The sequence below is a fragment of the Lutra lutra genome, chromosome 15, assembly GCF_902655055.1.
Source record: "Lutra lutra chromosome 15, mLutLut1.2, whole genome shotgun sequence".
Lineage (NCBI taxonomy): Eukaryota > Metazoa > Chordata > Mammalia > Carnivora > Mustelidae > Lutra > Lutra lutra.
In genome coordinates this window covers 53,629,157-53,701,245 of record NC_062292.1, presented here as the reverse complement: position 1 = coordinate 53,701,245, position 72,089 = coordinate 53,629,157, and positions in this window count along the sequence as shown.

Below are 72,089 nucleotides of genomic sequence, written 5' to 3'. Positions count from 1 at the left end.
TTCTTTCATTTAAAACATTTCTTATGCTGTTCTCTTCCAGATTATTTCATATATTTGAGTGGGGCCAGCTATTTGCTGAAAATGTGTGTGTGGGGGGTGGGGGGGTCTGGGTGGCTCAGTGGGTTAAAGCCTCTGCTTTCGACTCTGGTCATGATCCCAGGGTCCTGGGATTGAGTCCCACATCGGGCTCTCTGCTCAGTGGGGAGCCTGCTTCCTCCTCTCCCTCTGCCTGCCTCTCTACCTACTTGTGATCTCTGTCTGTCAAATAAATAAATAAAATCTTAAAAAAAAAAAAGTGTGTGTGTGTGTGTCTATGTGTGTATGTACAGAGGAGAGGAGCATAGGCCAGCAGTTCTTTTCAAAGCTTATATTTGGCAGCAAATCTGAATGGAGCCAGAAGATCTTTGATAAACATTTTCCCCCTTTGGGCAGATCTTATCTTGGTTTAGATGTTCATGAGATCTCCATGGCTAATAATAGGACCTGAAAACTGTGTTTTTTTGTAAACTCACAATTGTCCTCAATTCTTTAATGCTCAGCCTGGTGAGCTTTAGCCTCTGCTTTAGCCAGAAATTTCATGTCAGCAAAATTTTTTTCTTTCAGCTTTTCTCTCTTTTTCTGTTGCACCAAATTTAGTTTCTTTCAAGAACATTTTCTCTTTCTCCCATTGATCACCTTCCTCTTCCTAGTTTTATTTTATTTTATTTTATTTTTCTGCCTAGTCAAAGGATTAGTTGTTAGGACTTTTAAGACTCTAATGAGTTTACGTACATTTTTGTCATATTTTGGTAGTTAGAATGTATAATAAGCTCTTGGAACACAGGCTTCCAAGATGTATTTATTGAAGTTCTTATTTGAGGCTCTGCTCCTTCTTTTGCTTCGCTGAAGATGGAATTTTGTTTGGTTTTTTAAATGTTTATGCTCATTTAAGTGTGTTTTAAGAAACAAAGGCAAAATTAAAGTAGATGGCATCTTTGATTGAAAGCTTTGATTTGCGTGTTTAAAAAATGTTCACCTCAGTTCTCATATACCACCTATACCACCTCTTCTGATAAATAAAGCAAGAGAGGCATCGTTTACAAATTGGGAGAGCCACAGTTCAATTGCTAAAGCTGACACCATTAAAATATAACACGGACTTAAAATCTTGGATTCTGTATTTTTGTGTTTTCTATGCTTTATACAAGTTTTCTTTCAACATGTTAGTAAAACTCCTTTATTAGGTGTATCAGATATAAGAAAATGCTCAAAAATGCTGTGGGATATTTCTACTGCAGTTGGAGTCTTCTTTTGCTTATTAGGTATTATTTGTGTCTCTAGGACCTCTGATGAGAAAATTCCTTCATCAGAAAGTTAAAAGACATTCCTCAGAGCCTTGATAGAGCTGATAAACTAGAATCTTTCCAGACAGCAGGGGTTCCTTAGAACCGAAAGATGTAGGTTTCTTTCTGACCATCTGTTCCATCCAAATGCAGCCTGTGGGTATCATTTAGGCTTTTCATAGTTTACCCCAAATCTATCGGAAACTTTTGTAAAATAAAATCTCGAACTTTTAAATTTGTCAACAGACAAAGTGACTTCATTTGGCTGGATTTTGCTGCACTCTTAGCTACTGTGCTTCTCCTCCATTTCTGGGATCTCTCATTGGTTTACTTGGTTACTCATTGATTAGTCTAGCTCTGTTTTAGAATATTTACATATCGTTTTATTAAGGCTTGGGAATAATGAAAAAAAAAATAGCACAGAGAACAATAGAAAGGTAAATAATCTGGTTTAAGATTAATTTACCCATTTTCAGCTCTCTCCCTGGGTCCCTGATTCCCTCCACGTGACAGAGGATGTGTTTAGCCATTGTTCCTTAGAAGCAGACTAGGGAGACTTCAAAGACCAGATCCAAAAGGGGGAGATCCAGAAACAGGTAGAGATATTTTTCCCCCACTTAACGAAGAACCACCTTGTCCATTCTGTACTCCTCTCTAAACTCCCTTGTTTTCTTCTTCTTATTGATGTAGGGACATGCCTCTTTTATGAGCAACAAAGGAACGTTACCTATCCCATTGACTCAAAAAGTTAACCATATCAGAGTGCAGTGCGATAAATGAAGCATGTATATAAGGGATATGTAATATAGTGAAAGACAATATTATTTCACCATTCTAAGACTCGTTGGGGGAAAATAACATTAACATCAAACCCTGACATTTATTGAGTGCTTCCTCTGTCTAAGATGCATTATCTCATTTGGTCCTCAGAACAATGACATATGAGGTGGCTATTACTATTTCCTCTGTCTGGCAGGCAAAGAAACTAAAACTTAAAGAGGATATATAGCTTGCCTAAAGTCACATAGCTTGTTAATGGTGGAGTCAAAATTGTACCAGTCAGTTTGTTGGATTAAGCTATCCAAATTCTTGTAGTCCATCCCCAATTTCTCCCTTAAGGCTGGATGTGTCTCTAACTTCCTGTATTTTTTTCAGTGTTTCTGCTGGAACAGGGCAGAACATGGATGAGCAGAAATAAAGCAGTATCATGGATCACCAGGAAAATACTCTAGTCATGATGCAATTGCATCATGTGGGAGACTCCAGTCAATTTAGTGCTTAGTTAGTAGGCGAGTGTCACCAGACTTTCACTGGTGTGGAGCCCTGAGAAGAATTAGAATGGTCTTCTTCAGAAACGAGGGGACAGAAAACCTGAATTGTTTAGCAGTGTCTTTTAATAAATTAATGTATCATTCTGAATGACCAATTTTTATTTCTTCTAGTAACATAACCCACATTCCTGAAAACACATTTTAAAGCTATATAATTATATATATAATATATAATAATACTTGTCACATGGCAAATAGATAGGCGGACCAGATACAAAATATAGGTCAGTAATGGGGGTTTACACTGAGCTGTGCTTCATTATTTAATTAGATCATTATTATTATTTCTATATGTAGATTAAGATTTTATTAATTTATCTGAGAGAGAAAGTGGGTGAGAGAGGGAGAGTATGAGGGGGGTGAGGGTCAGGGAGAGAGGGAAATGCAGACTCCCTGCTGAGCAGGGAGCCTAACATAAGGCTCAATCCCAGGACCTTGGGATCAGACGTTTGACTGACTGAGCCATCCAGGCAGCACTAATTAGTTTATTACCATTATTAAACGAGATCTATGCCCAACATGGCTCTTGAACTCTATACCCTGAGGCCAAGAGTTGCATGCTCTACCGACTGATTCAGCCAGGCCCCTTTATTTAATTAGTATTTAATGTTGAATTCTTTATGCTTGCCTCTTTTGATGTCTTAACAGTTATTCTAAGAGGGGCAAAAGAGCTAAGTGAGATTGATCAGATAATGAAATTAAGATGTGGACAAAAAGGAAAAGAATGTGCAGCCTGTGTTCACAAGCAATATTTGTATTTTTGACTGATTAGATAAGTAAACCCAGGAAACACTCAATTTGGTTTTTGTATTGTTAATTTTCATCACTAGGGAAGCTGAAGTGTTCTAAAGAAGAGATGCCAGTTTTTAACAAAGCCTTTCTGGAAAACATCTTTGAAATCATCACCAGTCCTTGCAGGTCTGGGTTCAGATAGAGTCGGCTGTGATGAAAATAAATTGATGTACTGTAAAAAGGACTAGCAGGATAATTTATATTCAGCAGAAGCTCAAATACTAATTCAGAGAGAAGATTTCAAGATGAAATGTATCCCGGAGTTAAAAAAAAATCTAATTACCCTGACTACTGCATTTCTTAGCAAACCACATTTTACTTTTGTATCAGAGCTATGAAGGTGGTGTCTAGTAGGGTTTTATGGAGTTCTTCTTCTTTTTTTTTCATTAAAATCTACAGATTTTGCATATTCTTGAGAATAAAAATGATAAAATTATCAGAAAGATTGATTCAGGGTGGTTATTTTTAATAAGTATATCTGTTTCTCAAACCAGATTCTTAATTCATCTTTTATTCAGTAATTACATGTGTTGAGTCTTATTAGACAAAATGTTGAAATAATACAATCTGAATACCAAAAAAAATATATTATTTGGTCTTCTAAATGCATTTATTTATTTATTTTTCCTATATGCTAGTGGTATGCATTTTTACTCTCATCTTCATGGGGGTTCACAATCTCGTTTGCACGTTTTGCTAATCCTTCAATTTATAATGTATTTTAGATGCCCTTGCTTGATAAAAGCACCTGAGCAAATTACAGCCAAGAGAAAAAGAACACATGTCACCATTGCAGGCTTAAACTATCATAATCTCTAACTTTCCTGTCAAAGGAATTCTTGTCTTCCTTTTGTGCAAATATTTAAATGCTCAGGATAATCCGATTTATGTTGTCAGGAAGAAGGAAAATACAGCACATTCCAAACATGACCTTCTTTATTAAATATTCTGTTAGCATCACTCATGGTTGCTGAATTGTACAAGCTATTGAAATAGATCTGGAAGCCAACAAGGACCTGATTACGAATAACAAACTATGCTTTTATTAGTCTTCCCAATAGCTACACAAATGTTCTTTTTCTCCCAACTTCTTGGAAGGAGATTCGCATAATGGGTAGGGATCAATGGAGTTAACAAAGAAAAGGACATCACCATTCGATTTTTAAAGTTTGAGTCCATTCTTATTATGTTAATCTTGTTGGCCACAAAGCAGTTTAATACCCTTTCTGCTTCCCTATAAAATTGTACTTCTTGAAATTAAAAGGTGGATACTAAAAGACTTACACCTGTGGGATGAATGACCTTTTAAATATATTTGTAAGGCATTTTCATTAATTTTATTACATTTTAAGAGAAATTTCAGACGAATAAGAGAACAAAGTAGTGATTGCGTAGCTAGAGATAAAAGTATATGTGTTAAAATCCAAATTCAGGCAGATGTTTAAAATACAAACAGGAAATCATTATATCGAGATCACAGAAGAGACAATATCTAGAGGAAACTCAAAGAGCAAATTTAACATCTAATTTAAGAGTCAGCAAAGTTTTCAGCCTCGAGCTTAATAAGAAGAATGGCTTAATGATGGAGAAAGAGCCCTCCACCAAGCCAGAAACAGAGGAGAGCAAGAAATACAAATAATAGGCAAGAAATACACTTAGAATAATCAAATTTTTTAATTAATAAGGGAAGGATGAAGGAAGAAAGAAGTAGGGAGAAGATACATAGTTATACATCTTTCAGGTAGGTAAAATATATACATTGACTTTGCATTTTGGACACCTGTGTCTTTAGGGCAACCAAAAGAGATATGGTTAGCATCTGGTTTACATATTTTTATAAAATATTTAATTAATTATTAACATCATGTTTCATTAATTGTATACCCCGTGTTGGATACGGTTGTTCTATATTATCCTTTTAATTGTTATTGTGTATGTACAGCCAATAAGCTATCCCTTTTATTGGGTATGTATATCTAATTAATATACATGTATATGTGAACTAGTTTTGTATTCGTTTTAGTGGTTATGTATATGATGACAGAGTAGCATAGATTTTGTGAGAGATCAGGAGACTTAGATTTCAGTTCTGCCCATTGTTTACTATATTTGAAACACTGGGGGTATGGAAATAGTAACACAGCAATTCCTACTCAGGAAAGTTAAGTAGTTATGACCCTTAGTGGACATCTCAGTCTTCCTTTACAAACTGCCTACCCTATGAAACTGGCATCTGCCCTTACCCCTGCCTGCCAGTGTCTGCACATTCTTTACCAGCCTACGACAATATTCGGTACACTATTCATAGATTCCGAGATTCATTTTTTTTAAAGGTTTTATTTATTTATTTGACAGACAGAGATCACAAGTAGGCAGAGAGGCAGGCAGAGAGGAAGCAGGCTCCCTGCTGAGCAGAGAGCCCGAGGCGGGGCTCCATCCCAGTACACTGGGATCACGACCTGAGCTGAAGGCAGAGCCCTTAACACACTGAGCCATCCAGGCGCCCCGCTGAGATTCATTTTTTAAAAAACAGTTTAATTTCTGTGAAATTAGGATGTGTTGTATCACGTGTGGGAGCTTATAATTACTGTTAGCCAGTCAACAGCCCTGGGTTAGTGGTTATCATATGTGTGAATTTGGCTCCTGATTGGTCTTGGAGTCTCAGTCCACAAACTTTTTAGAACCACTTCAAGAAGAATTTATGTGTTTCACATTGACACCTTCTGGTACGATTAAAAAAGTGACAGCATCAAAACTTGGAAAGCTTGGAAGAAAATTCCATTGCCAATTCATTTAACGATATTGTGTGAAAAACACAGACATAAATGGCTCTGAGCTACAAAGTTATTCAAAAGAGATGAACTCAGAAAGTCATGTTAGAAACATTCTAGCCAGTTCATTTTGCTTTCCATTTTCCTTCTTATACATGCACAAGAGTGATGTACAATAAAATTGATGTGTAAGAAGGCCCACTATATTTTTAAGATGAGAAAAAAATACAAATCTCAAGTTACAGGTAACGTGTTTAATCAGCAGCATTTTAAATTCTGTGGTGGGATATTAAGTTATAGTGCATCTAACCATCGATACTATCTAGGACTTTATGTGATGCTTGGCTTTCCTAAATCAAGTCTCATGCATCAGAAATTTCTTTCCGGGCACCTGGGTGGCTCAGTGGGTTAAGCCGCTGCCTTCGGCTCAGGTCATGATCTCAGGGTCCTGGGATCGAGTCCCGCATCGGGCTCTCTGCTCAGCAGGGAGCCTGCTTCTCTTCCCCTCTCTCTGCCTGCCTCTCTGTCTACTTGTGATCTCTCTCTCTGTCAAATAAATAAATAAAATCTTTAAAAAAAAAAAAGAAATTTCTTTCCTCTAATCTCTATTAGAGAACACTCTTTCCTAGCCTCTATTTCTCCTGGGTCTTCCTGTATATAGTCAAATTAGACACTGATAGAAGCCCTAATAGCTTCACAGGAAGTAATGGCTTCTTGTGCTAATGGACCCACATAATATATCTGCATTCTCTCAATGTTTTTTGGAGCCCAGAAGCTTAAGAGTATGGTTCCAGTGATAGTTACTGCAGAAACCATGATGGTCATATGCTTAGGCCAACAACTGCTTGTCAATAATAGCAATTCTCAGTTTTCTCCATGTGCTCTCATCTGGGCTCAGTGAGGGACGCTCTTTTTAGTGCCATTGTTATGTATTATTCTGTTTATATAATAACCTATATATAATAATATAATAATCCATTATATAAATTATATAATAATTTATATAATAATATTTTGGAAAACATGGAGAATTCATAAATGTAGGAGAAATGGCAGGATGTTCCTAATCTTACAAAGAAGACTTCTATAGTTTACATTTGCTTATATTTCTTTTTTGTTACTTTGTTGTTTTTAAAATATTTGTGGTCATGTATGTGTATAATAGTGTTTCCTCCTTTTTTCATGTAACATGAACCATTTATTGTGCTAGTCAATTCATAATACACAATATTTGTGTGTCTGTACATTGACTTTCTTTCCCTATGGTAAAAAATTATGTTTAATTTTTAATTTGTACTCCCCTTTTTTTGTACCGCTTTTTTTCTTGCGTAATTTCTGATCATTTCTTTAAGATAAACACAGGGATTCAGAATTCATTGTTGAAAAGGATGACTTTCTTAAAGGTTTTATATTCTTATCACCAAATTCCTTTCTGAGAGCTTTCAGATCCGTTTGTAGTCCTAAGAGCAATGAATAAGTGGACATGAGCATATTTTCCATCAAAGATGAAAAAAATAATTCGCCTAACCTATTTCCTTGACAATTCTTAGGTTTTCCATCAATATTAATAAGACCCTGATGCAATAGCTTGACCCAGACAAGCCTGTGACAAAACAAAGCAAAGCGAATAAGCAAACAAAGCCAAGGAAGACACACACAACGTGATGGATAATAGAATTTGGACAACATAAGATTTAAAGAATCCAGAGGAAATCAGGCAGGGATTATAATGACCATTTTTGGATAAAAATTCCACAATCATTTAGTGTGAAGGGAATTGGAAATTGAGAGCTTTATTTATATAATATCTGTGGTGTGTATTTATATTTCTGCATACATTGCATGATGTGGTGCTGATGTAAATATCCATGTCTGGGCTGACATATCCCTCTTTTCTATCCTAGCTTTCTACTCATGGAAGAGTCTGTCCACAGACATGCAATTTCTCCAAGTTCACTTTGAAAATTGAGTCTTCTGGGGACACTCACAATTTCAATGTGTTTGCCAAAGGTTTTCCCACTAATCAGTTATAACCCTGGGGAATCTTTCACTGTGTTTACATGGCTGTTACTTGTGGCCCTTTTCTTTTCTGAGCACTCTGCGTTCCACAGGCAGCAATGAAGGGACAATTAAATGTTACTGCTTTAGAGGGGAACAAGACCTGCGTGACTGAGGCACAACGTGTACATTGCAACATTTTGCCTACACCATTAAACGGTCTCCCTAACTCACAGAGATCAGCCTTTTCATGGTTTATCACTTAGATTATCCTCTCACATTGATTCCATTTACCAAAATCCTAACCTAGCTTGTGATCCATGAGAAGAACGTATCAATTACTCTCCTTAAAAGAGGTTATTAGTGGGGCGCCTGGGTGGCTCAGTGGGTTAAAGCCTCTGCCTTTGGCTCAGGTCATGATCCCGGGGGCCTGGGATCGAGCCCCACGTCGGACTCTCTGCTCAGCGGGGAGCCTGCTTCCCTCGCTCTCTGCCTATCTCTCTGCCTAGTTGTGATCTCTCTGTCTCTCTCTCTCTGTCAAATAAATAAGTGAATAATAAAATCTTAAAAAAAAGAGGTTCTTCGTGTTTTAGGTGCATAGTCTATAAATCTGATTGCTTCCCCAAATCTGTTCATTGTCTCAACCACACTTTGGTCATCTTAACACACCTATAATTATATATATGTATCTCTCTTTCTCCATATACATATATGTGTGTGTGTGTATGTGTGTGTGTGTGTGTGTAAAATCTTCCTAATCCATATCAAAATTTTGGTTACATAATTGCAAAATTCAAATTTTGTCATAGTAGTGTTTTTGCATCTATTCTTTTCTACCTACTGTTTCCCTTCTGCCTATAAAACATGGAAACATCTTCTCTTGATTCTGGTACATTTCTTTTCTACTGTATTCTGTACCAAGAATTTATTGCAGGTGTTTATAAGAAACAAGAGTCTGATTTTTCACATATCACTGGTATCACACATTATATGCAATCTAACTTGTATCCTCACTGTTCTCAAATTATTCATTCCAGCCTCACTGTTGATTTTCTAATTGGAGAAAAGATTTTTCTCAGTCTTCATTAAATTGATCTAACTAATAAACATCTATGCTTTCCTGAAATTTTTTTTACCTTGATCTTGGAGGTATTGTACTTCATAATTATAATTCTACCACTCTGTAATCTCCTTTAAGATTATGCATCCTTTAAGATTATATATTCGACTTAAAATTCAGTGCAAAACCACCTTGATCTTCATATCTGGAGTTCTCTTAACTATTGCAATAGTCTGAATAAAATCAGTTTCTTTATTTGTGTGTTTTCTGTCTTTGACAGTGTCTTAGAATAATCTTTCGCAATTCGTTTCCTTCTACTTTGTGTTGATTTTGTGTGATCGGGCATTCTCCGGACACTTCATCTATCTGACCCTTAAAGTTGTTCTGTATGGCTTGGCTGAAACTGTATTCCTTTTTAAATTACAATGCTACCTCACTCATCAAACCCTTTCAAAATTCTCAACTTCCACCAAATGGTATCTCTCTTTGAAACTCCAGTTATATACTTCCAAGAACTTACTGAGTTTCTCCTGGTGAATTTATTCTTCAAATTCAACAGGTACCAACCAAACTCATTATTTCTCCTCTCCCTATTTTATCTCGATCTTCCACCTCTGTTTTCATTATTGATAACTGGCATTACCACCTACCTAAGTTCCCAAAGCAGGAAACTGAATATATCTCTGACTCTTCCCTTATATCAATATCCAGTTAATCACTCCCTCCTCTTTATTTCCTCTCTTTGCTGATCTCATTCAGATCTTCATCATCTCTCACTTAAAAAGCTGCATAAATTCATACTTGCTTCCCCTGCCTTAGATCATAATCTCCCTACAAATCATTCTCAGCAGTGTTACTAAAATTGTCTTCAAGAATGCAAATTTGATCATGTTCTCCAGTTATAAAAAGATAATATCAAATTCCTTAACTTGGCACTGAGGGTTCTTTGGAATGTGGACCCAGCCAATATCTCCAAACTCTGATCCTCCGTGTTCCAAAAAATAACTGTTGAAATGCCAAGCTACCTGCCATGGCTCCCAGACACTCCCTATGCTCACGCTCATGTTCTAACACGGGCTGGAGTATTCATTCCCTTTTCATCAGCCTGATTTCTTTTAAATTCCATCCAAACATTTCTTCCCAGAAGGATTTCACATAGATATTTCCTTTTTAGTCTCGAGCCACGCATTCCTCCTATGTTCTCTTACACCATTCATATCACACTACATTACAATCATTCAATTGTTTCACCCATGCGAGCTCCCTATACAACTACAGAAATGAAGAAGTCCACTCTAATTAATTCTATATTCCTAGAAACCAATACAGTGCCTTGCAATTCCCATTTATGGCTCCTGGAGGAAATTGTTTTCAGACCTCTTCCCTGCCACGTGCAATACTGCAAGAACTTTGGAGCTGAAGTTCTTTTGCTCCCCTCCAGGCCCTACTGGTGCATGATTGTCTTCGTGGGGGGATGCTGGAAACAAACTGCATCCCAAACATGTGTTACCTTCATGAGAGAAGGCATCAGCTACGGTCGGAACATTTGTGGATTCCTCCCCACCCTGATTCATATGTTGAAACCCTAACCCTCATAGTGTTTGTGTTAGAAAGTGGAGACTTGGGCAGGTGATGAGGTCATGTGTGGGATTAATGCTCTTAAGAAAGGGGCTGAAGAAAACTCCCTTGTCCCTTCAGCCATGTGAAGTTTCAATGGAAAAATGACAATGTATATGGAAATGGGCTGTCACCAGACACCAAGTCTCCAGTGCCTTGGTGCCTTGGTCTTGAACTTTGTAGCTTCCAGAACTGTGAGAAATACATTTTTGTTGCTTATAAGCTATTCACGCTATAAGATATTGCTATGGCAGCCCAAATGGACTAAGATAGCATTCCTTCTAACACAACAAATTTGAAAAGTTATGCTAGGATAAAGAACCTCTATATGAATGAAGGGATGATTTCAGCTTTTGTACTCGGGGCAGAGCCACACAACCCAAGTTTGGAGAATAAACAATCATCCAAGAGTGGTTTTATAGAAACATTGCCTTTTGTTATGCATTGCCATATGTTTCTGTAGGCCAAGAACAAAGACCATTTAAAAAACTGTATAAAAGGTGTTCTGAGAAACAAACTGAGGGTTTGGGAGGGGAGGAGGGGGTTGGGTGAGCCTGGTGGTGGGCATTAAAGAGGGCACATATTACCTGGAGCACCGGGTGAGGTGCATAAACAATATATCTTGGAACACTGAAAAAAATAAAATTAGATCCTTAAAAAAAAAAGAAGAGAAAAGAAAAGAAGGAGGGGCATGTAACAGGAGTTGGGACGGTCCTCTGAAGAAGCCCCCACGTGTTGCCTAACCTTGATGGCAGGTGCTCTTGTGAAATGTTCTTTCTGATTTAAAAGCGTGTGTAATGAATTAAACAATCAAATAAACAATGAATGAAAAAAAAAGGTGATCTTACTCAGGAAAGAGCAGGAGAGTAATTTCAAACCATTTTCTAGAGGTTTTCTCTTCTTGCCTAGAATCTGGGTAGTAAATTTTTAGATAACACATCTCTGGTTGTTTTAAAATCACCTGTAGTTTCTGAGATTCTAATTCAATCAGTTTTATTACTCTGTCTCTTCCATGAAGAAAATAGCAAATGTCAGAACTTTTCTACCTTCTTCCAAATTTCAGGTACAAAGTCCCATTCTTCAAAGGCAACATGCAGGATTGGAATATAATTTATTTAGTCATATACTCTATTGTTCTCTTTAAAAGCATTCTGGGGCGCCTGGGTGGCTCAGTCGGTTAAGTGTCTACCTCTTGGTTTTGGCTCAGGTCATGATCTCAGGGTCCTGGGATTGAGCCCCGAGTTGGGCTCTGTGTTCAGCTCAGAGTCTGCTTGTCTCTCTCCCTCTGCTCCGATCCCAACTCATGCTTTCTCTCTCTCTAAAATAAATAAATAAAATCTTAAAAAAAAATCAAAGTATCCTTCTCAGTGGCAATGAAGCTAGTTGAGGTTTTCCAGTCTGACAAAACTAGTTTGTATTTTGACTCTTCCTACTGAGACTCTGAGACTTTTGCCAATTTAATCAACCCAACCAAACCTAGCTTTCTCATTTATAAAGTACAAATAAACTTATTGACTCAGGAGCATGCCCTGATGTTTTCTTAGTTAAGATCGCTCCCCAATTCCATTTTTCTAAAATTCGGACGTTATTCAGATATCTACCCTCATTCACATAGCCACATATCTCAAGGAAAGCTGACCTGAATCAGAGATATGTTTATTGCAATCTTATTCCCTCTACCATTGACTGTTTTTGGAGTAGACATATATATATTATGTCTCAGTTCCTAACACTCTCTGGACCCTGATAAAATTTTATTCAACACTTTGTTAAAAAGTGATAATTGTCCCAAAGCTGCTTGTCCATTGGGCAGGAAAGTGGATGAAAATCATTTGCTTGGGGTGCCTGGGGGGCTCAGTGGGTTAAGCCTCTGCCTTCGGCTCAGATCATGATCTCAAGGTCCTGGGATCAAGCCCTGCATCAGGCTCTCTGCTCAGCAGGGAGCCTGCTTCCTCTCTCTCTGCCTGCCTCTCTGCCTACTTGTGATCTCTGTCTGTCAAATAAATACATAAAATCTTTACAAAAAAAAGAAAAAGAAAATAATTTGCTTAACCATCACAACCCACCACCACTCATTCTTCCTTCTCCCAGTTCATTCTGGGATTTTACAAATGCTGAAACCTGAGGATCCTTTAAATGCCAATGGTTTCCTCAACTGCTTGGTTTAGAGTGATTCCATAGGGAGGCATATCTGATCTCCGTTTCTCTTGCTTCTGCCTACACAGAGTTGGTGAGGGAGGCTATGAGTGGAATGGGTGTTGATAAGAAGGGAGGGTATTGGGTTTGCATTTTCATAGATTTGATTAAAAATTTAAAAACAACCTCAGAAGCATATTTTTTCTAGTAACTCCATCAAATTATATTGGTGCACACACACACATATACACACACACCTTCCTTTCACCTATATCACTTTCACCCTATATCCTGCAAAATAATAACTCTATAAGCATTTTTCATGAAAGGCACATCTGTCTCCACTGTACCCTCATTAGGACTACATCATGTGAACACACAATGATTGAAACAATGGACAAATCAGCTCTCTCTAACCCCAAGAACTTTCTTCTGACCAAGGGCTATGGTAATTTGGTATGGTAATTTTTTTTTTTTTTCAGGGTGAACAGAAAATCATCCTTTATCTAAATAGAATAATAGAAATGAACAAAAAACCTTTTAAAACAATCACAAAATTTACAAATAAATTGGTACAAAATAAAGAGGAGAGATTGTAAATCTACAACATCATTTGAATTATAAAATGCATTCATTATGACAGTCAGCTCATGAAACCTATACATGTCATTTGTGCTTCTTTAGGTTTATGCACACAGCTCTGAATACTGTGTTCGGAAAACTTCACTGCTGAAAAGCATGAAATGTACACCACTATGACACAGGTTCAATTTATTGTACCACATTTCAGAATCATCACTCTCTCATGTCTATCTTATTCTTTGAAATTCTCTCCACATATATCTCTATACAAATGTTCCAAGCACACTTATGTTATCATTATCTTCCAAATATATTATTTAGTCTTTCTTAATCTGGCCCCCTGACCCCTACTGCCCAGACCATCTCTTGCTATCCTTTTTATTTGCCCCACATTTCTGAGTACTCTTCTTCACAGAGCTGGTCACAGAAGGGATATCAGCAAAATCTTAGAGGTAAAAATCTTTCCCCAAGCCCTGCTTCCTGACATCTGAAGTTATGTAGAGCTGTCAAAGTGAACCAGGATGGGCCCACTGAGGGTTCACTGGCAGAGTCAAGCAAGGAATTCACTGAAATAGAAAATTACCTTTTACCTAGGAAAAGGGTTGTATGGGCTAAAATCAGAGCTCAGAACACGAACATAAGAGTTCACAGGGGTAGGGCTTTTTCTGGAAGACAGAACAGCTAAGTTTGAAAAGGAAAAGAGAGAGAGAAATACGCACATTATAATATAAATTATACATAGTATATAAGAAAAAGATACATATATCTTTTATCATATATATTTATGTAATATATAATAAATAATATAAAAGCAAAAAAATATATTATATATATGTTCTACCTCTCTCTCTCTCTCTCTCTCTCTATCATCTACATAACTACCAAGAGAAATCCACCTTTAAGAAAGAGGGAACTTGTCTCAGTGCTGTGCTTTGGGAGACAATGCCTGAGCACTAGTGTTGTGACTTTGAAACTCAGTTTTCATGATTCTCGGCAGCTCTGCAGACATTTGAAACAATAAGAACATCCTCCCCAAGAAATAGAATGTGAAGGTCAAGCTACATTTTCAAAACGTCAGGATGACACGAAGCAGTGGAAGTAGACTATTCAAACTTTAACTTTATATCAAGTTAGCATTTAGAGACAAACATATCTCATTTGTGTCTGACAAGAAGTGGGGATAGTTTAAGGTAGATTCAGGTCTTCCAGTCATGAAATGTGGGTGTTTAGATGATAACATTTAAAAACTAAACCAAAACAAAGATAGAATAACTCGATAGTGGTGCAAAAATTAAACTGGGGAATGTCAAAACGACCTGTAGCTAAAATATATTATTAGAATAATTTCATCTTTCACTCAAAGCACAAAGGAAAAGCAATTAATAAAACCATTTCAACAACTTCTCCAGTTAATGAAAAAACTTTCTTACCAAGTGAGAGATCCAACTTCAGTCAGAAATTGAAAGGTGGTTGACCTGGTATGAAGATATGTATAAGATATATGTCACACTGAAAGGAAGTATGATTTTGAGAGAAAGATGCCTGCATAAATATTTCCGTGAAGTAGGAAGCTGTGAAGACAGCATTATGCCAACAGAACTGACCTTCACCATTACAATGCTCGGTTCAAGAATTTTTAAAAAGGACTACTTCTTCCTCTTCTTCTTCCTCTTCCTCCTCCTCCTTCTCTTCTTCTTCTTCTTCTTCTTCTTCTTCTTCTTCTTCTTCTTCTTCTTCTTCTTCTTCTTCTTCTTCTTTTACATAATGTGAACTTAATAGAAGAGTCTGCATTTGATAACCATGTTATTGAAGAAGGAGTTTCTCTTGAGAATTTAAAACAAAAATTTTGGAAGTGAAATATTACAGGTTAGAGCAAATGTTCAACGCAGAGGAATCTGGTATATAATAGAAGAAAATGCCTTGGAAAAGATGTATATTCAAGGAGAAGCAGAAAGCAGGGTTGAAAACAACCAAGATTTGTCTTTGTGGAAATAGAGCAGGCATTTTGATTACTTTGGCTCTTCTAATCCCATTATATTAAAAATTAAGGAGAAAACCCTCTTTCGCATGTAGATATAGTCTAATGGAAATAAATTTTAATTGTGGTACAAATCTTTTCTTTATTTCATAACATTTTCATGGCAGAATGGGAAAAAGCATCTTGCTTCACAAATCGTCAGGTTAAGATTATGCACATGATAGATCTTTCTACATCGGTGGTGAGAAAGATATATGTTTTAGTGGTTCTCATAAATTTTGGGATTACCAAATTCCTCAAGATATATTTTTCATGACAATCAATGATCTGTTTTTCTGAAAAGGAAAAAATGATTACTGAATAAGCAAATCTGTCTAAAGTCAAAATTAATAGGACCACTCAACAATAATACCAAAGCTTTGGTAAGGGCTGCATTTCTGAAAGTTGGTAAGAGGATCAGTAGCCACAGGTGAAGGTTTTAGATTTTGTTGTTCTCGAATATGGGTATTTTCTGAGCAAAGCAACAATTGTACGATCTTCTGTGTTATAGAGGAGGTTGGAGAAGCATCAATATACAAGGAAAGTTCTTCCCTAGTTAAGCCTCTGCAAGGTCATCTGTAAATGTCAGTTAAGGGGCACCTGGGTGGCTCAGTTAGTTAAGCATCTGCCTTTGGCTCAGGTCATGATCCCAGGGTCCTGGGATGGAGCTCTGCATCTGGTGAAGAGTCTGCTTCTCTCTCTCTCTCTGCTCTTCTTCCTCGCTCTTCCTCTCTCTGTCTCTCAAATAAATAGATAAGATCTTTAAAAACAAGTCAGTTACAGTGTTTTATGTGAAGCAATCCCAGGCACCACCAACTGCTTGAAGAAGTGGCTTTAGAACTCAGAACAAGTTGCAGTCAGTGTGGAATCAAGCTGAAATATTAAGCATGTTATTAGACTCATTACATAAAAGAGCTTATTTCAATGTTAAATAAAATTACTAATGAATGTGAACTACAGATATCCATTGGAAGCCAAATCGCCAGAGCCCACTTTATAGTTATTTAGGTTGTTCAGAAAAAAGAAAAACAAAGAAAAGAAAAGAGAGGAAGAAAAAAAGAATAGAGAAAGAAGAAAAAAAGAGATTGGATCCAATAATCCAAATAACCTAGAATTTCATCAGTGAAATTATATGATTAATTTCTTCAAGGTCATTTAAAATTTAGTGTATATACACTGAAGATTTTCCACGGCTGAAAAATTAAGTGTCATCTATATATCTATCTGTCTATCATCTATCTATCTATAGATACATATTTGCCACTAAACCATTTACTTACCATTTGCCTAAATACACAAAAGTCAGCAACAGTATCCTTGCAGTTCTCCGATTATATGTCCTGGCCTCCCCCAACCGAAGGACCAAGACTTTTAAAAAAATAAAATAAAAATGGATCTGCAGGAAAGAAATGACAGTCTTGGATGTCTTGGCAATGCCATATTGCAATTAAAGTTCCTAAACATGTATTTTCAAATAACGTATTGATCTCATCATGGACTGTGTTTGTAGTCTTCCACTGACCTGCAGACCAGACTTTCAGAAGCATTGCTTTAAAGAATATATTGGTAGGGGTAAGGTTTTTCCTGTGCTGCAGATTTGCTTATATAATTACAAAGTTAACGCTAGAGAAAAACTTCTAACATCTTATAGCACATAATTATCCAGATTTTACATTACTGTGTGTGTTTCTGATCACTTTGTTGGCATATCCAAATAGTACAGGGCTGACACTTTGGGGCATGTAATGTTATTTAGGTAACCATGTTATGTGACAAAAAACAATTAAATATGTCCTTTTATAGCTTAAATTTATGAACTAATTTATATGATAGCACATTGTGACTTACAGTTTGGAGAGACCAAATTTTAATTATAACCAGAAGGGAATCTGATTAAGAAAGGATGATCTTGATATACTCAGCAAGGATAATAAATAGCCTCTCATCCCATCAGCATTAATAGAGAGTGTCCATAACAACACAACACTTCATCTGACAGCTTGTAATGAGTCTGTAAGGTTCTCACCCTGCCTAAAAGCTTGTAGCGGTTTTATATTATCTCAAATTTGCTGCATTTCTACACAAATAATTCTCTAATTGCTGCATAAATTTACATTTTAAGCTTAACAGCAACTTAAACAGCTTCTAAACACCATTGATATTCAGGATGGTATCTAATGCACATCAAGACAACAAAATATTTCTTGAGGCTCAGAAAATTATCCATCCAATTATATCTATAAATTTATCATCTCAAACAATTATTGAGGCAGAGCTATTTAATCTTTGCTTTTTTCCCTTGAACATATTCATTCCTACAATAGATAAATGTTATTAAGAGTTCTGCTGTAAAAAATAGTAGATTCGGGGTAACAAATCATATATATGTATACTCATTGAAGATATCCAATATTTTAAAATTTTAGTTGTCTAAAGGAAACTGTACCACTACATGTAACTAGATGATAATTCATCTTATTTATGAAAAATATGCACACGGACTTACCTTTGGACAAATTCAAGTTGTAGGACAAAACCAGCTTTAAGAGAAATACGGAATGACCTTGAGCATCCATTTTCTTCATCATAAATTAAGATACTAATGCATTCTAAAAATGTAGGGAAATTTGATTCATGGAATGAAATATATTTTAGCAAATCATTGTTATTCTTCCCAATATCAAAATAGTTATAATATGTATGTAGATGCATGCGCACACATCTTATATTTAGGCAATTTAGTTCCACTCAAAAAGCAAGTCCTTTTTCCTAATACATTTGCTGTACTTGTGATGGAATTTATCTAAAGTTACAGCAGAATAGTTTATGTAAAATTCTTCTTTGTTCTAAAGTCTCTTATCCTGGTCTTCATTGTAATTATATTCATTTTTCTCCCACTGTTTAAGGCCCTGAATATATGATCTTACATACAATGTTTCTATCTATTGCTGTACTTACAGGGTGAAATAAAAGAAATTCCGATGATCAATTCAAACTATTTTTATTACTTTAATTACTGTTCCTTTTATGGAAAAATATAACATCGTACCCTTTACTGCAAAGCTTTTTAAAGGTACTTGTATCCTCTGGTTAGTCCTAAACTGTATTATTATATCTTCAGACAATCCCAATAAAAACTCTCCTTTAAGGTTGTCATTGATTCTAGCTCGTAACTCAAGGGTCACTTTTCAGTTCTTGATTTATCTGAATAGTTTGTGTTTAATTCCATTTTCTGTCTCTCCCTGGGAAATCTCCTCTTCTTTTGTTTTTATATGACACTGCTCATATAAAGAGTAATCCTTTATATATGTATTTTTTTACTGAAAAAAATATTTTTACTGAAAAGAGACAGGCTCCTACTCAGTGACATTTGAGGATATTTATTGATTGATCTGTTCTTCAAGGGACGCTGTTGTATAAAGCTCAGTTCTTAAAATACCTCTCTTCTTATATATTCTTCAGAAATTGTATCTGCTCTCTTGGTTTTAATTACCATCCCTAAGTGGAAAACTGATCATTTCTTAAGTAAATAGGAGATACTAGGCTTTTTGTAGTAATAAGCTAGGGCCCCATCTCTCCATGTCTTATCCCAATAAAAGATAAATAAACATAGGAGCTAGGGGCCAGTGCTCTTTATAGTCACTCAGAGGAAGTGGTGAGTTACATACTGTCTCTCAAAACACCTTCGCAGATGTAGCATACATCAGTGCTTATCACATTTTACTGTCACGGCCTTGCCTTACCACAGGAAGAGAGGTGGAATATTTGTGAATAGCTCTAATACTGTCATATCTTCTAACTTCTATTTCCTGTTTCGATCCTAAGACTTCTATTTTGCTGTCTTTTGGAAACCTACACTTATACTCTTATATGACTCTGAAACATGTATTACATCGAAAACTAACGAGGCACTACGTGATGGCTAACTGAATATAATAAAAAAGTAAAATAGAAAAATCTAAAAAAATGAAACATCTAAAATGGAACTCTTACCTTTTCACTCACATGAGAACATCTCCTTTTTATTTCGTGTCTCAATGAATGGCATTTATTGTCGATCTTGTTGCTTAGATTAGACACCTAGGAAACCATCCTCAATTTGCCATCAGAGCGATCTATATAAAATTAACTTTCCCATACAAAGTCCTTTATTTTGACATACCTTGTAAATAAAATACAATTTAAAAGTAATTATCCTAGCAAACAATGGCTTTCATTATCTTGTTTGAGTTATCTTAGAAAACTCAAGACCCATCCTTATACAATTTGCAACTTAACCTCTTCCCACATTGAACTATGGATTCTCTCTCATTCCTGAAAATTTCTCATGTAATTTCTTTACTTTTGGCATAAAGGTCTAAAAGATCTTTCTCAGGACTCTTTTGAACTAATTCTTCCTGGCCTTTCTTGACTCAACATATACTATCTTCTGTGGTTAACCTTCTCTGACTTCATCTCATCCAATCTGGGACACACATAACACACTCAATTCAACTCCTCTGTCAAATTTTATTCACTTATATAGTCATTTGTTTGTTAATCACAAATATTTTTTGAGTATCCGCTATAGAAATGATTCTTATCCTCATAGAAAAATAAGCAGAATTACTTAGGGGTGAGGGGGGAACAAACAATAAACCCTTAAATAGATAATTACGAGCCATGGTACCAGTTGTAAGGAAATAAAGAGTTCTGTGATAGAGAGTATTTGATGGTGTGTGTGTGGGGGGGGATACTTGATGATCAAGAAGCAGTTTCTTGGAGGAGACAATAGTTGAAATAACATTAGCAGGAGGAGCCAGCTTTATAAAGGAAAAAGAACAACAACAAGAACAACAAGAAAACAAGGCCAAAGGTTATGAAGCAGGAAAGGCCTCATTCAAGGAACAAAATGGAGATTAGTGTGTTAGTGAGCAAGAAAGAGAGAGGTTTGAGGTAACTCTAAAGTGATAAGCTGAGCAATATTATGTAGTGCCTTGCAGGGTAAAATGAGCTTTTTCTTAAGAGTAATGGAAAGCCATTTGGGGGCATGAAATTGGAAGAGAGGTTGGTGAAGGAAGAGCGTGGACAGAGAGTGAAATGATTTGATTTATAATTTCAAAAAATGTAGTCTCTTTTATAGTCGTTGAATTGTAGAATGGAAAGGGACTTGACTGTGGTAATCCTGTGAAAATATGCCATGTTTTAGCACATATCATCATAGGCACTCTTATTGTACTATAGTACATCATAGTGTCCCAAAATTTTTTGTTATATTTATGTGTGCAAAATTTATGTGGGCAGTGTGTTCGCATCCCAAAGGCATAGCATAGTGATCCACAGATAAAAATCTCTTAATGATATTTGCCAAATGAGTTAGTACATTAAAGAGAAAGAAAGGACAAAAAGAGTGAAAAATTTGTCAGTGCACCTTAAGTGTATTTTTATGGAATGACATTGTTTTTCACGTACAGTTATCCATTAATTGTAAATTTAAAATAATTTTGAAGAGCTGTTGGTTTACTTTTCAGAGATAAGTAATTTCAAGGAAACCTTAAAATTACCCATGGCCCCTGGATAGCTCTAAAAAGTTTATCTCTTTGTTCTGGGAGAAATTGTAAATAAGAGCAGAGGGGCGATATAAGGCTTGAATGTACAAATAGCTTGTAAGAGACTCCTATGCCCCAAATAATTTATTTTTGTACCTAAAAAAACTAATGGGGGCACCTAGTTGGCTCACATGGTTAGCTCTGACTCGATTTCAGCTCAGGTCATGATCTCAGGGTGGGGAAATCAGGCTTTGTGTTGGGCGCCAAGATGGACATGGAGCTTGCTTAAGATTCTCTCTCTCCCTCTCCCTCTGCTCCCCGCCCCCCAATGCAGGCATAATCTCTTTCTCAAAAAAAAAAAAAAAAAAAAAAGAAGAAGGGCACCTTGGTGGCTCAGTCCATTAAGCATCTGCCTTCAGCTCAGGTCATGATCTAGCTTCTGAGGATGGAGTCCTGTATCAGGCTCCCTGCTCAGCAGGAACCCTGCTTCTCCATCTGCCTCTGCTACTCCCCCTGCTTGGGTTCTCTCTCTCTCTTTCAAATAAATGAATAAAATCTTTAAAAAAATAAATAAGAGAGAGAGAAAAAAAAAAAGGAAAAAAGAGAGAGAGAGAAAAAAAAAGGACTCCTGGATTTATAACCAGTCTGTTTTCCTGTCTTTTCTCATTTCTTCTTCCTTTTTTCTCCATCTCGTTCTGCTCCTCTTCCTTCTTTTTTTTCTTCATGTTTTTGTTCTTTTAAAATGAAGTAGATTTACCATGAGGCATTTCTCCAATTGGTCATTTACATGAGCTTAGATCTGAAGAGCTTGTGAGTTTGAGGTAAGATTATAAAATCAGAAGTAAAGGAAATTTACCCTTCAAGGGTAAGTGTGAACTTAAAAAATGAAGGAATTCAGCAGAACAAATCAGATTAACAGGGAATGAATAAGAGAATGTGTAGTGATACAGATGCATTGAATGGAGAAAAATCCCCCTTACATACAAGAAATTTGACTGTGTATGTTCCTTGAAGGAGGAGATTGTATCTATGGATTATTGCATCGTTGACTGTTTCTGGTTTATATGCAAGCACTAAAAAAAGGTTTTGAGTTAAATTTGGAGATCATAAGGGTGAATAAGGATGCTTGGCTTGATTTGATCTTTAGTTTAAAGAAAATGGAAGTAGCTTCACAAGTAAAAAGAAGCTATAGTTTGATAGTCTGATGTTCAAGGGGAAAAGTCGTGCAAAGAACAAAGCGATAGCACAACATGGCTTAAAGATTTTTTGCACTGCTGTTAAAAATTATAAAAGTGAATTAGAAAACAGTTTGCTGAGGATAAAATAAAAGATTAAACGAAGTAGAATAGACAGTAAAAGAAATAAAAAATGGTGAAAGGATTTCAAGTTGATGAGCATAGATTATGAACAATCAAAGGTGACTCTAAGTATGTGAAGAGAGAAAATAGTCTATTATTGAAAAGTTTAAAATTATTTTTAAAATGTTAATTTCCCCTTTCAAACTTATAAACATTATTACTTAAACATTCTGCATTCTTATTAAAAAGGAAGATATGTGGGTTTTTGATATGTATGGCAACATTAGCCTGCACCAAAAATGAAAGTCTTTAACTAGTAAAATTGTCTTCATTTTAGCAGTCATGATTTTTTACTCTTCTGCTTATTCAATTTCTTTTTAAATCCCTCTACTTTCAGAAATTGAGTATTAGCTTTTGCTATTGGTTTTCTAGGGAGCAGGCCTTTATTGGGAAAAATCAGTAAAAGTATTTGAACTAAGCATTTAGCAATCAAGATAATTTTCTTTCTCTCTCTCTTTTTTTTAGAAGGCAATTGAAAGATAAAGCGTCCAACTCATTACACAGTGCTTGCGCATATAATTGGAATCACATACCTTTTCAGCATAAGAATTATCTTATCCATTGCGGGTTTTATTTCTTAATTAAAAGAAAACAACAAAATTGGAGTAATGATCATAGTTTCTTAATATTTGTTTAAAGAACAAGTCACTTAAGAATCTAATTTATTGGGAGAGATATCTCTATGGTATGTTTGTGTAGATGTGCACAGAGAATAAAGACTACTTAGAATAAAAACACTCTCTAATGTTCATTCTCTGCCTTTTTCTTTATAAAATAAATGCCTCAGTAATTTGACTCTATTAACTTAAAATTTCTAATAATATGCTTAGGGACTGAATTGAAGATGACCTTATGTTGCATATCAATGAATGTAATTTTGATTGCACTATTTTTAAATTTTTCTAAATATAAAAATATATGCTTATTTAGTAAGAAGACTGTGAGCCCACATAACCTACAAGCAACTGCTCTTGAAGTTTGCGTAGTTCCCCTAAACACTCATCTATGTCTTTACTAATAAATGTGATTAATATTGATTAAACAATCTCATATCTGCTTTTTCACTTAACAGTTTCTCATGTAAACAATAGTTATTTCACAATCTTTACAAACACAGTTTTAATGGCTGCAACATATTTAGTTTTATAGTTTTGTAATGACCTCCTTACCTAGGCTTCCGTTGCTGAACATTTCATTTCTACTTTTTTATTTTATAAATAGCCCTAATATAATAGCTTTACATGCAAAGCCCTTAACATTCTCTACCAGACAAGGCTCACTCTTTTATTTGAAAATACCATAAACAAACTCAAATTACTTTAAATTATAACAAAAACCAAAACTAGTGTGTTGGAAGGATAGTTTGACAATTTGATGGGTTACAGAATATAAACAGTTTTCTGGAAGAGAAGGGATTCTAAAACACTTGGAGCTCATGACAAAGAAACCGTGGTATCCTCTCTGGGTTTTTTTGTTTCTGCATAAAGTTATGAATTGATTTTTCTCTTCTCTCCTTCCTTTGCTTCTCTTGGGTACATGGAGTATAGATGTCGTAGCTGCTAGTCCTCTTAGTATCTTTAATCACTCAACAGTCTCTCTGTCTTGCTCCATACACAAAAGTCCAGGGAGGGTGTTCTTCAATTCTGCTTGAGTCTTACACTTATTGCTGAACCCTCCATACTTGTCAGGAGGACAGCAGGTGCTATGAATAACCCAGCTGTCCAGTTCACCCCTGGACAGATGCCACAACTGAGCATCTTTGATTTTGCTTAAGTTAACTGTACGTAGGAGGTGTAGACAATTTTAGAGGACCCTGTGACAAACAAGTCACACCATGAGAACAATATCCACCATTCTGTTGGCTGGAAACCTAATAAAAAATGGAAACCTTGCACCAAAAATGAAGGTTTTTTAACTAGCAAAATTGTCTTCATTTTAGCAGTCATGATTTTTTACTCTTTTGCTTATTCAATTTCTTTTTTAATTCCTCTACTTTCAGAAATCGAGTATTAGTGTTTGCAATTGGTTTCCTAGGGGGCAGGCCTTTATTGGGAAAAATCAGTAAAAATATTTGACATAAGGCATTGCTGCAAAAGCTTAGACATTATGATAGGTAAAGTTGGTTGGTCTACATTGATTGGCTGAGGAAAGAGGACTTCAGGTAAGATCTTTCTACCATTAAAAACAAACAAGTTCTTAGGAAACAAAATTAGGCTTTCTGATGAGCCTAGATCTGAAATCTAAGACTTAATATATTACCAGTGAAGTCGACAACAGAGACTCTTGAGTACAACTGAAAACTCCATGACAATAAAACTCAGTTAAAATGAATGACAGTGTAAGTGCCTGGCCTAGTCCTGGAAAATGCAGCATACAGGATGACTTCTGAAGCTTCACACATGATTCCTCCACTATGCTCAAGTAATACAGAACCGTGCCACAAATGCTCCTTTTCGCACCCACCCAACCAACTAAAATCTGTATGTTGGCAACATGTCTGGATGAAGCAGATATGACCATCCTGCTTAGCAGTTAGGGATACACTCTTCACTTCTAGAGTCCCTCTCCATGCCCCACCACCATCAGATGTACCCTATATACTCTGAAAAGAGATACATCTTAATAAACATCCACTTTTCACTTTCTATCTTTACTTTGTTTTATTTTATGATTTTATTTATTTATTTGACAGACAGAGATCACAAGTAGGCAGAGAGGCAGGCAGAGGGAGAGGGAGAAGCAGACTCCCCAATGAGCAGAGAGCCCGATGTGGGGCTCGATCCCAGGACCCTGAGATCATGACCTGAGCCGAAGGCAGATGCCTAATGACTGAGCCACTCAGGCGTCCCTATTTTATTTTTTATTAACATATATAATGTACTATTGGTTTCAGAGGTACTGGTCAGTGATTCATCAGTCTTATATAATACCCAGTACTCATGATGTCACATGCCCTCCTAAAAATCCACTTTTTAAAACAAACTTTATATAGTGTTATAGGTGGCCACATTTCTCAATTTGCAGGAGCCCCAAAACACCAAGTAGAAAGAATTCGAACTCTATGCTCACATTTATATTAAATATACTGAGACATGTCTCACAAATTTTAGGGAACAAACGGAAAGCCAGAATGTGGGAGAAGTGACAGGCTCCTTAAGAAAACACAGCCAGAGTGAAGGAAGAGTTTGTGAAGGTGAAGTGGAATCAGTGTCAGGTCATGGAGCCTTTGGGCTCTCCATTAACTCTTGCCTCATTCACAACTACCAGGACTCTGGGGATTAAGTGCCTCATACCTACCCAACACTTGATTAGCAGAGACTCTAAATGCTGTGTGGTGAGAAAAGAAAGCCCTCTGAAGCTCTGGGTAAAAATATCAAATATTTTTGGTGCAGACAGTGACTCGTGGATCTTAAAGTTTCTGGGCAGATAGAATAGCAGACACCACTGAAAGAGAATTTAGATGCTCAGGATCTCATTATGTCTGAGACCACTGCTTCTCAACTGGTAAGAGGATCCATAATACAACACTGTGTAGGTCCTGAAATTCTTGACAATGCCTGGGGAAGGAGAATCTCTGATGAAGTGAGATTTAGGATGTAATTGTAAAGGTTGACACATTGTGTCCACCTCTTAATGAAACTCAAGAAATATCTGCTACTCTAAGAAAAATGAAATATTTATCAAATTCATGACTGACAAGAATTTTCTGAATTTAAGAGCAGTAGAAGATATGATGAAAGCATGTACAGATGTGTTTGATTACCAACAAAGGAAAATGCATTCTCATATCATAAAAATCCACCCCAAATGAAAAAATAATCAGCAAACAGAAAACAAACTTCAATGAATGTAACAAAATTATTCTTCTAGTCTCAGAACTATTTCATATTGATTAAAGAAACAAAATAATAGTGTAGATAATAGGGCGAATACCTGTCAATTTTAGAGAAAAAAACTATTTTTGTATCTACACACACACACACACACACACACACACACACACACACAGGCTTTTATGTATGTATTATTGCTGTGTAGCAATGTATTTTCAATTAAAATTGTGAACACCATTTCTCATATGTTCTCTCTGCTTTTGGCAGTAAAAACTTTTATTCTTAAGAGATAAATATGGTTTTCTTTTAATGAGTATTTTGGAATGGTATCTTTTAAAACATATTCTCAAATTGCTATTTTTCCTTAATTCGCATATATCAGCTTATATTTATGCCTGGTTGAAGCATAAGATCCTTATCACTTGGGTTGACTCACATGTGGGGACAGTAATTGACACTTCCTCTTTCAGGATTTCCAGGACATTATCTGAGAATGAACAATTTAGTAATAAAAGCATTTAAAGCTCACATATTTCAGGAGTAAATTTCCATTATGTTGCCCTAAGAAGGATGCATCATCCCAGGACTCAATTCTATAAGAGCAGTAAGGACTAATATCTGTACTATGAGCACCTATAAGCTTTGCACAGATAGTGAGAATTCATTCCTCCCCAATCTGTTTATGCAATAAATAGGTATCTGGCCTTTCTCTTTGCCAGAGGCTGTGCTTGGACGCACAGATGACTAAAAGTGTTCTCTAGTTGCTTACAATGGAGAAAGATCAAAGATATTATTTAAGTTTCTTTTGAGGTTAAGTCAGTATTTTGTCATCACTTTGAAGGTTATCAAGTGGATACTTGAGGCTCACATTCATTATGATTTCTGTTTACCTTTCTTATACATTGATACTAGGTTCATTACCACACACACACACAAATATGTGTGTGTGTGTGTGTGTGTGTGTGTGTGTTTTTCTGGACATCCGAGAACAGTTCAGAAAATATAATGTTTTATATTTTTGCTCATTCTTAAATTTCATGCATTCGAAGGGTGTTTTTTAATAAACATAATTGTAAAGAATTTAAAGACTATAATTTTAATAGTCATAATAATATAATAATATCAATATCTGGCATTTACTGTGCTTTTATTGTGTGCCAGGCACTGTTTTATGTGTTCTAACATGTGTATCTGTATTTTCACAAAAATCCTGAGATATTGAAGTACAAAAAACTTCTTTTCAGAGAGTATTTGCTGCTTCTCTCTGTTCTCCATCACGTGAGCATGTAAGTCAGACCTCCGCAATCCAGTAGAGGGCTCTCACCAGAGCCCTACCATGGTGGTACCTACCCTGAGCTTGGACTTCTGGCCATCAGAACTGTGAGAAATAAGTTTCTATTGTTTATAATCCAACCAATCTATGGTACTTTGTTACAGCAATCCGGACTGACTTGCCCAGCCTCTGAAAACTGAAAGCTATTTTCATTTATTTTATGACAAAATTCATGGTGGTGTACTTCTCAGCTGAACTGATTTGAGGTTAATAGTCTTCAACTAAACCCATTCAGTGTGAATATTTTATGTTTAACTAAAAAATATTATCTTTTATTATGAGTACTGTTGTGGTTGTTATAAAGTATATGGAATATGAGTGAATTACCTCGCTACCACACAATACAAATTAAGAAATACATATGGCTCCAAGGGTTTTGGAAAAACATGCCTTACAAAAATCTTGTAAAACTAAAATGCTATAATTGTGGTGAAAATACTTTGAAACTAATTAGTGCTGTGCTTATATAAGACATTATTATAAGTTTTGTAATATAAAGAGATATTTTTATTCTTTTAAATTGAAAAGAACATTAGAAACATTTTGAACTTATAATACTCAAGAGAAGAATTTCCCAAAGTGTGTTTCATAGAACACTAATCTGTGAAATGCTCCAGGACAGAGTGTGTAGACCAATATAGCTGGAAATAGATACATATTATATCTCCCTCTTAAAGAGTCACAATGCTAATTTAAATACTAAAGATTCTTAGAATCTTGCTTAAAGAGAACTTTTTTTTTTCTGTATTTAATCTAGGACATCCAAAATTTATTCAACCACCTTCCAGCCACACATTTGACCATTTATAGGAAATTTCCACATAAGAATTAGTATTTAAAAGTCCCAGATGCTCATTAATGCTAATGTGTATTTTGTCTCCACATGGAAAACTATTTAGCTATTCTATGAGTAACACCAATACTGTTTACATTTAGAAAAGTATGCAGGTTTTTCTTCTACCAAAAATGTGTTCTACTTTCAAAAAATATTATTTATTTGTTTGTTTGTTTTTTGCCAAGTTTTCTCCAATAGCAATATATCCAAGTCGTGTAGTAGTAACTCATTAGAATTCATTAACATTGTTGTAGGCTTACCACATACAAATATAATCAACTTTTAAAGAGTTCTTGTTTGTCCACATTTTCCTTATTTTATTTATGTTTTTTAAAAAATCCCTGTATAGAATATTCTTCTTGAAATAACTCTGATGATTAATTTTATATGTCAACTTGACTTGGAAACAGGGTGCCCAGATATTTGGTCAACTATTACTCTGGATGTTTCTAGGAGAGTGTTTTTGGGTTTAACATATGAGTAAATAGACTAAAGCAGATTGCTCTCTCTAATATGGATGAGACTTATTCAATCAGTCAAAGACAAAAATAGATCAAAGGATTGACCCTCACCTAAGAAAAGTTCTCTTGCCTGACTGCCTTTGAGATGTGACATAGATTTTTATCCTATCTTCAGATATATTGCCAAACTGAAACTTTGACTTTGAGTGTTGAGCCTCTGACACTCAACTCTGAGTGTTGAGTCTACCAGCCTTTAGGATGGAACTGTGAGTTTTCTTGGTTCTCACGCCTTCAGACCTGGACTGAAAATGTCCACTGATTCCTCTGGGTCTTCTGGATCTCTGAATGGATTACACACAGTACACACACACACACACACAGACACACACACACACACACACACACACACACAGTTTCTCTAGAGAACACTGACCAATACAGATTTTGATACTGAGACTGGTTTTAAAGGAACAGAATTTTAAGGTAAGTTTTATGATTGCTTCTGGTGTTTTTGGAACTGGATTTCTAATATAATTAGATTTAAAGATGCTAATGACTCAATTTCCAATAGCAAAGAGAGCACTGATAGTCCATATTGTAATTTGGCAATAGGGACACACAAGATATTTCCATTGGATACTTCTAATCAGCCACTTATAAAAAGCAAGGATCTGGATATCTGTGTATATGATACTTCTGAATATTTTTCTCAAGTTAAAAAATATGATGAGAATGGCTGGTTCTTCCTAATGTTGCTGGACAAGGTTGGGGAAAAAAATGATGAACTGAGGAAATTGAATTTCCAGCTCAATCATTGCATAAATGACCTAAAAGCTTCTATGAGTGCCTTAAAGGAGACCCTTATTTCCAGTAGCCTAAGGCTGAGATTGCTAAAGGTCAAATGAAAACATCCCATCTTGTAAGTGGCTGAATTATAGCACAATTTGAACTCCTAGCCTTGTAGGGTGTCTACTGTTTATTGAAGGCACTAAATATGATGGGATAGTGTCCTGAGGATTGGAATGGACACATGAAGAAGTTCCTAGTGAGGCTGGGAACATTGAGCCCCTAAATGCTGATCAGTCTTCTTTGCCAATGGAAGTGGCTTCTCCATTCTTAATGGAGGCAATCTCTCCATTCCCATCTGAAAGAATAAGTCCTACATTGTTTGAAAAAACAAGACAAAACACTGTACTGGTCTCTTCTGAGACAGTTGCCATGCAAGACAAGACTGATTCTTTTTAGGAACCATCCCTTTACCCCCTCTTTGCTTTTATGCCTATAACTAGACTCAAGTCCCAGCAGGCTCCTAGAGGAGAGGTACAAAGTGTGAACTATAGATGTGCAACACTCTAAAAGAACTACTCGAGTCTTCTAATTTACATAGACAGAAATCCAGGGAACCTGTGTGGGAATGAATGTTAAAGGTGTGGGATAATGGTGGGAAAAACATAAAGTTGAATCAGGCCAAATTTACTGATATGAGCTCACTAAGCAAGGATTCTGTGTTTAATAGAACAACTCAGAGAGTTTTAAAGGACTATGGCAATTTGGTTGATTGATTAAAACATAGACCAAAATATAGTCCTCAGTAAGTGAGTGGGACATCTCCAACCTGTGTCAGTGTAATGGAGAGAAAGGGATTCAAAGGCTTAGGGCGACTGAAATGGTAGAGTGGATTTGTCATATAAGACCTATCACCTACACTGGAGGGTCCATAAAACATGGCTTTAACCCACTGTGAGCAACAAATTTGTGAGGGGAGCCCCAGAATCCTTAAAGAGTTCTGTGATTTTTTTTCTCTGTAACAGACCTCACAGACAAAACAATGGTCTCTGAATTGGGAAATCTAAATGCAACAGGAATAATTGGATCCAGGGTAAGAGGGGCCAAGTGACAGCCCTCAACCACCAAAGGCAAAGTGGGCATGGATACGGTTATAGACAGCAGAGTCAAAGTAGCAATCAGAATAGTCTGACTTGTGTAGACCTGTGGCTTTGGCTAGTTCATCATGGTGTTTTAGAAGTGAAATAGATAGGAAGCCTACTAAATTCTTATTTGATCTGTATAAGCAGAACAGTTCTAAGTCAAATGAACAAAAATTCAACATAAGTCATAAAAAGAGAGTCATGGTCCTTCAATTAATTTTCAAATTTGAGCTAGTTTACAAACCCCAAATCCCTTGGATGATGGGAAGTGAGGGGCACTGCCAAAAATGTATACTATGAATCTGTCTCCCCACCTTTCCCTATGGCCTTTTACCAGGGTACTTTGGCAAAATGAAAATAATTAAAACTTTTGGGGAATACTGGACACTGATTCCAGGAGACCCAAAACAGCCTGGTGGTTCTTCAATAGAGTAGGGGCTTATGGAGTGCAAATGATCAATAGAGTTTTTGATCAGCCCCATCGTACAGTGGGTCCAATGTGTCCCTCAACCCATTCAGTAATCATTTTTCTCAGTTTTGGAATGCACAGTTGGAAGAGACTAACTCAGCAGCTGGCACAATCTCCATGTTGGTTCTCTGATGAGTGGAGTAAGGTCTTCTATGGTAGAAAAGACCAAGTGGAAGCCACTAGAACTGTCTCTGTCTAGGAAAAGAATAAACAAAATACTGGATTCCTGGAGGGATTGCAGAGATTGGTGCTTCCATTAAAGATTTAAAAGATGCAGGGATGGCACCTCCAGCATCCCCATTCAACTTCAGTATTTGGCGTGTGCCCAGGACAGATGGATCTTGAGAATGACAATGGATTATTGTAAACTTAATCAGGTTGAGACTCCAACTGCAGGTGCTATACCAGAAGTGGTTTCATTGTTGGAGCAAATTAACACATCCCCTGTTACCTGGTATGCAGCTATTGATCCGGCTTTTTTTTTTTTTTTTTTTCTCCAGCCCTGTTAATAAAGGCCACCAGAAACAGGTTGCTTTAATCTGGCAGGATCAGCAAAACATCTTCAATCCCAGCCTAAAAGTATATCAGCTCTCTAACTCTGTGTCATAATTTAGTTTACAGGGATCTTGCTAGCCTTTTCTTTCCACTGGATATCACACTGGTTCATTACATTGATGCCATTATGCTTATTGGACTTAGAAAGAAAGACGTAGCAACTACTCTAGATTTATTGATAAGACATTTGCATGTTAGAGGGTGGGAAATAGATATGACTAAAATTAAAGGGTCTTCTGCCTTTCTAGGATTTAGGCAGTGTGGGGCGTGTTTAGAGACCTCTTCACAGGTGATGAATAAGTTGTTGCATGTGGCCCCTCTTTTATAATAAAGAAGCAGCAAAAAGCTTAGTGAGCCTCTCTGGATTCTGGAGGCAACATATTCCTCACTTGGGTGTGTTACTCCAGCCCATTTACTGAGCAATCCAAAACATTTGTTAACTTTGAGGGAGGCCCAGTGCAAGAGAAGGCTCTGCAACAGGTCCATGTTGCAATGCAAGCTTCCCTGCAATTTAGGCCATATGTTCCGGAAGATCCACTGGTCCTCGAAGGGTCAGTGGCAGACAGGGATGTTTTTAGAGCCTTTGGCAAGTCCCTATTGGTAAATGGCATTGCAAGCCCTAATGATTTTGGAGTAAAATCCTACTATCCTCTGCAGAAAACTACTCTCCTTTTGAGAAAGAGCTCTTGACCTAATATGGCACCTTAGTAAAGACATAACACCTATCCTTGGGTCATGAAGTAACCATGTGACCCGAGCCACTGCCCAAAATGAAATGTATTATGTAGAATGAAATATGACTTTGTTCCTGTCTTCATTTGTTAACTATGGCCTAAGGGCATGCATATGTGTGCCAAGCTGACAAGAGGTAGATTTCTGATGGTTAATATTGTTTGTCAACTTGACTGGGCCATAGGATGCCCAGATATTTGGTCAAACATTATTTTAGGTGAAGGATGATATTGGATGAGTTTAACGTTTAAAAAGATAGAACGAGTAAAGTAGATTGTCTTCCCTAATATGTGTGGACCTCTTCTAACCATCTGAAGATCTGAATAGATCAAAATCCTGACCCTTTCCAATAAGAAGATATTTTTCCTGCCTGATTGCCTTTTTTGAATATTGATTTTTTTTTCCCTCTGCCTTCAGACTTGGACTAAAACAATGACCCCTCTGGGTCTTGAGCTTAGCAACATTCACACTGGAATTATACAACCAGCTATCATGGGTCTTCAGCCTGATAACAACTACCACTGATGTTGGAATTTGTAGCCTCCATGATTGCATGAACCAATTTGTTATAATATCTCTCTCTCTCATCTCTCTCTTTCTCACTCTGTCTAAACACACACACACACACACACACACACACTTACATTATTGTTTCTGTTTCTCTGGAGAACCCTAACTAAAACTCTTAAAAAAATCCTACATCTACACTACATAAAGAGAAACTCTTTATGTACTACAAGTTGATGTTTTGTGGCAATTTCTGAACTATGATGATCATAGCTCAGAAGATTATTTTATAGCTTAATCATTCTTCTCAACCCTTTCATTCCCTACTAGTAGAGTTAGGTTTTCTCCTCACATTTTCTTCTTAGCATATGGTATATGTGTACGTATAAGGCTATATTAGATTATTTGTTCACTTATTTATATTTTCCCACAACTCACAGCTAATCTTAGAACAGGGACTGATTCATTTATCTTTGTTGGAATATCCAACATACATCTCAATGCCTGACAATTAATTGGTAGCAAATGCCAGTTGAATTATTAAGGGGAATGTATAGTAAAGATCTCATTAAGGTCCTTAAAATCTGAATCCTTAAAATCTTGCCTTTCTATCCCTTTCAAATAACATTTCAAATGAAGCAAATGTCTTAGTGTGTCAGATATTTTGTAGTACAAATAATGTTTCTTGGCCAGCAACGCTTTATGGTGCTGTTGAAATGAAGACTGCCAAAATGAGAACAGAGAGAGGCTATTTACTCAGAGTCAGCCACCATCACGAGCATTTGGCAACAACGCAAAGGCAAGCAGTGGAGTGGGAAGGCTTTATAGTATATACAATGAAGAGTCCAGGTGTGCTCTGATTGGAGGCTGTTGGCATGGGGAAGCTGGGGGTGGGTTAACTAGAAGTGGGGCATCTTATATGATTGATCTGAGGACCATAGTTGGCATTCTGTAGTGGGTCCTAAGACAGAACCATGGGCAAAAATCATGGAAGCTGGCGGTCATGGACCCTGTCCCAACCATTCTAGGCTGATTGCAGCAGAAGTTGTTGTTTGGCTTTTTAGACTGTTTGCTATGGAGTTTTGGATCAGGGCTCTATTACCCTATGTTATCTGTCCACTAGTTTATTCAGTCTCTCATTGTGAATCATTATAATATTACAGTGAAGTAACTTTAACAAATAAAAATATAAGCCTTCCCACCATCTACACCAAGGAGGGGGAAGATATTCTGGCACATATATAGTGGCGATTAGCTGTCTTTCAAAAGGATCCATTAATGATGGAGAATACAAATGTACAGGTCAAATAGCTCGACAGTGGTAGAGAGGTGAGGTGGAATTTCTGAAAATTTGTACTGTGGATTTAAGTAATAAACTAAAGTCACACACAACCTCTCTTTTCCGGGAAAAGATGCATTGTCTCTTCTAGTGCACATTTTTAGCATACACCTTCTTCTGATCTAACTTTAATTATGGCAGCATCAGCAAATTCCACACTGCCTCTCCAATTTAGAAGATTTTGCTGGCTGACTTTAGCCAGTTTATCCCAGCAGTTGGTCTACTAATTCACATTAGCCCTGTGGAAGAGAAAATTGCACTTAAGCAGAGGAGTGATGTGCTCAAATGATAAATGTTCACGAACGAAATCCTTCAATTCAGGAATATGAAAAGGTGAGAAGCAGAAACATTGGTTACTCATTTTTTTTCTTTGAATTATCATTTTCATCAATCATTTTCAAAACATAAATGGACTCTTTTTGTTCCCACTCAACTATATCTCCCATATATTATTCAAGAGGAATGTATGCATGTCACGACTACGAGAAAATGATGTATATGTTATTGTGAAGTAGAGCATTTATTTTTCAAAATTCATAAAGAGAAAAAATTATTTTTCTCCCTTAGTGATAAGGTTGTTTTGCCAAAATACAAGTATTGGATTCTTTAGTCTTTCCTAAGCATTATCTAATACATTATATACAAAATACTTATGTTACAAATAAAATACTTAAATGCTGTCTGTCTTTCACTTTCATACTTGCATTGAATAAAAGGTTATCATTGTATCTTCCACTCCTCCGACAAGTCTTTCAAGGTTTCAACTCTATAGACCACTAAGTTGCAAACAGTACAGCATCTTGCTTCACAAACTAAAGTGCCCTCAGTAGCAGAAAATTCATTGAAGCCCTCAGGTGCCAATGGGAGGTTCTTCGGAGGTTCTGAGGGGTAAATGGTCAGTTTCTTAGTGTCTTTACATGATTACCTTAAGGGTCTCTAATCAGCAGTCTCAGAGAAATGATCATTAAAGTCTTCTTCACTAGAGAAAGAGGGCAGATAATTTATTTTACCATGTATGCCGTGTTTCACTGTAAAATGAACTACAAGTTCAAGCAACTCAAAGTTGTCTTCATTTCCCAAATTTAATTTTCACCATAACAAACTCAAACTCATATCCCCTATTTAGGAAAATACCTTTATGGTAAGTAATAAAGTAATTAGCTTTCCTTCACATTGTTGATTGATCTTTGGAAAATATCTATTAAATAAATTAACATCTGACCCTTCATCACCAAACTCATATCTGACAGTTTATTACTCAGATGCTACAGATATTCCATTTTCCATATTTCATTTTATCCTTTAGGCTGCAATCTTTTGTTTCCACATGAAGAAAGTAATACATTAACTTGGTGTTTAAAAAACTGATCGGGACATTTCTCATAAAAAGCCAAGTATATCCATTTCTTGAAGCAAAATTTTGCAATTGTTTCCCAGTTATAAATTTGTCTAAAAAGGTGAAATTTCACATTTCTTTTTTTTATACAAGTCACTGTTTTTAGAATCTCAAATTGATGAGAAGATGAAATGTGGAAGTGAGACAATATAAATGAATGGTAAAACGGCCAATGATGCAAGTGTTTTCCACATAGGCAATTATTCTCCCACTTTTGCCTCTTGATTCTGTTGAAAAGAATAGTGAAAAAATTATACTACATATCTTCTGAAATTTACTCACCAGCTATTTTAGCATCAATATTTTGCAAACGATCAACTTAATGGTGTGGTATCAGAATGAAATCCATAACTTTACTCTTTGCTAAGATTATTGTTTCAATCTTGAATCCATAATCTCCCTCTATCTCCTGTCTTCTCAAGACTGGTTGCGTCAGGACCTCTGACCTTGAAATTTTGGAGGCGTTTCGTCTCCCTTATTGCCTGGTGCTTGTGATGACTACAAACACCATTGTCTGAACTAGGCATTTCTATTTCTTTTTCTTTTCAAAACTAAAGTGGTCTCATCAGATCAGTTGCTTTTATAATAGACTCCTTGGAAGAGTAAAATTTAAGCAAATCATAGGACTTATGGAGTTCTATTATTCTGGGGTTTTTGTAGTAAAAACCTAGGTGAAATGCTCCCATTACCCTGTTATATTTGTCCATCCGTGTTTCCCTATATCGTACCTAAATGCTGAATGATATGGCATCACCTAGTGAATAACACAACGTGAAGTTTTAATTTACTCAAAGCATAATCAGATAAAAGAATAACAGAGTTAATTTTGTCAGAGTAGGAAAGACTAACTTGCATGACAGTAGATTTCAAACATGACATTAAATAAAAACAAGAAGTTACTGTGCTCACTTCTTCAGACCTCAAAGCTCTCATATTTTGATCTATTTTTTAACTCTTAAAATAGTGATATGTCAGGTTATTCTATGCAGAATATTTTCTTTGTAAGTTCAGCATTGTTTTAGAGATGAGAAAGATAGAAGTAATCAGGGATGGAAATGAATGATTTTTAGAGATCATTTCGTTATCACAATTTCAAGTTGCATCTTGATTGTAATCCCCGCCATCATATATTTTCTTTAAGCAAACCTAAGTGCTGCCTCCTTCATTTGTGGGACGTCTTTTCCAACCTAAGTGAAGAAAGAACGTCCATGAGCATCTTCATGAGCGAGGGCAACAGATGCCAGTCTGGAATCCCAAGAAGAGCAGCCCTCATGCGAGAGAAAATTTCATTTTCTGGAATTACCAATTGTTTGGGGTGCAGGTTAAGCATGGTATTAACTTGTCTGGAAGTGGCAATCTAAATGGGTCAAGTCCAGTTGCTGCTGACTATAATAGTACCTGTCCTAGTACTGCGATATCTCGGAAATAGTGCCATTTAGAAAAATGGAAAAGTGAAATTGAAATGTAAGATGACTTTGTCTTCACTCTATGCCTTATTCACACAGCAATTTAAAAACCGCACATTTTGATCTTTTCAGGCACAATACCACTTAAATTCATTCTTTCTCTGTGTGTTCAGGGTGGGGAGGATAGGCGGCCATGCATTATTTTAAGTATGAATTTCCATGGGCTGCCAATGGCTTAAGAACCCTCTGAAAAGGAACTGAGAGACAAAGCAGATTAGTTCTCCCTGTGAATGCCTAGATATGCCGCAGAAGAGTGTTTGGCCCACTGCTGGCAAGCTATTTAGTTCCTGCCAACAATGAATTTTCTAGGATGACAGCAGGATTTGTCAGTGGCTGCTGCTTGACAGGTTGAAGGCAAAGAGGTGCAAGGAAGATGGAATGACATCCCGCTGCCGCACAGCCTCAAAGGGCTCAGCCTCGTCCTGGGCTGCGGCACACCGCGGCACACCGATCAGGCAACTAGACAGACGACACTTTTCTGAGCCAAGAGAGTGTGTCATCCGTGAGAGGAAGAGGATCCCCAACTAAAGCTAATTTTTAAAATGTCTTGTCTCAGAACTCATAGCTGTTAAGGGCACACTGAGGTGCAGCCCAGTGAATGTCACATAAAAATTTAAATGACAAAAACCCAAGCGCTGGTATTTGGACGTGAGGGGAAGGAAAGAGAGAGAACAAGGAGGTCTGCTTTTCAGAAGCATGGGTTATTTTTGATCAGTGTCCACCCCAGAGTCAAGCTGAGGTGGGAGTCGTGATGCTGCTATTTTCCTAGGTCGTTCGTGGGGAGGTCATCTCCCTCCCTGTGCACCTACCGTGTTACTAAGTTCAAAGAAATAGTCTCTCTCTCTCTCTCTCTTTTTTTTTTTTACAGCATCTCTCCTAAAGTCATGCAAACAACTTTAAATAATTTCACAGAAAGCTGAGAGAATAAAGTGACTGACGTGCTGGGCCATTCTCTAGCTTAACCACTTTATAAACGATTTTTAAGGGAAATTTCATCCAGATATAGTTTTCATCCTAGGCACTGACTTTAAAATATCATCTCTAGGTAAGATGAGCACCTTAGTAAGCATATGTATTTCCCTGGAAAAGGGCAAGGGGACTTTAAAGACATGCCACAATTTGTGGGTGGCATTCAAGCCAACAGCAACAGCCTTCATAAGGAGAGCATTGGGTACACTAGTGTTTGCATTTTGATAGTAAATATCACGTGAAATGCTTACAAATCTTTTTGTGACTGTGGCGTGGGTACCAAAATTGTCGTCAGAGATTATTACTTCACACAATAATATGTGTTTAAAATAATGATTTTTATTATCTCACATACTTAGAATGGTAGCTGGGTCTATGGGTGAGAACAAGATGGCTCTCTGAGGTTAGGAAAGAAAATATTAGAATGTATATATTTTTTAATATAAAAAAGAAAAAAATTGATCTTCATTAATTTTGATCATAAATGAACAATTTTGGCCTTAGGTTTTTTTTTTAAGTTTTTATTTATTTGAGAGAGCAAGCAAGCTTGGGCATGTGTCTGAGTTCATGTGGTGGGAGGGGCCGAGGGAGAGAATCTTTCAAGCAGACTCGATGCTGGGCTCAGACCCCCCCCCCCCCGCCCCATGTGGGGACGGTGGGGGATCCCAGTCCCCATGAGATCATGACCTTAACCGAAACCAAGAGTCAGTCACTTAACCAACTAAGCCACCCAGGTACCCCAATCTTTATTTTTTATGGCAAACAAAATTTTCTTGTATACAACACATGAACGTACTGAGAAATATTGGAAGTTTTGTAGAAATCAAAATATATAACTCCTTGATATTATTACTATTTTAAATTATAAACCATAAGCCTGGGGCTCAATACATGTTTTTTATTGTTAAAAATCAGATCTGGATAACAAGTATTTCATGACTGGTGTCTTAACAATTCAATATTGATTTTTATAATGTAAATATTTGATTACTTAATTATTTGATTAGTTAAGTAATTCAATTATCAGTTCAAAAGGTTGTTTTGCCTACTGCAATAACCTACGTTCCTCAAAAAATTAAAAATAAGTATGTTACTTTCAAAAAGAACTTCATTCAAGGAGAGCTGTTTCTGTAGCTCAATGGCTGTTTATTTCATCCTTTCAGAGTCCTGCCTTATTTTCTGGAATCTCCCACAAGTCTTAGGTAGGAATGTTTACTTTCACAGTAGAATTTTTGTGGCTTTCAATTTGCAGAAATTTTTCTTCTCCTTCTCCTTCCCCTTGCCCTTGCCCTGCCCTTCCCTTTCTGTTCCTCCTCCTCCTCCTCCTTCTTCTTTTCCTTCCATACGAATTTCACTGAATTTCACTGCTGTTGACCACCTACCTGTCTGGGGTTTTTTGTTTTATTTTTGTATTTTGTTTTTCGGTTTTGGTTTTGGTGGGGATTTTTGTTGTTTTTTCTTAGTACTCGCATTTATTTGCAAAGGGAAATGAAATGCCCTTGTTTCTCCTTACATTGAAGTAAGTAAGTATTCCTGTTGTTAAAGCAAAAGGAATGGTTAAAAAAAAAAAGCCAATTTAAAAGAACTTTTCATTAATTAGTTCAAGTGTTATTTAAATAGAAGGGCTAAATATACTTGTCTTTTGTTCTCAGTGGGAAAGGATTTAACCTCCAGGAGACAAGCTGTTCTCAAACTCCTAGTATTAGGTTGCTAAATTAACAACCTAAAGAATATTGAATTTAACATTATAATAAATATTCATCTGTAATTTAAGAGTGGGACTAACTCCAGACTTACTTTAAAAGTTGCCCCATTGGCCCCTTTTTATAACTCTTCCCCTATAGTAACTTCTATCTACCCTTCTCACACTCTCTGGTTGCTACTTCCAAGGCATGGTTATATGGGACCTTTCACTCCTGTCCTAAGAACCTTACTTATGTAGCCCCTAGAGTCCCAGAGAGATAAAGTTACATTTTATTATCCAAAGAATCACAGTTATAATTAGAATTTCATGCTAGTTATGGGGAGAGAGAGTATCAGGCAGGTCGACGGGAGTACATATTTGAACCTTAGGGAGCCTTCACATCATAGCTGGTTGGAAATTGCTTATTCTTTCCTCTGTAGGCCTAACTCAGAGAAAGAATCTTAATCTAAATATCAAGATAAAGTTTAGAAACATTTTTATGGCATACAGAATGTTATAAGGTGTAAAAGACCTTGTGAATTGCGTGATTTAATCTCTTCCTCATATGAAACAACCTGTAATTAAAAGAAGAAAGTTTTAAAAATTACCATTGTAGTATCTATTTAATAAGACTATGAAATTGTAAGCAAATTTATGGAATACAGTTTTATATATGAATACAATCATTCTCCAAAGAATAGGTGTTATGAACACTTCCAAGGTAAAAAAGCAAAGAAAAACAAAAATTCCTCTGGAAATGGAAGATGTATTCAAAACTTGCAAATAGATTTTAATCTTTGGTCATAAAAACCTTAAAAAATGCCAGTGAGTACCCATGACAAGAAAATAAAAAGGAGTCCAAACATCCATTAAATGGGAATAAGAATGAGCAAAATCAAATTTTGGTACAAAGGACAGAACAGAAATAAAGTAATTGGAGTTGTGCACAGAAAAAGTTACCCAAGAGATAGAAACAGATCTAAGTGAAGATAAAAATCAACTACACAGATCTTAATAACTCTTATTGTCAATGAAAGTAGAATCCCAAAAGAGAGACTGGAAAGTTGAACAATTCATTGGCTGGCAATAGAAGAAAATAAAATGTGAAAACAGCTAGACAGGGACTTAGATGTTATTTTAAAGTTAATGCACTGTGAAAAGGAGCAGAGAAATGAACAGACCCAGCATGGCTGTATAACCAAAGTTCAGAAAAGTTGGTAAGAAAATTCAATGTCTCTTTTTCATATTCTATACACAGAGGAAATAATCTGCCAAGAAATTTTTATAGTAGCTTTGACACCAAACACTTTAAAAATCAGATGAACTGGAAAACATCATTAGCTTAAAAAAGGGAAAAATACAATTATGTAGCAGACTCATCTTTGCTAAAAAGTGAAAGAAGAAAAAAATGACAACTTGGAAACCCAGTGGGACCATTTATACATGATGCGGGACATGGCATATCTTCTTTTGAAACATATTGTGTTTCTTTTCTATAAATTTTTTCTCTATGTCGAGGGACAATGGTTTGGTTAGCTTCTTCCTCTCTACCCCCAGCATGTCTTCCTAACCTTTGTTTCCCCAATTTCCCAATCATGAGCCCCACCCTGTACTGCACTCTCAGAAGATCGGTTTATTTCTCTGACCTCTTTGTTGAGAAAACTGAGAACCCCAGGTTTGAAATCTCTCTACTACCTTCCACACCATTATAGACTTACTGATAACCACCCAGGTTTACCTTCAGGTTCAGCGGATGGGTGTACTTTCTGCTTTTTAATTCCAACAGCTTGTCCTTAACCTTGATCCCATTCTTTCTTATGTTCAACAAGGACTTGGTCTGTAGTTTGACCAAAATGGTCTTAATGTTACTTGCATTTTTGACTAAACTTTAGAAGTCTTCTTCCGGACTTTACACTTAACTTTAGGAACTTAAAGTGATAAGTCTTTCTCTGCCCCTTAAGGATACAAATCCTTTTAAAATGTCTTGCCTGTTTATAACCAGCAATGTCTTTCTCCAGAACCTGAGAGCCATCCCTTTGGGATGTAATTATCACAGAAGATGGTGATTTTTTTTTTTTTTTTTTTTTCTCAGCAGTGTACAACTCAGACTGAGTTCTCATTTCTCTCCCCTTTCCAGCAGCCCTGGAAAAAGTCATCCTTGCTCGTTTAACTTTGTGCAGTGCAATTTTTGCTTGGACAAGATTATCTCAACTTTTTCCAATGTTTAAAAACTCTTCCAATGTTAAAAACTCATTGCTTAATAACACGCTAAACTGTCCTATACTTCCCAAATATCCCTCTAGTTCTTTAGGTACTGACCTATTTTTTTTCCTCTGTTATCCAAATTTCTTCAACTATTAGTGCCCACTCACATATTCCATTCAATTTTCTGAGCTACAATTTTCTCCTGAAATTGCTGTACCATCATCATTCCATGGTAACTTTTTGGCTTATATACACATAAAACAAACATGCAAATCTGATAAACACTTCATCAGTGCTTTGCAGTATTGTCATTGACGATTTCCATTCTTCTTGAAATTCTTCTCTTGGCTTCTGTGACAACACACTTGCTTCCTTTGGCTCTCTTCCTTCCTCCCACCTACTGTTTCCCAACTCCCTTTGTTGGATTCCATTTTTCTGGCCATCACTTTAATATTCTTTTTTTTTTTTTTTTAAGATTTTATTTATTTGACAGAGAGAGATCACAAGTAGGCAGCGAGGCAGGCAGGGGAGGAGGGGGAAGCAGGCTCTCCGCTGAGCAGAGAGCCTGATGTAGGGCTTGATCCCAAGACCCTGAGATCATAACCTGAGCCAAAGGCAGAGGCTTAACCCACTGAGCCACCCGGGCGCCCCCACTTTAATATTCTTAACACTCGCCTGCTTCTCATATCTCACTCATACTTTTAGAAAGAACTCATCTACATCCAGTAATGCTGTTAGCACAAGCAGCCCTTCTGACTCTTAAACTCAAATATCCAACTGCTTATTGGACATTTCCACTTGATTCCACAAAAACAGGTTTTTCAGATATAATATGCTGATCCTCTGAACTCATCTTTCTTTCATAAGGTGCTTTTCCTCCATTTGTCTCCTATCTCTGAGAGTGGCACAAGGATTCATGTGGTCTCCTAAGCCCAAATTCTGTGACTCTTTTTCACTTCTCCTTCCCTTTATCCTACACACGCAAATAATCACCAACTCCTGCCTCTACAAACCTTCTTAAAAACCAATCCTTTCTTTGCAGTCCTTTGGTGAAGATGCTTTGCATGATCCATTGCTAGTAGGAAGTGTTATTCATATGGTTTTGCCCCCAAACCCTATCTATCCTCCACTCTTGTAAGAAAGTGATCTCTATAACATATATATCTGACTTTTGCTCTTACCTCGGTTCAACTGTCTCCATGGCTCCCTGTCTTTTACAGAGGAAAGAGCAAGTTTTTTTGAGAAGACATATTGAGTACCTGTGACCTGGATACAGTTTATTTCCTAAATTATATCAGCCCTGTTCTTTTCCTTACAACTCAGCAGTATTGATGTATCTGCTCTTTAAACTGACCATTATTAACAGCTGTTTATTTCCTCACATATTATCTCAAAAATTTTCCCCTTTATTTTTTAAGATTCAGCTCGAGTATTATCTCCACTGGGAAGAATTTTTTGCCAAGCTACACCCCTCCTCTACTTGATCTCTGACACAAATAGGGCATCAATAAGGTTAAATTAAAAATTAATAACATTATGAACCATTATAATGTCATCTACTTTTTAAAATTTGTATTTATAGTTCTTTTAAAGCACTGAAATATTAATTGGAGAAAGCATGGCAAGAAAAAATGAGAGTGAATTTTCAAAGGGGGTTTTAATAATTTTTTTTTTAAAGATTTTATTTATTATTTATTTGACAGAGAGAAATCACAAGTAGGCAGAGAGGCAGGCAGAGAGAGAGGAGGAAGCAGGCTCCCTGCTGAGCAGAAAGCCCAATGCGGGGCTCGAACCCAGGACCTGGGATCATGACCTGAGCCGAAGGCAGCAGCCTAACCCACTGAGCCACCCAGGCGCCCCTCAAAGGGGGTTTTAAACAGAGGTGCTTCTGTTTTCTTTGTAAGTTGAGAAGATATATAATGTAGCAGGGTTTGATAAGGACCCTTTTGAAACAATTCCTATGCTGACAAATACTTAGGGAATAAGGACACATCAAAATTCTGTCAGAAAGCACACTGTATCTTGTTGTTCCCTCAATATTTTAAGATGATCACACAATTTCTTCAATTCCAACCAAAGCTAATTTAATGAGAAAATACAGAAGCTTTTTCTCTCTCTCTCACTAAATGGCAAATCAGGGAAGTTCTAATATATATTTTTTTAAGTACACATTTTAATTTTTGCAGTAAAAATCTTCAGATATCTCCACTTTGTACATTTTAGCTTACATTTTGAGATCAGTCAGGTTTTCTCTGGCAAGAGAATAGATGAAGGCAAGATAGTAAGTTTATACTAATTACATCACGTTATGGGTTGACAGATGCTAATTAATTGAACTGAAAGCTGTGTGTACATCCATTTATATACAATTTTGTAACGGTGAAGGAAAATATACCCTTTAATAACATTTACTAAATATTTACCATGCACCAAATCTTCTTCTAAATACTTTGCATGAATTAATGTACCTAATCCTCTGAACATTCCTTTGAGACAGGTGTTATTTATTTATTTTCTTTTAGCAAGCAAGGAAACAGAAAAACAGAATTTTAGTAACTTTGTCAAGGTCACACAAGTAGAAGCTGGCAAGTAGAAGGTGGCAAGTGGTTTGGCTCAAAACTCAGGTTACTGAATTCTAAAACTCATCTTAAATAAAAATATAATGCTCTGGTAACTTTTTAATTATACTTGTCTTTATACTATTCAGATATTAATAATATACTTGATATAAAATTTCTTTTCAATTTTGGGGACTCAAATTATCTATCCTATCTTTATATCATGTGTTTTCTTCCATAATACATATTCCCATCTTCCCTTCCCTATTATTTTTGCCACAGCAGTTCTCAAAAGCTGACTCATATTAACATTATCATTTATTTAATTACTTTTATAATATTTATTACCTGTACCCATTCTTCTAAGATCTATGAAAATATCAACTTATTTAACCTTCATAACACATCTATTGATACTTTTTTTTTTTTTAATGTCAGATGAGAAAACAGAGACAGGGAGAGGTTAAGGAATAGTTCCAAGGTCATGGAGCTGGGACGTGATGAAGCTGGGATTCAAACTTGGGGATTTCAAATAGATCCAGAAACCATGTTCCTCATTAGGCTATGTTGCCTATGCTTATCAGTGTTCAAAATCAATTGTTTACATTGAACATAACCTCTTTGAGCAGAATGAAATCTTGTCTATATATTTCATCTATTAGCATACAGAAAGTATATAAAATAGCTTTAGGATTTTATTAAGTTATTCTCATTTTATATGTGGAAAACTAAGATAAGTGCAAATGAAAGGCGGCAGAAACTCAGAATTGACACTTCAATAGTTGTAAACCTTCTAAAGAGTGACAACTCTCTAGAAGCCCTTTGTAAAGGAATGGATAACATAATAATACTCGTGGGGGTAATGCCGATGTCGAAGTTTAGAAGACTTGCCAAATTTCACACAAGTAAGTCTTCACTGAGCTGAGACTAGAGTAAGGGTACTGATAGACTTGCTAATCCATTTGCAACAGTTTACATATGTTGTGGGTTTTGCATATACCGTGTGAACTCCCTTGCATTTGCAAGAATAATCCCCGCAAATGTAGGATGACCGCTCATTTTATTTCCGTTTGATAGATCCAGGAAGCAAAGACTTGGAGAAATTAAACAATGCTAGTTTCCCTAGCTAATGGATTTTGCTAGCGGATAGGTGGAGAAGCCCAGGTTTTAATTCATTAGGTTTTTCTCTGAAGCCACCTTAGAGGTTGCCAAAAATCAATTTTTACTTTGCGTATTAAAATTTTATGTTGGCTCTCCAGAATGAAAGCAATGAATCCACCAAGGAATGGATGTTGGAAAGGAAGGCAAGAAACGGGAAAGGAAACAGCTTTGCTATTTGCTGAGACCACAGTTCGTGAAATTCGTCCATGGAAATTTAGATTGTTCTGTCTTAATATTCGCCACAGCAGCTATGAATATTGTTACTAGGGTAAAAGGAAGTTACAGCTTGAAGAAGTTAGAATGCAATTCGTATTTGTAGAAGAAAGAGTATAGCCAGTGATTAAACCCTTTTTTTTTTTTTTTTTTTTTTTTTGAATCTGAGGACATGCCTCAAGACACAAGAAAATGAAAGAAAGTAGAATAACAAGGTCAGGGGTAGCAGATGTATCCTCGTTGCTGTCATAGAGACAAAACGACAAGCGAGTAGCTGGCAGGAAGCCCAGAAAGCCAAGGCTGACACTGGAAACATTCTTTCACAAGCCTAAAAATCAGGACATGAATGAGAGACCTCCACCAGGTAAGCAGAAAATGCAGACGGCTCCGTGACAGTGGCCAGGAGTGTGTCTGTGAGCACTTATGTTGCAACAGGGTAACAAATATGAATGGGTGACAAGAAAGGACAGAAGGAAAATCAAAAGCTTCTACTTGCTACATGGAGCTTTAGGGCCATGAGGATTTTATCCTTTTTATTTTATTATTGAATTTTATTTTTTTCCTAAACCGTCCTTCTCCTTCTAGGATGATATTCCTCACTCTCTGTTCATGATTTCAAAACTTCTGTCTTTCTCTACTGCCAAGATTAGACACTATCTGAAAATAACTGACATTGTCATGGCTTCCCTGTTCAACTTTTTCATATTTAGCTTTTACTGTGGCACCATCATTCGTCCTCCTTTCCCCCCACGTCCCCAGGGCAATGGTTTATGCTTGGGTAAACTATATTATCTAAACTTAGTTATTTTGAGTTTCATTTCTTTGCACTCAAGCTCTCTGTTACTTGAAAGTGGATGTTAATGAATTGATATATTATGCCTCGTGGGCAACCCATCTGCATTTTAACGGGTGCATTTTAAATGCCTGATTCTATGTAATGTTGACATTACAAGGAAAGAGACTTTTAGGAAACCTCTCCTCAAACCATGTTATTCTGGTGGTGTCTGTTTAGCTCTGTTCCCCAAAAGTTGTTCCTGTCTCTATTATGAAATCTTGTACTTTAGGGGGTAGTTTATTGATACTCCTGTGTTCATTTAGCAGCTATGTATTCTGTACCTACTACGTGTCAGGTACTAAGCTTGGAATAGGTATAGCAAAGATGAAAAAGACAATGCCTGTACTCAAGGAGGTCAAGGCTCATAGGAGAGACTGATACATAATTACAAAGACTATTGCAATATGATGGCAGAGATAAGCATAGACTTCAGGGGCTTTAGAAAAGGTACCCAATACAGGTGACAGTGGTATAGGGAGCAGCAGAAAAATGAGAGGACTTCCAGGTGACCTAAAGCTGCAATTGTACAAGTATCGATTTGTACTGATGTCTTCAAGTACAAGTTAACACAAAAACATGTAAGAGAAAGAGGACGGAGGCAGGAATGGGGAAGGGAATTCTAGAGCCAGGAAATGGCATTGACAAGAAAAATCAAGGTGTGTGTAGACCTGTCAGCAATTCCATGTGAGTAGGATGTGCAGTGTGAATATGAGAGAGATAAGAGACAAAGCTGGAGAGGGAACTATGGGCCAGTCTGATCAAACTTCTTAAAGGAGAGCTTTTCCTTTATTTTTTCCATGTTCAAAAATTCTTAAATTTGAAAGACCCATTTTAACATAGAATAATGGATCTTCAAGCTATATGTTAAGCAATTCTTCCTGTATTGATGGCTACGGCATAATGGTTTACTTACATAAATTGCCTTCTCCCCCCTCTGGCTTTGAATTTCTCCACCATCTTTAATCTTCTTTTATTGACTCTCAGAGAAGCTGACCTTCGAGAATGAATAGTGTCTTGGGAGTTCAGAATTTAAACATTGTGGCTAAGGGTCCCACCACCCCCCGCCATCTGAATCAAAGCTACACCTAGATATACAGTCCTATAGACCCTGTTTGAAAATCACGCATGCCTATGAATTTGCATATACCATATTTAGAGAGCATGAAAAATATTAACTTAATCCATTTTCCTTTCTTCCAAAGATGCCAATGTATAAGTCACCAGAGAAATTGTTAAGTAAAAGAAATCAGGTTCTCAGATGGCTTTCTCAAGTCACCAGCTTTTGGCTCACTTAAATTAGGTGTTGAATATGACACTTGGCGTTAAAGGCTCTCTTACAGGCGTATAACATGAAACCAGCAGCAGTATAGTCTTGAACAAGATAGTTAAGCTCTAGAGACTTCAAGATCTTCCTTAATAAAATGAAAGAAATACAAGTATATTGTGCACTTGGATACTACCATGTCCAAAAAGTCCAGGAGTCTATTCGAAGATCTGTGATAGGATTTTTTTCCAAATCGAAAATTTCTTTGTGAGACAAATATATGTAAATTTTAATTTAATATTTTTAAACATACATACACACACATTTCATATTGTAATTCCAATTCACCTGTACAACCTTATACTATTGAAATTATGCTCTGTTTTCTTTTTAATGAACTATACTTTAAAAGTTGTTATAACATTAGTTTAACTGGATTTTAAAATATTAATTTAGTTGTGGCACTCAGAGGAATATGTGCTCACAATATTTTTTTCCCCTTTTTTTTAAACATCAGAGTTCTTTAGAAATGCTGAGTTAACATTAAAGGGAGGAAAAAAATCTAAATCCTCCTTTGATTTTACCTCAGAAGACTCTCAAAGATTTGCTTTACCATATACCTGAAAAGCATCTCACATTTTTCATACAGAAACTAATCAGGAAAAGATTATAGTACATGGCATCTTACATGAACTTGGAAAGTGCTAAAAAAATTGAATTTTACTTTTGAACACAATTGCTTTTGGAAAAAATAATTTCCATTCTTTGTTTATCTTTTCACATAAAATGATAATTGTAGACATTTTCCTGGTCTTTCCTGTTCATTTTGGCAGAGAATGGAATTTAAGTTCATCCTCATAAATTTCCTTGGGGACCTAACATATAATCACTGTCAAGATATTTTGATAGATGACAGTTTGGAAAGATTAAGTGACTCATCTCATGTGACATGATGAAGTCCCTGTGCAGAGCTGAGAATGGAATTCACATCACTGGAGTAATCATTAAGAAATCTCTATCTTTTATTTCAAAATGGAATTTAGTTTTCCCACAGAATTAAAACATTTGTTATAAGCCATTTGTTGAATATAGGATGTTTAGTTGATACTTGGATCCAACTCCCAGACTTTTCTAATAGAATGTAAATACTCATTGTTTATCTTGAGTCATTCTAAACACACTCATCTTCATTATAATGTTTTCTGAATATATACATGATAGACAATCATCACTGACTAAATGCGATCTATGTAGTAAGAAAAACCTTTCCCTGAAGAGCCGGTTTCAGGCTCCACCTTCACACACCCTCTGCTCCTGTCCATCTGACCAAATCCTGATAAAGGATGCTGTAGGACATTCAACTATTCCCAAGACTTTAGCCATTGGAGCTTATGAATGGTGTCACCATGTCATCAGCCCTTGCTTACTGCTGGACATACCCTAACTGGCAACTAAAAATATGCTGAAAATCTAGAAAATGTGGAAAACCGATGGAAACAAAGCATTTCACTTAGTCTATTACTGAGATAACCAGATTTAACATTTTGTTTAATTTTAAACATTTTGTTGAAGATTTTTTTATCCTAATGCATGAAAATATGTTTATTTGTTATCTAGCCCTAGTACTGATTTTGCTATCTTTATATGTATGGCTACAAAACTACAAAATAAAATACAACCAGATTCCAACTAGAATGTTTCCATCCTTTCAGTTAAAAATTAACAATTTATTATAAATAATTATATATCTGTATACATTTTAAATGGTAATGTTTGCACAGATTAAGTTGAATGGAGCTTATTTAAGCAATTTAAATAGTTTTTGAAATTAGTTTTTCCAAATATTTAATATTATAAACAAATTTGTAATGAACATGGCTGTGAATGTATTGCCTTTTTCAGGACTGCTGGCGAATAGTTGGTACTTAATACATTTATTGAATGCATTAATGAATGATAAAAAGTAATTAACTTTTACTTTTTATGTTTTGGCAAACAATGAACTAAAATCATATTGGAACTACTTAATAAATATGCCTGAAAAGCTCTTGAAAATATTTAATTAGATTTTTATGGTAAGGTATTTGTTGAATCTCATGGGAACCAAGAAAACAATACAAAAATATTATTTAATTAAAATTTCCTAATCATATGTTTACATTTTATCAAAAAGTGAAAAGCAGACTTTGTATATTTTATGGATAGATTTGTTGCTGGTCTTTAGGTTAGTTTTGATGACATAGCAAATGAAGAGTTAAAGACATATGGTAACTTCTATGTGTAACCATGAAGTTTTTTTTTACTTCTTATTTTCCCTTTCTGCTGAGTCAATTAGTAGGTTGTGGCAAAATTTTCTCTATATCCATAATGTTAACCTCTAATTTGAGAATAGGGACCTTGCTTGATCAATTTAATATCTTTGGTTAGTGTTTGAAGCATTTAAAATAAATAAAATTTATTTATTTAAATAAATAAAATTTGATTTACGATGTATGAAATGAATAGGTGTTGTATTTGCCTAAAATTGCTCATTTGCTCTTTTGAACATATTTAAAGAATACCTCCAATGTGTTGGGCCCTCAACTCTGCCTGCTGATTTCATAACTATCTCCTAAAAAAATGTAGATTGTGTCAATGCTGTATTTTAATGGGTGAAAAGAAACACAAGAGTAGTATGCTTGGTAGTAATTTTACACTAAACAAAAATTAATACCAGTGTGCATTAGTCCTATCAGTATCATATTCACCACCAATGTTGACTCTTATTTTTTTCAAAACAAATTTTCATTTAGGTATTCATAAAGTACTAGGAGAAATTGTCACCACTATCAGACCAGCAGAATGGTCAACATCATGTGTAGATATTATGATTCTTTGGGAAGAAAAGACCATTTACAAGAAAAAAATGACCCAACTTTAAGATGACTTACTCCACCCCAAATTTTTGTTAGCTGTGCATCTGATATTTAATAAATAGAACACAGCTGAAAACATGAAAAGTAAGTATTTTGGGTCTTTCTGGACATGGTGGTAACTGGGATTTTTAAAACGCTTTTACTTCAAAAGGAATTTTCATAGATTTTTAGTAGTTTTCCAGTAAATGATCACATTTCTAAAAGATATTGGATTTTTCAACAGAGTTGCAGATGAAATGGGATTGACCAATTTCCGTATAATGATGCTCACACACAAAAAAGAAGACTCTAACCTCCAAAGATGAAAGCTGAGTGTTGAGATAATTGAAACCTAAAACATTTTTGAAGGGCATGTATACTCTAACTTCAGATTTCTTTGTTTGATCTCTAATTATCAGAGTAAGGGTCACCTTTCACACTTGAAAGGGATTATACACATATAAAAGTCTTTTCCCAGAAAGGTGATGTCGTTGAAAGATAGAGATTCAAGAATAGTTGAGATGGGGGCGCCTGGGTGGCTCAGTGGTTAAGCCTCTGCCTTCAGCTCAGGTCATGATCTCAGGGTCCTGGGATCGAGCCCTACATCGGGATCTCTGCTAAGCAGGGAACCTGCTTCCCCCTCTCTCTCTGCCTGCCTCTCTGCCTACTTGTGATCACTCTTTCTCTCTGTCAAATAAATAAATAAAGCCTAAAAAAAAAAAAATAGTTGAGATAAATTAATTGATGACGGATGCACGTCAGGCTGTCAAAGGAAGTTAGAGATCTTCAGTGTAACATTTTGAGAAACCACTTACTGGAATACTTAAATGATTGATCTGCTCCAGGATGACATTTTTCTCATATTTTTACACTCTTACTGGTAATAGAGACACTTAATGTTTCTTGTCAATTTGTTCCAATAATTATGTGGCTGCAAATTATTCATTACATTGCCAGAAAGTCATAACCTTAGTTTTTCTCTTCTAAATCTTAAGGCAGTCCATAAAGAACAAAGACACTGCATCGTGCAGCTGCAAAGGCCTCTTTCTTGGACTAATGTAGGAGAGGTGACCTCTGCCCTGTGCCATTAACTTTTGGGGGAGAGTTGGCTTCTCCTCTGCTTTAGTCAAAGAGTGTGAGCAGAATTTTTCACAGAAGATGATCCAAGCATGCTGACTCATTCCTTATTCAGAGGGATTTTCTCTTTTCTCTGCAGTTTTAACCTTTATCCTATGCTTTGACTTTTGTATTTCAAGATGCTCATAGACACAAGATTTATCTTTTATGCCACGTCATTTTTGGTATATCATTTCCACTCTTGGTAATAATGTTCTTTATATGCATCTATGTATGTATCTATCACTATGGTAATATTCTTTAATGGAAAACCTGTCTTGACTAACTAAATTCCTCTCTGGAGTAAGATTTCTTACAGGTCTAACACTACCTTATAAGGATAGTTCCTGCAGGGATGTTGAATTCATCAAGAAAGTGAAATATAGATTTTGTGATGTCTCACTTCTGTGACTTTCACCAGACCACACATGATTTCAGTGTTTGAGCTTTAACATCTTTATAATTACAATTTTAAATTAGGTGATCTTCAAAGTCCTTTCCTCCCCTAAAATTTTATGACTCTGTTATTCTAAGGAAATTCTAAAATATATCACATTATATTGTTATCAGGAAGGATAACTCTGGGAAAGGGGAAGTTGGTGGGTAAAGAAGGAGGTGGATTAATGTTGAATGAAAACGTGTTATTGCAGAACATAAAATCAGTGTCCCTTCAAAAGACTTTCAAGTTCATTCTACTGCCCAAGAAGGGGGAATTGGAAAACTTTTTGGGGGGGTGTCAGAATATTTAAATCTTTAATAATAAGAATATAAAATTTCTGTCACACAAGATTAATACACTCAGGTGGAAACATCTTTTTCAGTGTCATTTTGCTATTGGATTTAGCTATATAATTAATTAGACACTGATTATATATTTATCAATTAATTTATATATAGATGGTTGTGGAGTCTAATATTTTTTCACTTCAAAACTTGCAGATGACAAGTAATATGGAAGGCCAAAGTGTAAATAAACATTGTCCATATGACAAATGTAGACTTAGCCATGAGAGAGACATGGGTTAGTGCAAAAAAAGTAGACTGGAAAAGGAAGGCCAGGGTCAAATACCCAGGTACTATTGGAAAATGCTGCATTATCTTTGGAAAATTAAGTTACGGTCTGGGCTTCAGTCTTTTTGTGTTAAGTGATGATAAAAATGTCTACTTCATAGTGTCATTCTGAGAAGCCAATGTTATGTCAAAAAAGCTTAGCCAGTGTGGTTTTTTTTTTTAATTAAATTTTATTTTTTATAAACATATAATATATTTTTATCCCCAGGGGTACAGGTCTGTGAAGCCAGTGTGGTTTTGATGGCTAATAATGATGACCATTTTTTCATGTGTCTGTAAGCCATATGCAATGGAGTGTTGTGCCTCCATCAGAAAGGATGAATACCCAACTTTTGTAGCAACATGGACGGGACTGGAGGAGATGATGCTGAGTGAAATAAGTCAAGCAGAGAGAGTCAATTATCATATGGTTGCACTTACTTGTGGAGCATAAGGAATAACATGGAGGACATTAGGAGAAGGAAAGGAAAAGTGAATTGGGGGAAATCAGAGGGGAGACAAACCATGGGAGACTGTGGATTCTGAGAAACAAAGTGAGGGTTTTGGAGGGGAGGGAAGGTGGGGGATGCGTAAGCCTGGTGGTGGGTATTATGGAGGGCACATATTGCATGGAACACTGGGTGAGGTGCATAAACAATGAATTTTGGAAAAAATTGAAAAAATTTTTTTTGGAAAAAGAAAAAAAAAGCTTAGCCAAGTGCTTATCATGTGGCAAATACATAATAATTAGTGTTTTAAAAACAAATTAAGAAAAAATCAAGTTTTCTATGCAGTTAATATTGAAAAGCAATGTCTTAATTCAGCTATGATTAGATTTTTGTGTTTACTTTTTCTTGTATTTAAGTCATCTATAGGATGGTGGCACCTTTTGATAAAGTAATGCACTACTGCAGAAAGAAGGAATTTTCAGTGATGCTGCCCACGTTTCTATGAAATGGAGGAAGCTTTCAAACTCAGCTTCAATCTGGAAGTTACAGTCTGTCAAAACATGGAAGGGAAAAGAACCCTTTCCCATCAATTTGGTGAGAAAATAAGATATATGAAACACAGAATAAACTTTTTGTGATGTTAGGATGGCTGGGTGGCTCAGCCATTAAGCAGCTGCCTTTGGCTCAGGTCATGATCCCAGTGTCCTGGGATCCAGCCCCAGGTAAGGCTCCTTGCTCAGCAGAAGCCTTTTCTCCCTCTCCTACTCCCCTTGCTTGTGTTCTCTCTCTCGCCGTGACTCTCTCTGTCAAATAAATAAATAAAATCTTTAAAACATTTATAATATTTTTGAGATGTTATCACAGATATGTCAGATATTAAGTTGTTTATATGCATTATCTCATCAAATTCTCACAATAATCTTGTGAGTTAAGAGGGAGTCTCTGCCTCCTACAATGATACAAGCACTGAAGTTCAGAGAAGTTCAATAATGACAACAGTTCATGTATCTAGCAAAAGGAGGTGAGCCAGGACTTGAATACACACAGTTTGACACCAGAGTCTTAAGTACTTATATTTCTATATTGATGCTCCAGAAACTAGCCTCATGGCATCACTGATATTTCAAATTTTAATTTGCCTTTGCTTCTTCTCTAATCTGTCAAAGCTTGGACGAGTTAAATGACTGCACAGAGCCTGAATTTCCTAACCTATTAAGAGCAAATAATCACATCTTTTTTAAGGGTTATTGTAATAATTTAAAAAAATAAAGAACATGAGGGGCGCCTGGGTGGCTCAGTGGTTAAGCCGCTGCCTTCGGCTCAGGTCATGATCTCAGGGTCCTAGGATCGAGCCCCGCATCGGGCTCTCTGCTCTGCGGGGGGCCTGCTTCCTCCCCTCTCTCTGCCTGCCTCTCTTCCTGCTTGTGATCTCTCTCTCTCTGTCAAATAAATAAATAAAATCTTAAAAAAAAAAATAAAGAACATGAATACAAAATGCTTAACAATGTATCAGGTGTGTAGAGAGTATAATAACTGAGACCATCATCTGAGAACATGGACAATGTCATATGCCCTTCAAAAGGGACAGAAATAGGGAAATATAAATGGAGAATGAAGGCAAGAATGTAAGGGGTTGTCGTCTGCATTTACTACAGCAATGGGGGCAAACAGCTGCTTTTCAATGTAGCTGATTGATACAATGTGTTCGAATAAATATATTGTCTCTCTTCAAAATCTAATATGTCTTTATATAAATATAATGTCTCTATTTAAAAGCTGAAGTTTGGGGGCACCTGGGTGGCTCAGCTGGTTAGGTGTCTGACTCTTGATTTCAGCCCAGGTCATGATATCAGGGTGGTAGGATGGAGCCCTGAGTCGGGTTTCATGGATGTCTGCTGGAGATTGTCTCTCTCTCTCTCTCTCTGTCCCTTTCCCTTTGCCTTTCTTCCTGCTTTCTCTCACTCAAATCAATCCATGAATCTTAAAAGAAAAAAAATAAAAGCTGAAGTTTGAGAACAAGGAAATTTTGATATTACATAGCAATGATTTAAGTACTTGATACAAGGGAATTTCTGAAATACGCAGAAGGTCATGAAACATTTTGAGGCCCGTAGGTGGAAGGTAGTTAAACCTGGAAAATGGTAAAGAGAAGCTACTTCTTACAAATCACCAAATGAGAATATAAAAATTCAGGTCATAACTCCTGTGAGCTAGCTGTAGTTCTGAAACATAATGCTGTATAAACTAACAGGTAGTATGCTCTCTGACTAATTTTCATTGTGCTGGTTCAGAACCTGTTCAGGTATTACTGTAATTTGATAGATAGCTACAGAGTTGCCTACAAGACCATCAACACTAATGTGAATATACTTATTATCCACAACAATCAATGAGCTTTGTTATTAAAGAAACCCAAGTGTAACAAGATTTCATATCCTGAGACTGAATTAAGTGTTTCACAATTTGCTGAACTCAAAAACTTGGCTACAGCGAGATAGGAACAGTATCATTAAAGAACCTTGTCCTCTTTCTTTGGCTACAAAGACAATGAATAACACAGTCTATCATGAGTCACTGCTTAAAATTAAAATTAATGTTCAACTTATATGTTTAGTTGTAAGTCTCACAAATCCAAATAGTTTGGGGCTTTTTCATAAATAGTATATTTTTAGAAATTAGTGATTATTTTCTCATTAGTATTTAAATGAAATCTATGGGTAACATGTTTGAAACATTGATAACTTAAGATCTTGAGGTTATAGAGAAAAGTAAATTATAATATGTTTTTATGAATTATTAATAAGACTTAGAAAAATGGGGAAGAAATCCAGATTCCCCTTAGAAGAAAAAAGGATAAATTACATTAAAGAAAGACCAAAAGAACTGTGAATCTTTACATATTGTGATATATAGCCTATTAAATACATAGAGACTTAAGTGAAGAAGAAAGTTGTTCACTCTTAGGAGTGAAATGGGTAATGGGATTAGGGATGATTTTGAAACCAAGAGGAAGGAATTTAACATTTAACAGGTTCTTCCCTGAGAGTTAGTAAAAAATGTAGAAGAATCAAATACACATCTATTACAGAGAACATCTTTCTTTATTAGCATGCACGTCATTAATTAGGGAGATACTAACTTCAGGATAGAAGTTAATTAACTGTGAGATCAATACCTAATGCTGATTTCACTTTTTACGTCTCTCTAACAGCACCAAACCAATAAAAAGCAGTTATGTTTTTGAGTAAAACTTATCTGACCAAAACCTCACAGTGAATAGTTCCTGAGGCTCTCATCAAGAAGGAAAAAGTGGTTGGTTGAGTTAGTAAGATTTGGGTGTTCACTAATAGCTAAGCAAAGCTAAAAGATTATATAATAAGGCAAGCTATTTGAGTGTACAAATATTCTAGCCTTTAAAAATTTGTCAGAAATAAGATTATTCGGTATTTCATAATGATATTTGTACATGGATAGACTTTCTTTTTTACAATTTTTAAAAAGATTTTATTTGTTTATTTGACAGAGATTGAGATCACAAGTAGGCAGAGAGGCAGGCAGAGAGAGAGGGGGAAGCAGGCTCCCCGCTGAGCAGAAAGCCTGATGTGGGGCTCAATTCCAGGACCCTGGGATCATGACCTAAGCTGAAGGCAGAAGCTTAACCTACTGAGCCACCCAGGCGACCCCATGGATAGACTTTCAATCAAATTTATTCTATTTATATTGTGGTCAGGACTCCCTTTCAGGAGTATGTAGTTACATCTTCCTCACACTGAGGTGAAGAATTCTCATATTTAAAGTGAGCATTTTAGGGACCTTCATGGTTCAGTCGGTTAAGCATCTGACTCTTGATTTTGGCTTAACTCACAATCTCGGGGTCCTGGAATTGAGCTTCTGGATCTGTGTTCCTGTGGAGTCTGCTCCAGGATTCTTTCTCTCCCTCTTTCTCTGCACCATGCCCCCAAGCTCGCTCTATCTCTCTCTGAAATAAACAAACAAATTTTTTTTTAAAAAGTGAGCACTTTAAGGTCATTGAGGAGAGTCTTATTTTCTAGTGAAGAAAGACTTTGATCCAATCTTCAGTCCACATCAGACAGAGTTGGGATATCTTTGATACAATGCTTTTTAACCTACTTGGCAGAAATTTTAGTTATGGGAGCTTTGTTCCAAAGACAGTGGCATCTGGGAAGTATCTGTTTATTGTCATCATCCAAAACCCATGTCCTAAGGGTCTATTAAAGAATATTAATGTTAGAGGCCGAACATTCACCATCCTGAAACATAGCCTGAATCCGAAGCGCAAAATGTGCTTAAAATCATCCACCTGCCTTACTTCTCTCTCTCAGAACCAAAGACTTGGCATTCTTCCCCCAAGGCACAGTATGTGTGTTTTCATAATGACTTTTCTTTGTTCCAAGCTAATTGCTTTAGAATGTTGTTACATTTCGCATTTGTATGGTCCTCTTGATATAGACCTGAGTTAATGCTCGGAAGGCACTTAGAATACTCTCTATCACATGATAAGCTCTTAACACATGTTCATGATTATTCTTATTTTTAAGATTTTCACTGATTAGTTTGTAACGATCTATGCGAGATGGGATATCTAACATAGGATTTATGGGGAGTTGGACACTGGAAGTGCATGACAAAATTAAACAGTTATAGGGTATCTGAGAAGATGGTGAGTGTAGCAAAGTCTGAATCTTCCAGAATCCGTCCCTGAAAATGGAGCCTAAAGACAGCAAAACCAAAGACCAGCAGACACCATTTAAACAAAACTAGTTGGCAAAAGCATCTGGGGAGACATAAACACAAAAACTGGGGTAATTATTAAATATTAAATATACATTTATCTGTAGAACTAAGATACAAGGGTGCTTTAATGAAGAGACGGTAGGCGAAGGTTATATTCGCTAACAAGCTAACATCATTTGGGGGAAATAAGAGGCATACCTAAAAGGCAGAATAAGTTTACTAATTGCCTTGTAGGTGTATCCTAGTTACTAAACAAAGAACACTGATAATTTTAATCTATTTTCACACATGGTTTTGAATTAACGGATGGAGGAAACGAGGACCATTGACTGATAACCTCACAAAAAGAGACAAACCAACATGACAAACCTTTTGATGAACACCAGACAGCCTCACTTTGAAGTAGGCAGAGTTAAATAGGTGAGATCGTATGTGCTTTTTTGTCAAAGGCTCGTGCAGCACTGTCAATGATTTGTTCAATAAATAATCATCAAGCCCCAAAAACATACCAGGGACAATTACGGGGACTGGATACAATGGCTTGCAAAACAAAACAAAACAAAATGAATAAATGGTAAGAAACCAACCTGTCCTTATACCCACGGAAGGTATGGTAAGAGAAAATGTGGTCATTAAACAAATAATCTTGCAAATAAATGTCATATCAGCTCTGTTCATGAATGGAGAGGTAAATGGTGGTATGAGGATAAATACTAGGAGGACAGCACCTCCTCTAGTGGAAAAGAACAGATTCTCTGGAAAGAAAGGGATATTTGAACTACAATATGAATGCTGAATAGCTTTAAGGAGCCATTAGCCTAGGGGAGGAAGGAGGGGGGAAAGGAGAGTGTTTCAGAGCAGCAGGGAGAGCCTGTGTAGAGGCTCTGAATTAGAAAGGAGGATGGGACACCAGTGTGTTGGATGGGGGCAGAATAAAGACGGTGGGACAAGAGAAAGGCCAGAACAGGGAGGGGTAACATAGCTTATTGTCCAAACGGGATGGCTTCTGAGATTAAAAGGGAGGCACTACCAATGATTACCCTGGAACAACAGGTGGCCGCTGGGACTCTGAGTCACTCTAATTATAGGCTGTGTTAAGAAGAGGTCTGTAGGCAGAGAGTGATGGAATGGTTGGAAGGATTTTAAGTGGAGGTTTTGGCCACTGCAGTGTGGAGAGTGGATTATAATGAGGCGGGTGTGCATGTGGAGAGACTACAAATTAGCATGCTTGTTTCCCAGAGAGCAGCTGAAAGCAGTTTCTGTTGCTGTTATTTTTTGTTTGTTAGATTGTTATATTCCCTCTTGGTGGATGTAGAGAACATGGCCTAAAATCATATGAGGAGTCTCCTTTTCTTTTAATGATTGGAGTTGAGTTGAGAAGGGCTTGCTACTTATTGTCCATGCATGCAGCTGAAGTACCTAAAGATAAAGAAAGGACCGAGAAAAGATGATTATGTTTAGAATTGCTATGGTGTAATCTATTTGTTCTTTCTCTGCCTACATACACACACATACACATGCACACATATATGTGTACATATATATACACATGTTCATACATCTCTCTCTCACTCACACACATATTCACTCATTGTATATTTAACACGCTACTAAAAATCATTAAAAAACCTATTCGATGAGCTAACCAACCCATTAAGAGATGTCTACTACTCTGTAAGTGTATCCTAACCTTTACAAATACTGGTGGGAGTTGTTTTTTTTTTTCTTAAAAAGAATTTTTGTTGTTTAATTTTAAATAGTAAAACATATTAATTAAAGAAATAACCGGAAGTACAGAAACATTTTCTAAAGAGGCAAATGATACAAGAATGCCAAATGCTGCTTTTTAAAAAAAAAAAAAAAAAACCTAGCTTAAATCCATTTGTATATAAATTTTTGTATCCCTTCCTTTCAACTCAATGTCATAATTAAGGCTATCAGGTTTAGCAAATAAAAGTACAGAGTACTTTATTAAATTTGAATTTCAGATGAACAGCATTTTTTTGCATAAGTATGTCGAAAATATTGCAAGGGAAATGGTTTTACTTAAAAAAAATGTTGCTTATCTGGAATTCAAATTTAACTGAGGCTCCATATCTTATCTGCCAATGTTAATTATAAATACTTTCCTTTTTTGTGTAATCTTCATGGACTATTATAAATAAATTATGCTAAACACTTTAACACAAGAAAAAATGTCTTATTTTTAAAGAGCACGTCTTTGGGCAGATTCACAGAAGTGAATTTCCCAGGTTAGATTGAATATATGTCTATTCCTGAATTTATTTCATAGAAGTATCATGGGCTGTAATTTCTTTTCCTTATTTAGTTAGTTGGGTAATTAGTTAACTCAAAGGTTGAATGTGTATCATCAGTGTTTAGACCCATTTTTTTTTCTTTTTTTTTTTTTTTTTTTAGTATTGGTTCTTCTGTCTCTCCTTGGAGAATTTATCTTTGGATGGCAGGTAGGCCAGTTTTTTTGGAAAGTCTTACCAGAAATCTTAGATATTTTGGTGAAGGACATTTCTGGACACGTTAGATACACATTTCTCTAGGTTTCCTGTATTCCATTCCAGGGCTCAGCTTATCAGCAAACAATCTGTGATTTATTATTTTAGCCGCACTTTCCTTCTTTGTCTTTCCCTTTATAGTCTCTTTAAGTTTTGCTCTTGTAGTTTATCGTCTGCATTTACAGACGTACCCATACCAAAAAAAAAAAAAATGCCTGTTGGGTCAGTGTCTGTGGGACTTCCAAATGCTAACTTTCATAGTTTGGGCTGGGTGACTTAGACAAGCTACTTACATTTTCTGAGCTTTCGTTCTTTATCTAGGATAACTGTGTGGCAGGATTTTTGTCACGATAGAATGAGCACTTGTTGGGGCAAACACCTAAACGTGTCAGACACACAATAAGTGCTCAGTATATTCCTGAGAAAGCTAATGAAAACAAGGACTAATTGGCCTTGGGCAAAGTTCTCTAGGAAGCAACAGCTGTTAATATGTAACAAGCTCCATGTTACTATTATAAGCTAATAAGCTAAATCTTATTTTCTCCATTTAGTTGTATGTCTCCAGAGCCCGCATTTTCTTAAATCCCTGCCATGAGTTAGACACTATCTGGGAAGGGCTTCTTGGGTTTCTGACGCGACAGTTCTCTGTCTTGCTCACATTCACGATTCACACTAACGATACTGCAGCAGGACCGTGGTGCTGAGAAGAGTTTTCCGAGCCTCTTCCTTTGAGGCTGAAAAGAATAACTTCCCGATTATACCTGAACAGAAAACAACTCCCATCCTGGAGAACCGTTAAACACTTCCCTGATCACAGCAGTGGCTCCGGATTTTAGTGTCTAATCACTTTTACACCACTGTCCTATAGCCTCCTTCCCATTCACCCACTCACACTTCTCTTCATTAAATTATTAATCAATACATAGTAAGTACCTCCCAGAGTTAAATGCCAAGTAACGTTCATGAATCTTTCGATCAGAAAACGAGATCTATGGTTACTTAATGTGCTTCCTGCGGCCACAGAAATAAAGAGACATGGTCTGGGGGCAGTTCATGGGTGCCTAGAATGTGTCAGCTCTTTCAAATGTATTTTTGTTCATGGTGGAAATCTTTATGTTCAAAGTATTTTTGATCGGTGGCTTAGGTATAGATTCCAAGTCAACAAATGAAATGGATCTAATATTCCTTGAAAATTTACAACCCCCACCTACGGTTCAGTTTCTTAGTGGCATCAAATGCTGTTCAACCTCAGACACTCCTCTCTCTGGAGCCTTCCTTCCTGCATTCTTGTTATATAATTTGCTTGCATCTCCCCCGACTTCTGGTTAATTCACTGCAGTTCAAAGGCTTTCTCACTGGGTGGCAGCCTTCACCTGATTTCCTATTTGGATTTCCTTTCCTCTCCTTCAGTGTAATTGAGTGCTGGCCAAAAGGCACCGACGGTCTGGACCCAGATGTCCACGTTTGGAATCCAGGCTTTGAATTTTATTTGGCTCTGTGATAAGGGACAACTTAGGGAATGTCTCATCATCAAAATGAGGATAGCAGTAGGAACTTCCTAACAGGATTCTTGTGAGAATTTAGGACATTAGAGTACTTAGAAGAGGGCCTGGCAAATAATATCCAATAAAGTTTATCTGCTATTTTTATGATAATATTCAGGATAGTACAGTAACACGTGGCAATACAAACGTGAATAAGTCACAGAATTTAAGAAACAGACAAAAATCCAAAAACACGAACAAACAAAAAAAGCTAATGACCACAATGACAACCGAGGAAAGAACCAGGACCACGGAGACCACAAAGCAGAGTGCTCGTAGCAGACTTGCGGTTGTGGTCCAATAATAACTCATTTCCAATCATTTCTTGAAAGCCTGGGAGTATCAGTGTCTGGGTCTGTTTCTTACAAATATTACCTCATGTGTCCTGTACAACAGCTGCATAAAGTAGATATTTTACGCCCATTTTCTAGATAAGGAAACTGAGCCTGCTGGAAATTAGAATGTTTGCTTAAGGTCATTCACCCTGCATGTGGAAGACCCCGGATTTAAATCCAGGTTAGTTTTAATTCAAAGCTCCTTCTGCTCTGTGCCTTCTGCTCTGCTAGCTTGCTTTATTTTCTATCTGAGTTGTTACTGGTTAAAATTTTAATACCTCCTTCTCAATATTGTTCCTATATTCAGGAAGAGATTGGGTTGCCTGTGACACCTAATAAGGAAATCATAAACATGTCTGTCTGCAGATTGAACCTCTTCTTATTTTCTGAGGTGAATGCTGAGCTGACAGGGCCGCCATCGCTCACTTAACTCCTTACGTTTTCTGGGACATTCCCCTCCTCTCTGACAGGTGTATCAGCATTTCCGTGGCTGCTTGTGCTGATAAAGGTTCCCGATCACACACACCAGATCACACACACCTCGGTGACACGTTCGCTTGGCACTCTGTGGAGGAGGTCCGGACTGAGAGGACAGCGTCCTGTAGATGGCTCCAGTACCCAGCAGATCAAGCGGTCCGTTCAAACATGGCCGAGGGGATGTGGGGGCAAATTTTTTTCTCTTGAAATGTGTGGAGCCAGCAAGGAATCTCAAGAATGTGTTACTGAAAGAAACGAATTTAAATTACAATGCAAAGAGTAGGTAATAAAGCTGTTTTTGCTTTTGTTCTGTTTCACCCAAGAGGTAGACCTGAGGACATAAAGTAGAGGAGCCAGGAGGTATAAGAGGTAAGAAAAGACATTGAAGGGTGATTTAAACATTGTACCTTTTTAAGAATTACAAGCATTACTCATCATCACCTTGTGATATCTTTCCCAATGTGGAATAATACTCAAATATTTTCTTTACTGTTTTTCAGGATGTATATGAAAACTGAAGGAGCTTAAAATACAAAGGCAGTGGTTTTACATGGTGTGGTTATAAGTGTCCAAGAAGCTCTCCCGTTATGTTCACAGTAATATTACACACACACACACACACACACACACACACACACACACGACCCTCACATGTCATACCTCCAAATATCCCTGTGCACACACACACACTCACACACCCACCCATGTGTGAATCCACATCCTCACACTGTCCAAACACAAACACAAACACAAACACACTTGAGTCTCCCACCTATGAGAAGAGGAGCAGGCAGGGGGGCAAGAGGTCGAGAGGGACAAAGATAACTTTTGCTGAAAACAGAAATTATATTTAGGGATTTCAGTACAAACTTGATGTTTTCAGCTTCTGTGCATTTAAATTCAGAGCGACTTAAAATAGCTCATTTTTGAAACTACTCTTTGTCAAATATTCTTTAGCGTGAATGTGCTTCCAATCATTTCTGGAGAGCAGGTTTTGACAGACAAACAGCACATCCAGAGGGCTCAAGGCTAAAGGGGGAATAAGACCAGGGCAAAGAGAGAGGTTACAGGGCGTCTGAGGCACTGTGTCTGACATAGTGATTTGTCCTGGGGTCAGTCTTGAGTGAAAACCTCTGGACACCACTGAGAGGCATCCATAGGAATAAACAAAAGGTTATACAGACAATCTTGTAGCCAAATAACCATGTTTTTCTACTTACATCAATGTGATGCTTGAAAGGTCACCTCGGTCTATATAAAACTAGAACTTATTGACTATCATTAAGTTAAATGAGACATTCTTGGCCCCAAGTTTAGGCAATCACAGATCCCAAATTCTAAATTCTTCAGTTCAATCCAAGGCTTCATACTTTTCATCTTTAAAAATTGTAAATATGTATTAGTTTATCTTTGAACTTTTAGTTAACGTTTTAACATTGGGGTAGAGAGAATTGATGAAGAAATGCTAAAAAGTTTTATGAGAAATTAAAAGCAAAAAGGTGGGGCGCCTGGGTGGCTCAGTGGGTTAAGCCGCTGCCTTCGGCTCGGGTCATGATCTCAGGGTCCTGGGATCGAGCCCCGCATCGGGCTCTCTGCTCAGCAGGGAGCCTGCTTCCTCCTCTCTCTCTGCCTGCCTCTCTGCCTGCTTGTGATCTCTCTCTGTCAAATAAATAAATAAAATCTTAAAAAAAAAAATAAATAAAAGCAAAAAGGTTATGGTTAATGTAGACAGACCGACCTGGAAGGGTGCATTATCACAATGCCTTATGTGCAGATGGCTCAATCTGGATATGTATGAAGATTTTAATTAATGAGATCATCATTAAAGAATAATATCTCCACCTACTCCCATTCTCTGCTTACAGATGTTACAACCTGAGCTTTAGTTCAACATTGTCCCTAATGTTTTAAGTGTTGTTTCTAAAAAACAGTGGAAGGGAAAACATTTCTTTGAAGATCCATTAGCTTTAAAGTTATTTTCCCATATCTACCTGATAAAGCCAACATCTGTTAATCTGGAGAGCATCCCTGGAAGGGCTATTTTTTCACTCATATTTTGGGCCATGGAAATGACTTACAGGACAGATGGAGACCAAAGTATGTAATTGGGCTATTCCGTGCGTTCATTGAGTTCTTTTTGTGTAAGGCAGTTTTTGAGTTTATGTTCAGTAATTTTTACTATAGCACAACAACAAAAAAAAACCTAATATACCAAACCTGAGATCTAGAAAATTATGGTTTTTTTTCCTTTTTTTTTTTTAAGGTTGAGAATATTCTTATCTAAAATTCTCTCAAAAATGGTTGGTGGATATCAGTAAAGGAAAATGTGGTGATGAGTAACTGTGTACTAAATTTGGTTAAAGTGGTTTCTTTTTTAAATGTCTCAGATAAGACTCTGTCTTTATTTTGTGTGATTGTAAAATTATTCTTTTTTCACACCCCAATTTTCTGGCTAATTCATATCACTCATCTAACTTCATTTACCATATATGTGGATGACAACTCAAGAGAAAAATGTAAAGAAGGAACATGTAGCTTAAAATGGCATCAAGCTAATGGTTCCTAAATTATTGGATTGATTGATTGATTCATTCATTCAATCATTTATTCAGGAGGCAAATATTTATTGAAGACTTACTCTTGGCCAGTTTCTGATTTATGTTTTGGAGATAGTGCTAAAAACAAGACAGAAAAAAATTTCTCCTCACTGGATCTTATACCATAGCAGGAGAGACAGATAGTAAACAAATTAGTATATAACTCCTGAATTTCCATTAAAATATCATGAAACCAGAGAAGAAGAACAATGAAAACTCATAACATAGAATACTAACACTTCAGGGAAACAGGTTTTGGGAGAAATTTTATTAAGCTGAAAGTAGATAGAAAAATAGAAAACAGATTGTTCTTTTCTATGTTTCACCTCAAGAAACAGCAAGCTTGAGTGCCTATACTAAGATAGTTAAGACGTTTCCTGCCTGTCCCATGCTATTTGTCCTTTAGCCCAAAGACTGACCCCATGATCTCCCAACCAGTGATCTGTGCAGACACCTTCTCACTGTCTCAGTGATGTTTCCACAAAATTCAGCTTCCAGTGACTGTGACTCTTCTGGACTAATTTGTCATGCAGAATAAAGCTACTAAAAGTATTTTTTCAATAACTTGAGGACATGTAAATAAAAAACAAAATTAGCACAAAACTATATATTAACATAATATTGTGTATGTGACAAGAACAAAACCAAAAATCTGTAAATATTCCAATCCTCCCGCTTTTCCTCCCTTCTAATGAGGAAGAAGAACCTTTCATCCCCCGGCAGTTACGAGGCTTATTTTGTGTGTGTTGGTTTAGAAAATGGATGATGATAAAAGCCTAGAAAAGATCGGAGTATTTGATTATAGGTTAGTGTGTTGCAAGTAAGAGAGAGTAGCCTAAATATTTCCTCTCTCATTTCACAGTTCAGAGGTTAGTGACCCACAGCTTTCCAGGTGCTTTCCAGGCGCTTTCCAGGCGCCTTCTGACTCAGATTCTCAGGTAGCTGCTACTATCCACACTAACTCTCAGCTCATGAGGGAAAAAACGGGACCAGAAGGGTAAGCACAAAATTGTTTTCAGAGGTAGAACCAGGAAGTGGCGTCATCACGTCAGCTCATACCCTCTTGGTTAGAATTTTGTCACATGTCCACACAAAGCTGCAAGGAGTCTAGCAGTGGACACTCTATCTGTGTGGTTATACACCAAGCTAAAACCTGGGAGTTCTATTACTGAAGACAGAAAGGATACATGGCAGGGAACAACTAGCAGTCTGTACCTTAACCCAGCCAGGACATTAGGTTACCCTAATACCCATCTGGAGTCCTTTTACCACACATAGAACCCACATCATCACCTCCACAGATAACAATGAAAGCCATATCCAGTTACTACTTTTAAAGCACCAACCTCTCCATTGGTTCTTTCTATTAAGTCAGTATGTGGTTCCTGGTGTTTTGGTGACCTATAAACCAATAGATACATTGTCTTCTCCTTCTCTAATACACATTAAACAATAATGGAGAAAGACTGAGATAACTTCAATTAAAAAAATCTCATTCAGAAAAGCAAATCAAGGGAACACAGAGCAGTCACTTGCCCATAGCAATAATCAAATCCTGCTGAGCAAGTTTTGGCATTACAAAACGTGCTTGGTTAGTTCTTGTTCTGGTGTCCAGGGGATCTCCTTTGCCCATTTGCTTCTCTGGTCCCATTGTCCATTTTTGTTGTTGTTGTTGTTTTGTTTTGTTTTGTTTTTTGTTTTTTTTCTTATGACCGCATTTGAAGTGTGCATTGGAAAGTGTGCTCTCCTTGAGTTCTACACAATCTATACAGTTTGGGAGAACAGGAGTGGTTCAGGAGTCACATTTCAAACCAGGTTGTGCTTTCCCTGGCAATAAAAAGCCCTCCATAACTTGTAGGTGTGTTTAATTAGTTTTCCAGTCAGTTCCATGTGAAAAGGAGCCATCAGTGCAAATTGTTTCTAGATATAGGAGGTTTTTTTTTTAGTGTTAATTTTTAATTATACTAAGTACTGTGTTAATGCTATAATTGTCATTATAATTTATAATGTAATTTATAGTTGAGTGTTTTTAGACTTGTGATGTTATGGAATTGTATTTTTATTCTGTTTTTAAAGTGAACTTATTTGAGGGGAACCTGGGTGGCTTAGTTGGTTAAATGTCTGACTTTTTTTTCCCCTAAAGATATATTTATTTGAGAGAGAGAAAAAGAGAGAGCACAAGAAGGGGGAGGGGCAGAGGGAGAAGGAGAGAGAGAATCTTAAGCAGACTCCATGCTAAGCACAGTGTCCAATGTGGGGCTGGATTTCACAACCCTGAGGTCATGCCTTGAGCCTGAAACTAAGACTTGGACACTTAACCAACTGAGCCATCCAGGTGCCCCAAGTGTCTCACTCTTGATTTCACCTCAGTCATGATTCTGGGGTGCTGAGATCAAGCCCTGCCTTGGGCTCCTTGCTGGGTGTGGAGCTTGCTTGAGATTCTCTCTCCCTCTCCCTTTGTCTTTTTCTCTCTCTCTCTCTCTTAAATAACAATAATAATAAAAAATAAAAATAAATTAAAGTGGACTTATTTGAGTAATAGCCTTGCAGAACAGGATCCTTGCCCAGGCTGCAATTTTTCTTTCTTTTTTTCTTTTCCCCTTCTAACTTTACTGAGTATAATTGACATAGAACACTGAGTAAATTTAAGCTATATTCATGTCGATTTGACACACTTATATATTGTAAAATGATTCCACAGTATTACTTAATACTCCCTCACCTCATATAATTCCCATTTATTTTCTGTGGTGAGACCATGTATGATCTACTCTCTTAGCAACTTTCAAGTATCCAATATTGTATTGTGAATAATCATCACCAAAATATATATTAGATCTCCAGAACTTATTTATCTTATAACTGGAAGTCTGGATCCTTTGGTCAATATTTCCCTATCTCTCCCTAGGTATAGTTCTTAAACCTAAAGTCTCTCATTTATCGGTCCTATGGTCAGTTTTACCATCTCTCTAGCACCTTAATCAGGTTTCCTTTCATCCATATAAAGGACTAGGCTTGGGCTTTCATTATTTACTTAGATGGCATACATTCTGCTTTTCACCTTATCACAACCAGCTTCCAATGAACAACAGTCTGTGTCCTCACCTACTGCTATGCCAGTACCTTCTACTCTAGGGTTTGTGAGAGCAGCAGACTTGGCCTGAATATAAAGTTTTAAATATAAAGACCTTAAATATAACAGCTTAAGATAGACTTTTCCTTTCTGAAATAAATAGTTCAGAAGATGGTAATTTAGAACTCTTAGAGCAATTGTTCCTTCTTTTACATGGAGTTTTCATTTTGAGGATCAATGAACCATTGACTTCTAGACAGAGGGAAAAGGAAAAGGACAGTGGAGGATGTACTCATTCCTTTTCAGGAGTGTGACCAAGAAGAAGGACATCTGCTCCCATCTCATTAGCTGTAATTGAGCCACAGGACCCCACAGTGCTACCAGGAACACGCAAGATGAGGTCCTTAGGTGGGTAGTAATGTGGCTATTAGCTAAAGGATGGGAATTCTGTCGCTAAAGAAAGTGGAGGTGAGGGGCGCCTGGGTGGCTAAGTGGGTTAAACCTCTGCCTTCAGCTCAGGTCATGATCTCAGGGTCCTGGGATCGAGTCCAGCATCAGCCTCTCTGCTTGTCTGTCTGCCTGCCTGTCTACCTGCTTGTGCTCTCTCTCTGTTAAATAAATAAATAAAATCTTTAAAAAAAAAAAAAGGAAAGTGGAGGTGAAACTTGGTGGAAATCTGGACCATACCCAGTCTTGATGAAGTACAATCCTGAGTTACCATGAGTAGAAATTACACCAAAATGTTACTAGTTTTTTTTTTTTTAAGATTTTATTTATTTATTTGACAGACAGTGATCACAAGCAGACAGAGAAGCAGGCAGAGAGAGAGGAGGAAGCAGGCTCCCTGCCGAGCAGAGAGTCCGATGCGGGGCTTGATCCCAGGACTCTGGGATCATGACCTGAGCTGAAGGCAGAGGTTTAACCCACTGAGCCACCCAGGCACCCCATGTTACTAGTTTTTATTACTAGTGGGGGAATCATGTATGATTTTCTTTGTATTCTTTATACTTTATTTAGACTTTATCAACTAATTTATTTTCTCTCTCTACTTTTTAGGGTTTTACAATGGTCGTTCAGCACTTGAGTAATTAAAATTTTCTTAAAAAACTCAGTGAACTAAATCCCACAACCAAGCATTGTAAGTGATATTATAGTAAGAGTTGCCTGTAGATTTAATGTGTAAGATAAGACTTCAAAGAACTGATAAACCCTGGCAGAAGCAGAATTGAAAATATGTGAGAATAGAAAGAGAGATCTTGTTTGCCAATGATGAAATTGCTTTCTTCCTCTTAAGAAATGGTAGATATTAGAGTCAAGCTGAGAGAGAAGGAGAAAAAGAGAAAGAGTCAACCACATAAAATGTTAAAAGTTTAAGCTTAGTAATCTGGAGAAAGGGGTTTTGCTGACTTTGCATATCAATAAATTAAATAATATTATTACATGTTAAGTAAATATATTGCTGTTATTGTAGTAAAAAACATTTGATTATTTCCAGAAATTGTGATAAAAGAGGACAATTCCAACTCAGTCATGTTCCATGAAAATAATTACAACAGGAAAGTATGTAAAATAATAATGGCATAGGTCCTTGATTTGAAATTGTCAAAAAACTTGTATTAGTGACAAAAAGAACTCAATGAGTGCACAAGAAAATATGTCTTGGTTTTAAACACTTGAAAAATTCCACTTGTATGTATTCTATGAAGGTATTATTAAAGCAAACATTCAGATGTTGCTAAGGGATCTTAAAAAACAGTACTTGGGCATTCTCAGAGGCTTATCTCTTTCTCTAGATAGAATTTTAACAATGTTAACCCTCTAAAGAAAACTAAATAGTGATTTAAAAAGGAACATTTTTGGCCTTTAGAAATGTGGCTAAATTTCCTTTTTGGTAACTGGCAATGAGAATGTATTCTTACTATGTTAAACACCCAGAGGGGAAAAATATTGAACATCTGATGGGAGTTATGGCATAAAATGTTGGGAAGAACTGAATGGCCCAGCTGTGTGCAGTACAGGTAGAAAGGTAACCCTGTTTGTATCAGGAACAGAGATGTGGAGACACAGCTATGCTCTTTTTAATGAGCTGAGATCTCATTACCCTCTGTCTTTTTTTTTTTTTTCTTTCCAAGATTCTGTCCGAGGAAAAGAACACAATTGTCTTATGTGGGACCAGGTATCTGCTCTTGCATCAGTTATAGACAGAGGGACAGGACCATGGACAGCGGCAGGCCTCCTGTATGAAGCTTCCCCAAGAAGGGGGATCCTTGAGAGTGAAACACTCAGTGGTGTGTTAGTTCTCTCATAAAATGGAAAGGAGGCTCATATTGCCAATCCTGTGGGTTAAATGTCCTTTCAGTAAGATTTGCAAGATAGTTAAGAATGATTACTAAATACTATAAATGAAAGCATATAAATTTCTAGCAAATCATTGCTAGAACCTTTTTCTCTGCTGTTTTTCTAACACTGAATGCACAATATAAAAGAGAAGTGAGAATGCCTTACCTGATTCATTTAATTTGTCGTATTGGTCTGATGGTTAAGAATGATGGGCAGGAACGAAAGAGGAGAATATTGATAAATTCAGGTATTTTCATATTTGGTCAGGGAAGGATTATTTTTAGTGAGTAGACAAAAATCAGTAAAAATTACAGAGATTTTGTTACAATTAAGTCCTTGCCTATTTCTTAAGTTAGAATAAATAAAATTCTTGTCTGGTACCTGTATAAGCCAGTTACAGCATTTAGAATGTCACTTAGGAAATGGAAAATTTCCATTTATATAAAATCTTTATATCCTGCTGAAGAAACTTGAAAATGTCAATTTCATGCAGTACAACTGGGGAAAATCTGTCTAGGGCATAACACCTCAACTGTCACATAGCGATTATAACTTATCTGTGTAAATAGTAACGAAAACTTTGCGGAGATGCATTGTCTATTAAGACAGCCAGTCCTTAGGCATGGGGCTGTACAGTCCCTGGATTGTAGGTGCACTTGGATAGATGAAATTCCTGTGACACATGTTGACATCG